This window comes from Molossus molossus, unplaced genomic scaffold (genome assembly GCF_014108415.1).
Source record: "Molossus molossus isolate mMolMol1 unplaced genomic scaffold, mMolMol1.p scaffold_m16_p_18, whole genome shotgun sequence".
Lineage (NCBI taxonomy): Eukaryota > Metazoa > Chordata > Mammalia > Chiroptera > Molossidae > Molossus > Molossus molossus.
In genome coordinates this window covers 43,826,430-43,898,518 of record NW_023425353.1, presented here as the reverse complement: position 1 = coordinate 43,898,518, position 72,089 = coordinate 43,826,430, and the positions used below count along the sequence as shown (strand labels likewise).

At 38.4% G+C, this 72,089-nt stretch overlaps 1 non-coding gene across 1 annotated transcript; it reads left to right on the top strand.

Moving 5' to 3' along the window:
- Positions 1 to 22,119: 22,119 nt before the first annotated feature.
- Positions 22,120 to 22,226, top strand: LOC118633708. The gene has a single exon (XR_004960249.1). It is a non-coding gene; the product is annotated as a U6 spliceosomal RNA (small nuclear RNA).
- The last annotated feature ends 49,863 nt before the right edge of the window (positions 22,227 to 72,089 follow it).

Here is a 72,089-nt window from a genome sequence, read left to right as displayed (position 1 = left end):
TGGATCCTGTTCAGAGTGAACTTTTAAAGTGCTACGGAGTCTCAGGGAGGAGCTTGAAGGCGGGATGCAAAATCCACACGTCTGCTACATCTGCTGCTTTTGCAATGACAAACTGTGGGAACATGAAGAGGGAGAGAAATGACCTTAAAGTAGGGGACGGCCAGAGGATAGGACACCTCTGTTGCACGGACTTCCAATAAAAACATCCTAGGTAGATAGCTGGAACTATTCCTGGATGGAAGGAATGACATGACTAGGAGAAAGGGAAACACAGAACCAGTCAAGCAAATGAAGAGGCTGTTTGAATGTTACCAAGAAAAGGTGATTTGATTCCCCAGCGAGGGTTTCATATACAGGCTGGAAATGTACAACTTTTTTAACACCAGCCTAGGAAACACCTGCATCTTACAGAACGATTTCCAGCTACTGTCTCTGAGGGGCTTTGCCTTCAAATCAAGAAGCTCTAAATCAGCTCAAATTCTTACCCAAAGCCACAGAAATGAAGTAGAACCTTGGGTATATGCCACACATACCACCACAGAGAAATCTTAGGCAGATTTCTGCCAGAGAACCAGAATGGAAGATTTCCAGAGGTTGAGCCATGGACACTGTGCTTAACTCTTCATGTGGTTGAAAGATATTCTTAAAATATTCATCCTTTCTAATGATACTATGGCCTGGAAAGTTGTGTCCCACTTAATCTCTGGACCAGCCTAGCAGTTGTGGCTCAGTGGCTGAGCATCATCTCATGCACCAAAAGGTCGCCAGTTTGATTCCCAGCCAGGGCAAATGCCCAGGTTGTGGGCCTGATCCCCAGAGGGGGACGTGCAGGAGACAGCCAATCATCGATGTTTCTAGCCCTCTCTCCCTCTTCCTTCCTTTCTCTCTCTAATATCAATAAAATTTAAAAAAAAATTAAAAAAAAAAGAAAATCCAGGACCAAAAATCACCTTTGATGACCTCACGTTAAAGACATTGATTGCTACTATGATAATCTTAGCATGTATGAAACTTAACATTGTGCACTTCGGAGATGAACTCTCCTCCACCTGCTATTTTTTGTTTGTTTGTTTGTTTTTGAGGAAATGTCAGTCAACTTTCAGGGCCAGTAAAGTGTGCATGAACAGTAATAGAGGAAAATAGACACATGATCTTGAAACTATGTATGCAATAAGTAGCCGCTTTAAATGAATCATCCCAGGAAATAGAGTGTTATTTCAGGCCTTTGCTGATCTACATTTGCTGTAAGCTATGCGTTTATTTCAACATTGCTGACACCTAGAAATGCAGTGCCTAAGCTATGGCTCTTACTCTGTCTTTTCTCACATTCCCTTGGATTCGAAGGCATATTATACATTTCACTCCAAATGTTTCCCAGGTTCCTATGATTATCTTATGGTCAGATGGTGACCATTTTGGGTGTCACAGAAGGCATTTCAGAAGCCTCAATGAATAGGCTTTCACAAAGAATGCCAATGTTAGAAAATAACAAAGTAAAGACATGACTTCCCGCCAAGCACCAGAGAGTTGAAATCGTTTCTGAAAAGATGATGAAGAGCAGGCCCTTCTGTCTCTCTCGGGGTTGCAGGAGTGCCAACCTGATTCTCCGTGGAGCCAGGCTGTCAGGGTGTGCCTTGCCAGGGAGGTTTCGAGAGAAACACGAAACAGCCTATCAAGACCTTGTTCCAAAACGAAGTTCTTTGGGAGAAAAAAAATTGAGCAAAATCCTCTTGATGTTCAAAGAGCATGCATTGTATGCATAGCCTAAATTAATAAAATGATAGCAACAAAAACAGATTTCTCTATTTCTCCCCCAAGTGTTCCAGAATGTTTTTTAAAGCAACTGGCGAAACAGACCTAAGGTACGAGTCTTCCATTTATCTGCTGACATGAGAACAGAGACTGCGTTGATAATTAAATCCACTTACAGCGTTGGATGCAGAAAAGGCTAAAAATGAGGGATGTTTGTTCTCAACACTTTGTCTGTCCCTGGGAAGATTCAGATTTTCGTCCCAGCTGTCACTACCTAGACAAATGGCCCTGGTCAAGGGCTTAGGCTCACGTCGTAGTTTTTCTCTCGAACCCCTCGACTCTAATATTCAGACTTCTTTCTCTCTCCCTCGCTTTATTATGTATTTATTTATTTGTTTGTTTGTTTATTTATTTATTTGTTTATTTTCGTCCTTTCCTTCACTTCTTTATTTGAAGTGCAGTTCCTGCCAGAACGATTTGGAGCAGAATCTCACCCTGACTCAGGCTTTCTGTTCTCTGGGCCCCTGGTTTGCAAAGTATGGCCCAGCAGCATCAGCACCACCTGGGTACTTGAAGAAATGCAGATCCTCAGGCCCTGCCCCAGGCATGTTTAACCAGAAACTTTGGGGATGGGGCCCAGCACTGGGCATCTTCTCAAACCCTCTCAAGTTAAACACACGAACGTTTGAGGACCACTGGTTTAAGCCACACACTTTCATTGCCTCATGACTTTCACTTAGTAAAACTCTTTGCGTCCAGATGAAAATATCTGAGAATAAGTTACTTATCAAAGTAACAGAGAGTCAAGTTGAAGCTGGAGGCAGGGGGATCTGGGAGGAAACACTGGCGTTGCCCCTGTGCTCGGTCAAAGCTGTAGGACTTGACCCACCATCACCCTCCCTCTCCTCGTCGGTCAATGGTAACACAAATAACGCCCAGTTCATGGGGCTGTTGTGAGAATCACGTGATATTATTTGTATCTAAATAATAAAAAGCACTATGTAAATGGAAGCTATTACTCTTGGGCTACTTAGGTACTGTGGAGTTTTATTTATTGTTATACTTAGAAAACGTAGAGCAGTATGAAAATTTAGAATTCACTGAGTATGGTAAGGAGAATGAAGATTCCTCAAAGATACCCATTGCCCAATTCCTGGGAATTTGTGGATATCTTGCTCTGCATGGCAAAAGGGACTTTGAAGATTCAATTTAAGGTACAGACCTTGAGATGAGTTATTCTAAATTCTTTGAGTGGGCCAATGTAACACACGAGTCTTCAAAAGTAGAGATCTTCTCCCAACTGTGGTCCAAGGGAGATACAATGATGGAAGAAGGTCAGAGAGATGCTATGTTGCTGGCTTTGAAAACGGAGGAAGGACGCCCAGAGTCTAGGGATGCAGTAGTATCTCACTGAAAAAGCCAAGAAAATGGATTCTCCCCTAAACTCCAGAAAGGAAAGCACACATGCTGACACCTTGATTTCAGCTCAGGGAGACCCATGTCTGACTTCTGACCTGTGGAATTATACGATAAAAATTTTTGTTGTTTTAGCCACTATGTTTGTGGTTATTTGTCAAGAGAGCAATAGAAAATACTTGGTCAGGTGTTCTTTAGTTTACCCCATATAAATACCCACCTAAAATGCCTCAACTGTGTGACTGTCCTTGTTCTTGGATCACTTCAAAGTTCCTCTTGGCTAAGAGTTTTATTTATTTATTTATTTATTTATTTAATCCTCACCCGAGGATATTTTTTCATTGATTTTTAGATAAAGTGGAAGGGAGGGAGGGAGGGAGAGAGAGAAACATCGATGTGAGAGACACATCGATTGGTTGCCTCCCACACAAGCCCAACTGAGGCCAGAGATTGAACCTGCAACCCAGGTATGTGCCTTTGATCAGGAATCAAACCCAGACCCTTCGGTCCATAGGCCGATGCTCTGACAGTTGAGCTAAACTGGCCAGGACTTGGCTAAGAGTTTTAATTTACTCCCACACCAAAATGCATCCAAGGCTACTTTGTGCTCTACTCCTCATTCTTCCCCATCTATTGAAAAAAAGAGGAACTAATGAGCCTTGAATTAATGACAGGAGAAGCAAAGGACTTGTATAATCCATAAAATAGATAAGCAGCCCCTGAATAATTAATTGCAATTTAACTATGATTAAACTTCTTATCTAAAACAAAGATATATTCCAGGATTTAAGTATATTTAAACTTAAAGTATATTTAAGTATACTTAAAATTGTAAAGCAATAAGTTCTTCCTTTAAATTCTTCTTGGAATTCTTTGTGAAAGACACCCAGGGTACATTATACTATAATTTATAGAATATTTTTAATTTATAGAGATATATTTTTAATTTGTAGAATATAAAATATAACTACTGATAATGAGTACAATCATGAAGATCACATTTATCACAAAATAGCTTTTTAATAGTTCTGATGAATAGAGAACTAAGGAGGAAAATCAATGGCAAATTTAGGTAGAGAAATTGACTTTTTCAACTGCTCTTTAAAAGTAAGTGAGAAACAATACACTGTATTATATATATATATATATAATACAGTGTATTGTTCTTCATATATATATATAGTGCTTATTAATGTTTTCTGTAATGCTGTTACATCAAAAAGGAAAGAAACATGTTTTGGAGGTATCTTTAGTTTATACATTTCTGAGTTTAATTCTCTACAAAACAAAAACCCAATAGGAGTTAATATATACATAAATTTAAACAAATGATTAGTGTATACTCTAATATTAGGATTTTATGTACTAAGTATAGGCTCCTGTTGTGATATTCAGGATGTGTAAAAGTTAAACATTTTAGAAAAATTTATCATATTTTCTTTTAGTGATGAGCTCTGGCAAAAGCAAACAAATGATAAATCACAACTAAGGTGGATTCTGTTTATCTGGTCTATTAATTTGTACACAGGTGATCATTTTCCCTACCTGTAGTGTCTCCATTTTTTGTTGGGTTGTAGTTTAGTTTATACTTTTCAGATCCCTATCTTGTATGGCTTACTTCTGTATATGTTGTTATATATAGTCTCTGAACCATGTGCCACAACTAAGTTATGGGTGAGATGAAACAGCTAATGTTTCTCATCTTTGTATTGTATGCAAACTTAATGAACACATTTAGAATGCATATATTTTGAGTGCACAATGCATACTGTCATGTGACAGCAAATAAATCCATCAATAAATACTGGCACTTCCATCTCTTTATTTCCAGAAAGCCTCTCTCTGGTCACTCTGATTTACCGTCATGAATTTCTCGAGCCACAAAACACTAAGTTCCCCATCTAATACTCAGAGCTACTGTGAATTTGAATCCACACACAATGTAAACTGAGCAAAAAGTAATGATCTAAACATGCAAGTGGAAAACACTATATTTTTCAACCAACCATTTAAAAAAAAATTTAGAACATTTTGAAAATGTTTACTTATATTTATCAGATAATCGGTTTTACTTCATTCTTGGAGCCTAGATCCAGTTTCTGCGTGCAGGATTTCATTGGGGAGAAAATGGAAGCATCTTGGGAAGCATATAGTTGACTTAAGGATAGTTACTTTTGGAGAGTGACATATTTAGTAAAAAATTTAAACATCATGAACGTTGAATTTTGAAAGTATCCTCAAATTTTCAGCAATCTACATCCACTTAATTTTTCTGGCTAATTATCCAATACAAAGCAGCGGTTGCTGACATCTCAAATAAGACAATGCAACATATATAGCCATCTGCTCCCTGCAAATATTACAAATGTGTCATGTATACAAAGGTGTTTTCCAGCTTGAAATAGAAACCGAAAAAGCCAAAACAATCAGCTTGAAGCACAAGTTCCAAAGGAGACTCCACACGTTGGTCTCAGGTTTACTTACTCATATAGATGCTATTTCTCTAAAATGCCTCAAGGAGTTATAAGAAATACACAGCGTCCTACAAGCATGAATATGCTGAAGAAGCCTGTTTCAGGCCACTAACTGGACATACTGAGACCTCACACCTTGCTGAAGAGCTTTGCCTTCAATACACATAAATTACTGCCGGTTAGTTACCTAACTAACTGAATAATTCAGTTAGTGCTGATAAGACACAACACAAGGAGATTTTAAGTAAAGGATTCCTTCTGTTTATAAATGATTACTTTCTCCTTTGCTAATCCTTACCTTATCCTATTTGTATTTCTTCTCTCCGGACTGCAGGCCAACGCTCTAACCGCTGAGCCAAACTGGCCAGGGCCTATTTGTATTTCTTCTAAGACTATCTTAACAATTTAATGAAGTGACTTTGGGTTCATGTTGCCTAGTGAATTGTGCCTGAATGAAAACATCTCCAGCCCTGGCCAGTTTGGCTCAGCGGTTAGAGCGTCGGCCTGCGGTCTCGAGAGACCCGGGTTCGGTTCCCGCTAAGGGCACGTACTTCGGTTGCAGTTTGTCCCCGGCCCTGGTTGGTCGTGCGGGTGGCAGCCACTCGATGTGTCCCTTTCACGTCGATGTTTCTCTCTCTCTCTCTTCCTTCCCCTCTCTCCCTCCCACTCTGTCTGTGCAAAAAATGGAAAAGTGTCCTCAGGTGAGGATTAAAAAAAAAAAAAAAGAAAACATCTCCAGGTCATTAATCAAAGATGCCAAATTGGGCTATTTTTTCTTATTCTTCATTGCCAAGTTTGTGTATGCAGAGTTACAACGAAAGGTCAAATACTACTCAATGGCAAGAATACAATGAATGGAACAGAATAGACTGTGATGAAGTGCAAATCTTCAGGATTTCTCACAGAATTAAAAATTCTCTTGATCCTAATCCACAGCCCAGATGCGCCAGGAATAGCTGGATGACGTGTAAGAGGGCCGCCCCCATTCACTCGTTCTGCAGTGAGTGCACAGGGAACATCAACGTGGCACTGATGCATGGTGTTAGGGACGGGGATGTGACAGTGACCAAAACAGACCAATTCTCCGCTCTCAGGTAACAGATATTCAACGGGAAATGAGGAACATTAAACAAAATGGCTAACAAATGCACATCCTATAAAAGAGGGTTATAAATGATAAATGCCAAGTATAAAGCAGGATAAAGGAAAGGGAAATGTGAAGAATGAAGGATAAAATGTAATATTTCTACCACGTAGAAGCATACATATCAAAAGTCTTGTAGTAACTGGAAGGCAATACTAAAAGCAAACAAAGATCCTTACCCTGGTGACGTTTACATTCTAATGTCTGATAGCAGAAAATGAAACAGACATAACCAATAAGTTTATTATAAATTATGTGGTATGTTAGAGGATGTGTTGAGGGAGGGAGAGAGGAGAAAGGAGGGTTAGGAATGCTGGGGATAGAGCTGGTTTGCAAATTAAAGTGTGGTGCTCTGGGTAGACTTCATTGAAAAAGTGAAAGTAAGTAAAGAGTGGAGGGATGTGAGAAAGAAACCATGTAGATTTGGGGAAAGCATTCTAGGGAGAGTGAATACCAGTGTGAAGGACCCATAAATGGACTTTGCCAGTTTGTTCAAAGAACATCGATGAGTCCAGGGTGCCTGGGATGGAGTGAGAATAAAGAAGAAGAGTAGAAGCTGCAATCTGAGATACGGGGGCTAGGGTCTGTATGACTTGGGGGGACACTGTTGTTTAAGGGAAATAGAAAGCATTGCAAAGTGTTTGTTTTGTTTATCTGTTGTTGTTGTTTTCTATAGAAATTGTATAATTTGACACATTTCCTCTGCTTGCTATGTTCAGAACGGACTGTGGAGGAGCACCGGCAGAAGGAGGAAGGGGGTTCTGGGGGCTATTCCAGTAATCCAGACAAGAATGGACGGTGGCTAAGAAGAGGGCAGTAGCCACGGAGGTGGGTGGCAGTGGTGAGACTCTGTGCCTCTCAGTGCAGTATGTCAAGAGATGACAAAAATGTGAAGATGACTAAAGGTAAAGGTGAGAAACAAAACAACAACAAAAAATATGCCCAAAGAAAGAGAAGCAAGTTCAGTATGCTGTTCTATTTGTCATTTAGATAGGCAAAGTGATTGCATTTTTTTGGATCTTTGGGGACCTGAACAGTAGTTCAACAGTTTTATTTATCAATTAAATGATAATTTGATTTTTTATTTCAGTTACAGACCTTGCCTACTCTTTTGTCTTTAAAACTCAAAAAAATAAAAAATAAATTCAAGAGCATATCATTTCCTTTTTTTTTTCTTATCCTCATGTGATTTTTAGAGAAAGGGGAGGGGGAGAGAGAGAGAGAGAGAGAGAGAGAGAGAGAGACATGATGTGAGAAGCATTCACCAGTTGCCTCCCACACACGCCCCCACAGGAAATTGAACCTGAAACCTAGGTATGTTCCCTGACTGGGAATCAAACCCATGACTCTCAGTGCCCTGCACAACGCTCCAACCAATGGAGCCACACAGGCAGGGCCATTTCCTTTGCATGAATGTGAGCTATTGTTCTATTACTACAGCAGTAGCCCCTCATCAGTGCTTTTCCTTTCCATGGTTTTGGTTACCTGAGGTCAACCACAATCCAGAAATATTTAATGGAAAATGCCAGAAACAATAAGTTTTAAATTGTTTGAAATAGTGTGATGAAATCTTGCCCTACCCCAGTACCTTCCAAATGGGACATGAGTCATCCCTTGGTCCGGTGTCTCCAGGCTGCACACGCTCCCGCCTGTTAGTGACGTGGCCATCTCAGTTATCAGACGACTGCGGCCCTATCACAGTGCTTGTATTCAAGTCACCCTCCTTCTCCTCCATAGTGATCCCAAACACATGAGTAACGATGCTGACAGTTCAGATTTGCCGAGAAGCCTTAAAGTGTTTTCTTTAAGTGAAAAGTTCCCAATAAGGACAGAAAACAAATTATATGCCGAGGTTGCTAAGATCTATAGTAAGCACAAACCTTCTATCTGTGAACTCACTTAATTTATATATTAAACTTTGTCATAGGTAGGTTTGTATAGGAAAAAACAGTACACATAAGGCTTGGTACTCTCTGTTGGATCAGATATCCACTCGGGGTCTTGGCACCTCTCTCCCACGGATAAGGGGGATTACTGTCCTATAGAAGTATTGCAAACAGTTACAGTTTGTTTGTAATTTTCCACACAATTACAGGCAATTTTTAGTTCACAAAAAGAAACAAAGATCTGATGAAGAAATAAACCAACCTTGAATATATAATTATATGTTAACTATTAAATGTCCATTCTAATCTATAGATTAATATAGCAGCATAAATATATGAAGATTGTAGGCATGCCAGAAATATACTGTGGCTACATGTAGTACATAAAATCCTTCTGAATAAAGAAAACATTTGCTCTTTATCCTCTAAGTTACACTGCCAAATATGAGAACCACAAAGTAATGGCTATTGGGCATTTGAAATGTGGTTAGTTTGAAATAAATGAATTACAAGTATAAAATACCAAGATTTCAAAGACTTGGTACAAGAAAAGATTGTAAAAGATATCACTAATTTTTATGTTAATGATATGTTGAAGTAATAATACTTTTAATATATTAGGTTAAATAAAATATATAATTAATGTAAATTTAATCTATTTCTTTTAATTTTTCAGTATAGCTACTAGAAAATTTAAAATTGCCTATGTGGTTTATGTTCGTGGCTCACATTATATTTCTACTGGACATCTCTTCTCTACGCTCTAAAGTAAGAAGGATAAGTTTTCAAATATTTTCTCTTTTCTCCAATGTTCCCTTTTTAAAAGTCTGCGTGATTCTAAAGTGAAGAAAAAGAACCTGTTTCTGGTGAGGGGAAGGAAAGCGGATAGAATGCCCTGGCAAAATGCAGAAGGTGTTTCTAAGGATGTATCTCCATCACTCCCTTTTGTTAAAGCACATGATTGCTAACAACAATGAAACAAATTTCCACACCTCAGAGATAACACCTTCATGTGATCACAAGTCCTAACTAGGGCCTCCTGCCTCAGACTTAGAAAAATGCAGTTTTGTTTTATTTGTAGTTTACTTATCACTGACATTTAATAAAAATAATAAAAAAGCACTATTCACTCAGTTTCTCTGCCTGAGCAGAGACCACACTGTCAGTTAAATGACTGTGTGGTGAATCCAAGTGAGAATTCTGAATTGTCCAATTACTAATTTCTAAATTCTAAAAAGATGATGCATTTTAAATCAATTTTGTAAACCATGGTATCACTTAACCTGATTATTCTGTCTTATATCTGTTGTACATTTGTTATCAGAATTAAATTTTCCTAGTATAGTTATTACTTTTGGATAAGCAAATCCCTATATACCTAAGAACTAAAAATACAATAAAAATACTTATTACGCCCTCCATTATTCTATAGGTAGTTTTCTGTTTCACACTTGTGTACATGATTCATTTTGGTTAAATTTTTGTATGAGGTGTGAGAGATCAGCTTTACTTTTTACTTTCTTTTGGCCTCTGGGTGTTCACTTTTTTGACAAGACCTCCATTCTTTTATCATCCCCTCACTGCATTGCTGTCACAATCTTGTCGATGACACACACATGCGCACACGCATACACACAGATCGACATATTCCAAGAGTTTTAGTGGAAGGACTAGAGAAAGAATATCTATTCCATCTTCTCACACTCAGAAATTGTTACCTACAATGGTGCTACCCTCCCCCACCCAGCCCGGCAAGGAGAGCAGAGGCATCTCGAGGTGTATAGGACTGACCTCCAGCTCTGTGTATGGAAACAATGTAGATGCCTCCACACACAGAGTCAAGGGCAAATGTGGAATTTCCCAGTTTCCTCCATCTGAGCCACTTTGCCATTTTGAAACGACACACCATCTTCCAAAATGAGCTGCTCCAGGTACTCGGCTAGAGGGGCACAGGGACACGCAAGTCTCTAAGGCCTGTTCCCGGGAAGCATCCGTCACTGGAGGGAGTTATGCGGCGTTTTCCTCCTGCAGGACTCCTGGTTCTCATGAGGGACCCCCGGTTCCCACGAATATCTGAGATGCAGGGTCAGCCAGCCACCTCCGTCCTGTGGGAGGCCCGATTTTCTTGTAACCAGGCGCTGTCAGGCAGCCCGCATTTCTTAGCAGAAGAAACTCTGCACGCGACTCAGCAGGTTACTCCTCAACCCTGGCGGAGTTACCACTGGACTAGATTTTTACTGATGCTGGCTAATAGGGAGACCAGCAAAGAGGGAAAGAAATAAGAAGGGGACATGGAGTCTGTCATTGAGAGAGGAGATGGTGCCCCCCTTTCAAATCAGAGGAACGTGCCAGGAGGGGTATGTAAGGCGGGGAAGGGATGAAGGATCACACGAGGTCACCAGGCACGCCACACCTCAGTATCCTCACTCTCTAGCATTCTGTAAATTGGGGTGATCATTTTTACCTTCCTTATCTCTTAGGGATTTTGTGAGGCTGAATCGAGGGACACTGTCCGCTCCTCCAATAAGAGAGTACGAAGCCCTCGGAACTGTCACACCCGCTGTTGTCACTGCTTCCTCTGTGTCTGTTTTCTCTCCCACCTTCTCGCCCTTACACGTCCGCTCAGGGCATTAAGAAGAAAGGCAGAGAGAAAGGAGCTTCAGTTTCAGTGGAGTACAGCGGACTAGGCCTTGTGATGCCAGTTTTATGTTTTTTCACTATAAGCCGGTGGGAGCGGGGGGCCTGGGACAGTGAGGAGGGGACAATCAGATGGGAAGAGGAACGAGGGTTAAGATTGGAACTTGCATCTACTCATGAAATACGTGTTGATTGTTTACTATATGCCAGGCTCTCCTTCAAAGTCAGAATAAAAAAGTACATGTGGCCCTGGCCAGGTGGCTCAGTTCGTTGGAGCATCATCCCATACACCAAAATGTTGTGTGTGGGTTTGATTTGAGGTCAAGGTGTGTGCAGGAGGCGACCGAGCAATGTTTCTCTCTCCCCCACCCCCAATTCCTCTCTCTCTAAAACCAATAAACATATTCTCTGGTGAAGATTTTTAAAAAATGTATATGTGGCCCTGGCCGGTTTGGCTCAGCGGTTAGAGTGTCGACCTGCGGTCCTGAGAGAGCCGGGTTCGGTTCCCGCTAAGGGCATGTACCTCGGTTGCAGTTTGTCCCCGGCCCTGGTCGGTCGTGCGGGTGGCAGCCACTCGATGTGTCCCTTTCACGTCAATGTTTCTCTCTCTCTCTCTGTTCCTCTCTCTCCCTCCCACTCTACCTGAACAAAAAAATGGAAAAATTGCCTCGGGTGAGGATAAAAAAAAAAAAGTATATGTGGCCTGGTCCTGAACAGGATTCTTGTGTAAAAAGATAGACCATGAAACAAATAATTATTATAAATATACGTATTATCAAAGAGAGTTATGCAAGTGTCTTTGAGCACCTAGCACTTTAAAAAAAAATATATTTCTCTATTTAGAGAGGGAGACTAAAGGAGAGGGAGAGAGAGATAGAAACATCGATGAGAGAGAACATCTAGCAGGTGCCTCCTGCACACCCCCTACTGGGAATCTCTGGCAACCTGGGCACGTACCCTGACCAGGAATCGAACTGGTGACCTCTTGGTACATGGGTCGATGCTCAACCATTGACTATACTGACCAGGTGCACCTAGCACTCTTAATTCTATCTACATGTTCAGGGAAGGAAAATCTTACTGAGATGATCATATTCAAGCTAAGTGTTATCAAGTACAAGCAATAGTTAAGACAAGGGATAGGGAATATTTGATTCAGGAAAGGGGAGGAGGAACATTTGTGGCATCAAAGATTTGAAGTATCAATAGAAGGGCTCTGATTGGCCAATGGCAAGGCAACCATCAGGAAAGAGAGAGAGCAGAACAGATACACGCAAACACAATTTGAAAGGTAAAGTTTGAGGCATTTTAAGTTATAAACAAATGGAGTATGAGTTTCTTTTTAAGTGAGCAACATTTGATTTAAGAACCAGAAATCCCTCTACTTGCCTTTGTTCTTAAAACGTCAGAACCTGATGTCTTGAAAGAGGAGAATTAAACTATTTTTGTCTCTTTATTCCTTCACATAAATAGACCACGCAAGGCACATGATGCCATGTGGACTGGCCTATTTTCTTACTGGATCTGATAGGTCGTGAGCCCTGGAATTTCTTTCAGATTATAAAAGAGAAGAACAGGAGGAGATTGAGAAATTATTGTTGAAAGTGAATGTCATCAAAGAGTGGCATTTATTCTTGCAGTTGTACATGTTTAACTCCACTGAGATCCTTGTTCTGAATCTCTAACCACTAATCACATGGACCAGCACCCCACTAATAATATCTACATTAAACGTGTCACAGTGTAGTAGAATTAAAGACACTAAACAGTCTTTCATTGTCAACCTTACTGAGGTTCCACTTCACAAGAATAATTCCTATGGCTTCCTCCAAAATAGAAAATACCACTCCTTTATTTTTACCATCAAAGGAGGTTTCCCTTCCTTTACTTGTTATATATTTTTATATCAGTGTTTTATTTTCTCCCTAGTCTGAAATGCTCACGAAAAAAAACAACAACATTACATTGGGAAGCCAAATTGTGTTTTGCTATTATAAAATTATGCAAGGCATGAAAAAAATGACACCCTGCCGGGTTAACATGCCATCTCTAGATGCTGTAATAGAGTTCAAGTTTAACTAGCAGTGAATGAAATAGGGCCCATTCAACCTCGCAAAGGGGCGAGGGTCAGCTTAGATGCCTGAATTCTAATATGTGTGCAATTCACCTTCGAATTTCAGAGCACTGGAATGATTTCCTTTCTGTAGTCTAATTCAACAAATGAACAGGTAGCAGTGCCCCGCACTTACTACAAGGAGAGAGAGAGAGATAGTCGAATAACACCATTAAAGCAATTTCAGTTTTTGAGAAGAAAGGTGCTTTATAAATACCAGGCATTATTATTCATATGCAGGCATTTTGCCCACGCCCACAGCTTTCCTTTGGTTAGCTGCAGTTTCCAGTAAGTAATATTTTAACGCTGGGTGTTACCATTGCAGTCGTAATAGAGGAATATTAAACTAGGAGAGAGAAAAGAAAACCAAACACATGGGAATGTCTGTACATTGTATTCTATCACATCATGTAATTTAAAATTCAGAAAGTCTACAAGATTGGTATAATTTGAGCCTATTTAAGGATACTTTGTCATTTGGAAGTAAACATTGTTCCTCATAAAAACGAGATGTTTTATTTATGAGGGTGTGACGTTTTAAACAAATAACCGGCTAGAAAGAGCAAAGGAAGCTAATGTTTAGATTGGGTGGTACCCACCTGTCAGAGATGCCCTAAACTGGGTGCACTGACTCTGTGGGTGAGAACTCTGGGATTTGAATGGTGAGTGTGTGTGTGTGTGGTGGGGGGGGGGGGTGTAAGAGCAAAGAGGATAGAGGAACCTCATTTGTCTACTAGCAAAAGTGGGTGTTGGGGACAGAGTGTGATTTTGCTTTTACTTGTATCCCTGCACTACGCCAAGGGCTTAACTTAAAATATAAATAAGGCCCTGGTCAGTTTGGCACAGCGGTTAGAGCATCGGCCTGTGGACCAACGAGTCCTGGGTTTGGTTCCCACTAAGGGCACGTATCTCGGTTGCAGTTTGTCCTGGGCCCTGGTTGGGGTCGTGTGGGTGGCAACCACTTGATGTATCTTTCTTGCATTGACATTTCTCTTTCTCTCTCTTCCTCCCTCTCTCCCTCCTGCTCTATCTGAAGATAAATGCAAAAATGTCCTCAGGTGAGAATTTAAAAAAAAATCTAAATAAGAATTACATATATGCAAAAGCCTGTGTTTATAATCCTAACCAGTAGGTCTGTCTAGAAGATAAAAAGATCTCTCAATCTTCAACATGACATCCTATCATTTCCTCATTAGAGTTTCATTATGTTGGCTCTTTAAGATTCTTTTTATCTTCATGCATTCCCTTTTAAATTAAACATTTTTTAGTGAGGGCCATTCTTTAAAAAGTTATCAGTAAATATTTTATTGATAATGAACACCTTAATTCCCAGTTACAAATAGAAAATCAGAGCATTTTTGGTAGCTGCTTGGGTCCCAGAGGATACATACATCTTGGGGTGAAGGTAAAAGAACCAAGGGAGTGGAGAGGTTTGAATGAAAACTGAATGGAAGCGGAGAGGAGGACCTACGCTTTAGTTCTGTCCTTCTCAAGTTACGCCATGCAAGCAGAATTGGAGATTTCTGGATTGGACCGGGCTTCTTGGCACACAATGGAGACTCCATCTTCATAACTATCTGTCGTCTGTCTGTTCATTTTCATACACACAGAGAAATCGTTTTCCTCTGTGACAAGAAATATACAGAATATAGCATATATGGTATCTTATTTAATTTGGATAATGATTCTATGTGGTGTATATAATTAATTTCATTTTACAAATGAGATCATTATGGCTTGAAGATGCTAAAGTCCTTACCCTATGTGAGATATTGGAACACGGACGAGTCAGACAACAAAACCCTTTCTTAACCATCATGCTACATTATCTTTCTCTGAGAAAACTGTGCAGTAGATGATTCATGAAGAAAAGCTGTTCTGTGACTTAGTATGTTCGGAAAGTGATACATACTACAATCCCGTGTAGTTCATTAAAAATAACATGAACATGTTTAAGCCCATGAGAAATCTATTTATTAAAAATAAAACACCTTCACATAACCCACTATTTTTTAAACCTTTAGGACCTTGAAATATTTTTTGAAGCAGGTTATCAACTTCTCATGGAGCAAGTACCAAATAGAACATAACTGGAGATGATGAGATGAAGAAAAATGACCTAGTCCCACATGACCCTTCCCTCTCTTGTTATGTTTATGATTTTATTGAACTCCTCTCTTGTTTGTTCATGAGGGTTTTTAAGTTCAGTATGTAAACCTGAACAGAATTTAGAGATATGATGCTTTAATGTAACGTCTTTTGTGTGGAACATAATCAGCTGCTGGTCCAGAGAACTGTGTTCTTCTCCTAGAAAATACATTTGGATTCAGTCTCACCGAGTGCATATTATTAGATTAGATATTTCATTTCTTCATTTTTCTAACCCTTACTAGATCATAAGCGCCAGGAAGGAGACACTAAGTTTTATTTCATTCACTACCAGATAGCCAGTATAATTCCTGGGCCCATTAAGAGCTACTGAATAAATATTGGTTGATTAAACAACTAAACGGTGACTTAAAAATTGAACCTATTCTCAGAACCAATCTCTGTCATTAAAACCCAGGACAGTGGTTGTCCTTAGGGTGAAGGTAAGTGGTAGTGAGTGAAAGAAGCAAACGGGGCCTTCCCGGGGGGGGGGGGCACACAATATTTGTTCCCTGGACTTTATGCTGATTATATGAGTGTGTTCAATATGTGAAAATTCATCAGCCTGTAAATTTTCTGTATGTTAATTATACTTCAGTAAACATCAGGAAAATACATGAAATCTAAAAGAGACCTATCTTTTCTTCCATTTAACTATTTATTCTGAATATGTCAGGACTCAGATACATGGGGATCAAGAATTCACCACCAACTACTGATGGTGTGTCGGGCTTGGTTAAAATCTCGTACAGACAGGCCATCCCTAGATGGACCTTGAAATGCAAAGGTATTTTAGTGGCCTAGCCTTGTGCCTTTCCGCTGTGTTTTGTAGGGTTTTCAGACAGTGGTTCCCCAAATGCTGCAGGTTTGGGTAGAGAAGAGAACTTGCCTATTTTGTGATTAGAAATTTAGGTTTTCTTCACAACAGTCTGAGTTGGCTATTAGCCTCTGTTTTATGGGTAGAGATACTAATGCCCCCAAGGGCTAAATTAACTGGTTCAAAGTTGCAGGGCAAGCATGAGATTTCAACTCAGTCTTTCTAGTCGAAACCCCAGACTTTTCTAAATGCTGTGCTGTCATGGAATCAATTCTCCTCCAGTGACAGGCATCTCTGTCTTGGATTAAAACATGAAACAAAACAAAAAAACATAGAAAATAAATCACAGTTCATTGCAAATGGAACTTCAAAAATACCATGGTCCCAATATTTCAATTTACTTTCAATACCAAAGTTTGACACGTAAATTCCATGGATTTACTTTTTTTATTTTTTTTACTGCTTTAATGATCCTCAATTAAAAACTACATATACCTTTTCTGTGCTTCTATATTTATATAAATACATATAATATAAATGTGTGTAAGATATAAATGAAATATTCATAATGATCAGTCAATAAGCATGTGTTCTGTGAATGTTTAAAACGATGTTTTAACCTTCCAAGTTAGACATATTCACAATACTGAGTAATACTTTCAATGTCTCCTTCTCTCTTTGTGCACAGCTAACATGTATCAGATGTAAAGTTTTATATTTGTCAGCAAATGTCTTTTGTTGTTCAAACAGTACAGTAAGGTTAGAAGAGAAATACAATGGGTAAAATATAGCTTATTCACATTTGGCCTAATCAGAAAGTGGAACAACAATTATTAAGAGAAAAATTTTAATTTGCTCTTTAAATGAATTTTGATAGGATCTTACAAATGCAAACAATTTTATCAGGTAAATTCTGGAAACAACTTATTTTAATTATGTTTTTTTCAGCCTTAGGAATATAGATCAGAATCAAAACCTCGATGCTAGTTTTCTTCTTTTATTTCATTTAAAAAAATATTATCATTTAGATGCTGGGTAAAATCACAAAAATTGGGAGAAATCAGGCAACACCATAAGGTTTGTTTAGTTGCTGACAATATTTCTCACGTTTGCAATGAACTATGAAAAAAGAGAGACTTGATTAGTATGTGCCATTAATCATTTAGGAAAAAGAAAGAAGGCCTTTCATTTCCAAAGAACAGAAACACAGTGGCAAATGAAGGCAAAATCAGTGGATGACGAGTTTACTTATTACTTATCTCCTAGAATAAAGTCTGATTTGGAGAAAAAAAATACTGCGACTCTAGCAACATTCATTTATGATGATTGTAAACATTTATTCTCTGTGGCACATATACCATCTGTTGAAATATTTTGGCTTTTAAAATTTAACTTTTACTATTTGTTTTCACTGTTCAAAGAAAACATGAAGCTTTCTGATCCACAAGCACACCCAGAGGGAATGCGAGCATTCTGACTCCGAAGGACACTTCCAAAGTAATCTGCCCGCCACCAAGACAGAGAAAACTGCCGGAGTCATTCTGTGGAAGGTACAAAACCTGACAAAGGTAAAGGAAAGCAGATATTATTCAAACACAATTCTAGGTTAGCCTTTGATTAGAAGGTATTAGAATACCAATGAACCCAGAAGTGGAGACAGGTCAGGTAGTTCTTGAAAATTATAGGGCACTTCTCACAAAAAGAGATTGACCTCTGCGTCTGTCAGCGTCTAGGGAAGAGATAGAAATCACACGGCAAATTAAATAAAGCAAGTTCAAATGCAAAGCATTATTAAATAAAAACGGATTAGCGATGAAGAAATGTAGAGAACGCGAAAGAATTCAAGAGTAGGAGACTAAGACCCAGTACCCAAAGAAGGAACACATTTGGAAGATGTTCCCCACCCTCAAGCAAGGTCGGAATTCAGACTTTATTGGAGAAAAGGTGACTTCGGTGCCCTGAATGGTGGAGAAATGTGCCAAGTTGCTGCAGGACAGGGCTGGAAAGCAGGAACCTGCCAGGTAGGGTACTGGTGAAAGCCACAGAAAAGCTACTTTTAAGGCACCGCTACAACTCGCCGCGCAACCACTCTCTGGGGAACCACTGTAATTCACCTGCAGGTGAGGGCCCATGATCCTTCTGCACATCAGCCAAATGCTACAGGAGCAAGAAGAGCAAAGCCCACTAGAACCAGGAAAAGAAGTCACTTCCTTAGCACTGTTTCTACCAGGGCCAAAGCTTAATTAACATCATTCCAGATGCAAAGAAAAAATGTTACTAAGGTCCAGCTTCGCTATTACAAAGCATAGCAAAAAAAGAGGTGGATTTGGAGTCAAGAGGAAATAAATTGATAAGTGACACGAACTTCGAGTATAAAATGATATTTGCATATGTTCATTTGAACATATGTGCAAACAAGTATGCACTATGGACTCCATTTGAAAGTTCAAGCTATTAAAATGATTAGGACTGGCAATTCTAACTAGAGATGAGTAACAGCATATGTGCTCAAAGACTATACTATCATTTCTTTAGCAAATAGTCATGGAGCTAAATATATAGTTAGTCCAAGTTATCAAAAGTACATGAGTTAAAAATTTTTTTTTCTTTATTGATTTTTAGAGAGAGAGGAAGTGAGAGGGAGAGAGAGAAACATCAATGAGAGAAAACATCAATTGGCCACCTCCTGCATGCCCCCCACTGGGGATTTGGCCCACAACCTGGGCATGTGCCCTGACCGGGAATCAAATTGGTGACCTCTGGGTGCATGGGTCAACGCTCAACCACTGAGCCACACTGGCCAGACTAAAGTACGTGAATTTAAAAACTACTTTCCTAAATCTACTTTGGTATTTCTTCTTCTTTTTAAAAAAATAAATGGCTCCAACATCCATTGAGTTGAACAAGGTCAAAAATTGGGAATCATTCTAGAAATTAGTGTTATTCGATCACAATATTAAAGCAACAAATACTTGTTTAAAAAAAATACACTTTACCTATCTATTTAGTCATGCATTATTTTCTGTCTCCGCTAGGATAAGACATCATGACTTCTTTCCTAGAAAATTTTAATACTTCACAAGTGATTTTTTAAAACCCAAGTATCATCCTACTATTGTAATTTTTTAAAATGGAATTTTAAAATTGTGAAATATGTCTTACAAAAGAATGCATGGAATATATGTATATATTATAAAGAATAATAAAAAATAAACATCAATATATCCTTTATATATTAGACCATTATCACCATTATCACCACCATTGAAAATGACCCTCCCAACCCTGTCTTCTCCAGCCATCCCCACCAAAAGTGACTATTTTCTGACTATTGTGTTAATAACTGTTTTAATAGTTTTCTACATATATATGTCAAAAAATATATATCTTTGAACAATTAATTGCTTAGTTGCATTTTTTAAAATTTATATAAATAGAATCATGAAATCGTGCTCTGTAATGTTTGCTTTTTTTAAACTTGAACTTCTGTTGATCAAGTAGCTATGATTGATTTTCATGGCCATACACTATTCTCTTTTGTGACTACTTCTTGCTTTATATATTCAGTTTACTGTTGAAGGAGCTTCAGGAGATTTCTAGTGTTTTTTTTCCCCTCCTGTCAACAGTGATGTTACAAATATTTTATACGTATCTCCTGGTGCCTGTGTGGAATAGTTTCTGTTTGACAAATGCTGAACTAGAGATTGAGCCTATTTTTAATCCATAGTGCATACATGATTGCACACAGTAGTTCAGAATTTTTAGTTTTTGCTAATCTTTTGTCTGTGATATGGTAATTTACTGTGTATTCTTCTGCATTGTTCTGTTTATTAATGAGATTTCACACCTTTTCATATATTTAATGGTAATTTATATTTCTTCTTTTGTGGAGATCTTCTTTAAATCTTACGCTTATTTTAAAAAGTGAATTACTATATCTTTTACTGATTTGTTTAATCATTCCCAAATTATGGAAACAAATTTTTTGTCAGTTAAGTATGCTGCAAATATCTTTCCCCATAAGTGGTTTTCTTAATTGTCTTTAAATACTACAATTTAATGAACATTCAGAATTTTATTGTAGTTAAGTTTCTCAATTTTTCCCTTTGTGTCCTTTATTTTTGTGGGTGTTTAGGAAATTCTATAATTTTGAGAGCTGAACAAAAATTATTCTATGTTGTTTCTAAAAGTCTAAAAAATTATGTTTAAATTTGTTTTTGATTAAGCTTAAATTAACTTTTGCATATATTAGGAACACATTTTAATTGTTTTCTTCCATATACATAACAAATTGTTCCATTCCTATTTTTTGAATATTTTAACATTTTTATATTGATTTGCATTACCAGCCACAGCATAAAATAAGTTTCCATGTTTGATCTGTTTCCAGGTTTTTTCTGTAACCTTGATTTATTCTATACCAACATCATACTACTGTAATTAGTATTAGAAATCTTACCTGTCATTCTTCAGCATATCTTAGCTTCTTTGAGCTCTTTGCTATTCCATAAATCTTCTAGAATCAGCTTGTCAGGTTCTTTGAAATACACCAATGAGAGTTTGCTTTATAACTTCATCAAATCTATAGAGCTATTGGAGGAAAATTGATAATTTTATGACATCAGGTTTGCCTACTTCAGATCAGTACTTTTTAAATGTCTCACAATAACACATAAATTTTACCTAAAGGTTTTGAATATCTTTTATTATGTTCAATCCTGCAATCTTTGATTTTTGTTATGTTACTGTAAATGACATTTTTGAGTTTCATTTTCTTTTTTTTTTTTGTAATAGGCAGATACGCAATTGATTTTTTTATTGATCTTGTATTTAGCAAACTTGATAAATTCTAGCATTGATTTAAATATATCATCTATATATTCATTTGCACTTTCTATAGTGACAAGCACATCGTTTGAAAATAATGACAGTTTTGCTTCCTTTCTGTATTTATTTTTCTTTTCTTATTGACCAGGCTAATACCTCCAGTGAAATGTTGATTATAAATAGTTAAAATGGGCTTTGGCATCTTTGTCTTTTTTTTAAGGGGAAGATTTTAGGTTTTCAACATTGCATATATTAGCTTTCCCAATCCTTTCTGCAGGTTTGATATTTTTTCTTCTTTCTATTTATTTTCTTGCACAGAAGCCCTTGCTTCTTCATTACTTTCACTTTTGCAGGTTAATAGTTTAACATTTGAAAATAAGTATTTTATATTTTATATCTGGTAATATTTCTGCAGTACTTATTTTTGTGATTCTTTAGTTCATTGTTTTTGTTGACACTCCCATAGGTAGCTTATTTTCCCACGTGTTTAGTATTTTCTCTTTCAACTACCCTGGCCTTCTCTTGGTTCCTTGCCTATGACTTGCTTTCTCCTCAATTAGAGCCTTTGCACATGATGTTTCTCAATGTGATTCTTCTTTCCATTTTAAATTAAATGTCTTCTATTTATCCTTCAGAATTCAATTGAGTATGACCTCAATAACTCCTTTATTCTCTCCTAACCCTAAACCAAGACTAGGTCATCATTCCATGAGATAATTTCTCTCTTTCTTCCTTATGGCAGTTATTGCAAATATTATAAGGGACTGAGTGTTTAAATAATTACTGACTATGTATCTTTTTAGGATATAAGCTCCAGAAAAGCAGAGTCTCTCTGCTTTTTAATATGGTATTTCTACTGTTTCATGCAATATTTTTAGATGAAAAACAGTGAATAAATATTTTTAGTGCTCACTTCAGCAGCACATACACTAAAATTGGAATGATACAGAGAAGACAAGCGTGGCTTTTGTGCAAGGATGACACGCAGACTCATGAAGCATTTCATACAAAAATAAATAAGTAAATATTTTTAAGTGGATGCATGTATTAAATCATTCCATAGTAAATGCCGAGTTACAACTTAGACTATTTTTGTCACTGAAGTTCTTCTGTGCAACTTAATGTTGTTGTCAAATATTACTAGTAACATTAAAGACATAAGATTTTTGGATAAAATTTACAAAATACTGAGACTTTTAAAAAATATTACTAATGTTTTCAATATTTTGCATTCCAAACAGAACACATTTGTGGTTTGAGTGTGACTCAAGGATCACTAGTTTTCAACTTTAAGATGAACCAATGCTATATGTCATATACAGTGACAGGGATCATGTCATGAGTAAAACAAAAGAATAATGAAAAAAACAAGGAATTGAGTCATGAATAGAAATTGGAATTTCAAAGTGTGCAGTTGAACAATATGATAAATAGAACTTGGCCTAGTGGTTTTCTTTGGTGGTGTGACTATGCAGGATACATATAATTTTATATCATAGTTGACCTTCCAAATCATTTAAATAGGGTTGCTATTATTTAAAAAGAAATCAGTCACTTTATTTTCCCCCAGAAAATATTACACTGTGCCTAAATCATCTTTATATATCTGGATGTGTATGAGTATATGTATATGGGTGCATTTTAAACTTATTAAACTCCTTCTTAGTGTAATAGTAAACCATTTTATCCAGATACGGTGAAATTGGAGATTAATCTTCTAATATTAATAATTAAAATATTTTCACATCATATAAAATTGTGATAGAAAGAAATCATATTTTAATATCACATTTTTCTTCTTTGGGTCAGAGAATCTCAATTTCTACAACCTGTATTCTTGCTTCTAGTTCAGTTAAAAATAAAAAAAACTTTTTGAGGACTTTTTCTGTACCGGGTCGGGTGCTACTTGTTGCAGATAAATATATAAATAAGTTACATTCTCTGCCTTAATTGAAACAAATTATTTCAACAATAGATGTGTGAAGAAAGCCCCAGATGACAAGATAATTTGGTTTTCGGCAAAGGCAGGTGGTCATGGAAATTTCATGGCCATGCTAGGAAATAATTACTTTGCATGGTTCTGTATACATTGATTCGGATTCAAGTTTTGAATGGCATTCATGTCCTAAGGATGTGAGTTCAGCTGTCCTGCTAGCTTTACTACCTCTGACACCTTTGTATCAGCAAGCTGACTACAGAGAAAGGAATCCGTATCTGACTGTCTAGTCGGGAGATACATTTCTGAAACTAGGAACACTGCCTGGATTCGTGTTGTGTGATATTATTATAGTCTAGTCACAGTGGAGCTGTGTTCTCAGAATTACTTTGTCAAGTTATCTTTCATTCTGTTTAAAACTCTAAGGTCATGACCTGCCTCCAGGGCTAGTTTCTTCCAGCTCCATTCATATAACTGCTGATCAGCTTCCCAGGGTGCAACGAAGCTTATGATGCCTTCATAGTGTCAAAGGCTGCACACCTAGCCCTCTGTGCGGGATGAGCTCCACCATCTGCTCCCCAACAGCCTCCTTATAAGCTGCTTGATGTGAAACTAGCATTTTAATAACCAGCATTATATGCTCCCTTTGTTTATTTGGGTCAGATCTATCACTTGCACACATGTTGCCAGCCACTGTAGGTTCAGTGTGAGCGAACAAAATACAAAGAGGGTTGTGGTAGAGCAAGTGGCACGTTGAAGAAAAGACTTGATTTGTGCCAGAATGTTCTCTGATTGAGAAAAAAGTACAGCACTCAGAAAATGTGAATAAAAGGCACTACAATGAAAAGAAATGAACTTATATTTAAAGTATGTCATTAAAAGAACAAAAAGAATAATAACAAGCATGGAGGGCAGGGTATAGGGGGTGTGCATGTGTATTTTTTTTTTTATCCTCATCAGAGGACATTTTTCCATTTTTTGTTCAGATAGAGTGGGAGGAAGAGAGAGGAAGAGAGAGAGAAACATTGACGTGAAAGGGACACATCGAGTGGCTGCCTCCCGCATGACCCAATCAGGACCAGGGACAAACCGCAACCGAGGTACATGCCCCTAGTGGGAACCGAACCTGGGTCTCTCTGCACCGCAGGTCGACACTCTAACTGCTGAGCCAAACCGGCCAGGGCTGCATGTGTATTTTATTTATTTTTTAATCCTCACCCGAGGATTTTTATTTAGATAGAGTGGGAAGGACAGAGAGAGAGAGAGAGAGAGAGAGAGAGAGAGAGAAATATGATGTGAAAGGGACACATTGAGTGGCTGCTCCCGCAGGGCCCAACCAGGGCCGGGGACAAACTGCAACCGAGGTACGTGCCCTTAGTGGGAACCGAACCCAGGTCTCTCTGTACCGCAGGCCGACACTCTAACCGCTGAGCAAAACCGGCCAGGGCTACATGTGTATTTTACATGGATCCCCAAATGAGAAACCTGACCATTTACCATGCGCTAAGTCACTTCATGGGTGTTTCTTTTTCTTTTTCTTTTACTTCTCACCAAATTCTGCAGTGGAGATATTATTTCCAAAGGAGCAATCCTAATAATTAGAGCGATTACAAAGTATATTCAAGGTTATGTTCTTAGCAAGTAAACAACAACAAAAAAACTCAAGATTCAAACCCAGGCCTGTCCAGTCCCCAAGGGTATGTTCTCTCTCATTGCTGACAATACTTCCCAGTTACTGTGAAATGAAATTATCATGGGAACCATTTAGTGTGGACTTGTGAGTGCTTAACTAATGTAAATGTCACTTGTTGTTGTTTTTATGTTGTGTTACCATACAATTAGAGTTTTCTAGGAGAAGAGAAATAATCAACGAAGAGTCAGCAGAACACCAACAATAGTTGGTTTGTGTACTAGTGTTTTTCCCAGCATTTAGAGTACTTAGAGCTGTACTTTTTCAAATATACAGGGCATAAGAATCACTTAGGGATTTTCTCAAAATGCAGATTCTGGTTTGGGAGGTCTAGGGAGGCTGCAAGATATTTCATTTCTAACCAGGCTCACAGATCATGCTGAAAATGCTAGTCCAGGGACCAGTTGGAGTAGCAAAAGTTTAAACATCTGCCAAAGAGTCACCTGGTACATATATTTAAAAAGCAATTACTCCAGCCCTTGTCAGTTTTGCTCAGTGGTTAGAGTGTTGGCCTTCGGACCAAAGAGTCACAGGTTCGAATCTGGTCAAGGGCATGTATCTCAATTGTGGTTCAGTCCCCAGCCCTGGTCAGGGTCATGCGGGAGGCAACCCGTCGAAGTGTCTCTCTCACATCGATGTTTTCTCTCTCTCTCTCTCTCTCTCTCTCTCTCTCTCTCTCTCTCTCTCTCTCTCTCTCTCCCCCTTCCATTCTCTCTGAAGATAAATAGAAAAATATCCTCTGGTGAGGATTACAAACATTTTTAATGCAATTACTGTGCCATAGTTACTGAATGAGAACACTTGAACGTGAGGTTTGAGAATCTAAATTCTCCAGCAATCCCAGGTTCCTTTTTGCACACTAAAATTTAAGCACTATACACGTGGTCTAAAGTGAAATCATTTCTGTCATGCTGTACCTCTGCGAGAAACCAGAAATTTTAACTTTTGTCCTCATGTGCTGGTAAGATTTATAATTTAACTCATTGGAAGATTTTTCCAGGCTTATCCTGCGATTCTTTGGTGGTGTGATTTTGAGAATCAAAGAAGTACATGTTAGTGGAAAGTTCGGGGCACTGTAGTGTCTTCTGACATACACTGTTTCTGCGCCTTCATATTTTACCCTCTTTCTTCAGGGAGAGAATTTTATAAAGTGATGCATTTGAACAGAGTTATTCCAGCCTTCTCCCCTGACATGAGCTTTCTCCCTAGATTTCATGGTGTGTATGTATGCGTTCTATCTTGGGATTAGGTGGATGAAGCAGCCATCCGCATTTAGGAAGCAGGGTCCACCGAAGGTCCCTGTGGAATCTCATAAAGAAAATACAAACCGGGGTGTCTAAGGAGGGAAGGAGACATATAAACCCAGAGACCTGCAAAGAAAAGTCACAGAAAGGACAGAATACAGTACAATGTTCATGAGTGCTAACAGGTTAGTTTTGTGAATCAAAACAGGGTTCTCAGAGTTGATGTCCTAAGCAGCGATTTGACAGTTTAATTCAGCTAATGTTTACAGGCTGAGAGCTTGCATGTGTCACATACTAGACAGCACAGAAGACAGGTAGAAAGATATAATCCTTTTCCTTATGAAAATTACAACCTAGCAGAAGAGGATAGCCTAAAAGAGAGGAATTAAATATGTATTCCTGGTGAAAATAAAATAAAAAAGTAAAGTAACTTTTCCAGGTCATTTAAAAAAATTCAATGAGGAAAACTAATATCCACAAAAAATTCTAATACTATACAATAATTGGAAAGAATCCAAATATCCATCAATAGGTGAATGAATGAGAAATTGTGGTATATTTGCATAATGGGACATTCCTCCACAATGAAAAGAATGAACAAATGATATATGTAAAACATGAGTGAATCTCGATATCATTATGTTAAGAGAAAAAGCCAAATATAAAATGGTACACATTGTATGATTCCAGTTCTATAAAATTCAAGAGAAGGTAACACTACTCTATGGTGTTAGAATTCTAATCAATTATGTTGATGGGGACTGGCTAAAAGAAGCTTGTGAGAACTTTCTGGAGATTGGAAATACTTTATACCTTAAACAGGTTGATAGTTAACTGAATATATATAGTTCTAAAATTCAAAAAAATGAAATTAGACCATCAACTTATACCATACACAAGAATAAACTCAAAATGGATAAAAGACTTAACTGTAACTCATAAATCCATAAAAATCCTAGAAGAAAATGTAGGCAACAAAATTTCGGACATCATACACAGCAGAATTTTCACTGATACATCACCTAAGGCAATAGAAACAAAGGACAAAATGAACACATGGAACTACATCAAACTCAAAAGCTTCTGCACAGCAAAAGATACAGTCATCAAAATGAAAAGGCATCCCATGTATGGGAGAGCATAATTGCCAATGATATATCAGATAAGGGGTTAATTTCCAATATATATAGAGTACTCATACAACTCAACAAAAGGAAGACAAAGAACCCAATTACAAAATGGGCAGAGGAACTAGACACCTCTCTAAACAGGACATACAAATGGCCAAGAGACGTATGAAGAAATGTTCAACATCACTAATCATCAGAGAGATGCACATTAAAACAACAATGTGGTATCACCTCACACCTGTCAGAATGGCCGCCATCAACAAATCATCAAACAACAAGTGATGGCGAGGGTGTGGAGAAAAGGGGAATCCAGTACACTGCTGGTGGGAATACAGACTGGTGCAGCCACTATGGAAAACACTATAGTGTTACCTCAAAAAGTTAAAAATTGAATTGCCATTTGACCCAGTGATCCCACTTCTAGGAATACACCCTAAGAAGCCTGAAACACCAATCAGAAAGAATATGTGTACCCCCATGCTCATAGCAGCACTATTTACAATTGCTATGATCTGGAAACAACCCAAATGTCTATCAGTAGATGAATTGGATAAAAGAGCTGTGGTACATATACACAATGGAATACTATGCAGCTGTAAGAAAGAAAGATCTCTTATCCTTTGAGATGACATGGAAGGACCTGGAAAGTATTATCCTAAGCAAAACAAGCCAAGCAGAGAAAGACAAATATCATATGATCTCACTTATTTGTGGAATATAATGAACATAACAGTCTGAGGAATGGGGTAGTCCCAGATATGTGGAAGTCGGGTACAGACTGACAATCCCCAGAAGAGGGGGTGGTGGTGGAGAGATAAACCACAGAACTTATATGCATGTGTGCATGAACAATGGACATGGACAACAAAGCTGGGGACAGGGCGGGGAATCAGTGGGGGGAAAAGGAGAAACATCTGTAACTAAAATACATAAATTAATTTTAAAAAATAAAATAAAATTCAGTTAAGATTTATACATTTCACTACATGCAAATTTTATCTCAAAAATGAAAAAAGAGCATGGCTAAGGCCTTTCACAGAGCAATGAGTTTGCTTTTGAATTTGAGTTTTTTGGCAGATTTCTGGAACCTATTTTTTTAAGTAATGAAAACAACAGCTCAGGGACCTGCTCCCTCCTTACCAGTATTTATAATTCACATATTCATTTCTTTCATTGTCATTTCTTTCCCACAGAGTTATTTTAATAATTACATGACAATGTCTATAAAGCACCTAATGTGATATGCACTTAATAATGGTTAGCAAATACTATCATCGAAATTGATAGTAATAAGGATTTCAACACCATGAATACCTGCATTAGAAATAAAATTATACTATATTGTTATAATATAAAATATACCTATGTATATATGTAAATACCTGTATACATGTATACCTTCACACACACACGCGTGTGTGTGTGTGTGTGTGTAGTTTTGACCCTTGAACAACAGGATTTGAACTGCACAGGTCCACTTATATGTAGATTTCTTTCAGTAAATATTTACAGTACTATATTTGTATTTTTCTCCCTTATGATTTTCTTAACATTTTCTTTTCTCTAGCTTACTTTAAGAATATAGTATATAATATATATAACATAAAATGCATGTTAATCAACAGTACGCTATTAGTAAGTTTTTGCTGAGTCAAATATTATATACAGATTTTTGGCTGCACTGGGGTTGGCACCCCAACTCCCATATTATTCAAGGGTCAACTGTACATTTCTGTATATATACATATGCGTATATAGGGGTGTGTAAAAGTGGGTTTACAATTGTTGGTATGGAAAATAATACAGTGATTAATAAATAATAATATAAGAATAAACTGTTTTCCTTGCTCATACTGTTAACCTACTTTTGCCCAGCTGTGTGTGTGTGCGCGCGCGCATTTATTTGCATATATAATGTTAATAAAGAAGAGGCAGGTAGAGTTTATTTTGCAGAAGATCAAACAATTCTTTTATGGAGATATTAAGCCAGCCATGGGGTGGTGGGGTGTTTAATTTGTCAATTTGTGAAGAAATTGACTGGCCATGACATGGAATTTCTATTTGATTTGAGAAGTACTTGAAACTGTTAATTCAGAGAAGCAGGTTAAGACACTAGCTCACAAGAAGTATGGTTCTAGCTATGTAGATACTTTTATTATTGTTCTCTCAGGGAGAGATGTTGTGTGTTGCAGATGAAAGGAGGCTTGACATCCAGTGAAGACCCACGAGGAACAGAAGGCAGTTAGAAAACTAGTTGAAGTTAAAAGTTTTTCCTTTTTAGTTTAAGTCTAAAAAAAGAAGTGATCCTTCTGTGAGACGCAGTGGGTCAGAAATGGCAGGAGTTGATAGTTACAAAGACACAGAAAAACCAAAGGGAAGGAGAATGCCAAGTGTATTATCATAAAGAGGTTCTGTCAAAAATGGAAATGATGGAAAGGATTAACACTTGAGTAGAGAGAAAATAAAGCCAACATGGCACATGCTTTGTTTTACATGTTAAGAAGACATGGAAGCACAATGACCTGGTGAGGGCATGGAGTTCAGACAGAAGGATTTGCTAGAGGCAGAGATCTGCTGGAATGGATTTGGGTGGTAAGGTAATCGGATTTGCAATTGACAAATTCTTCAAATTTCAACTCAGGGAATGACAATAATTACCGAATCAATCTCATTAAGAATGTAAATGTCCTTTTGCCCTGGCCAGTTTTGCTCAGCGGTTAGAGCGTCGGCCTGCGGTCCTGAGAGACCCAGGTTCGGTTCCCGCTAAGGGCGCGTACCTCGGTTGCAGTTTGTCCCCGGCCCTGGTCGGTTGTGCGGGTGGCAGCCACTCGATGTGTTCCTTTCACGTCGATGTTTCTCTCTCTCTCTCTGTCCCGCTCTCTCCCTCCCACTCTACCTGAACAAAAAATGGAAAAATGTCCTCGGGTGAGGGTTAAAAAAAAAAAAAAAAAAAAAGAATGTAAATGTCCTTTTCATTTCAACATGTTTATTATTCCCAGTATGTAAAATAGGACATTTAACTCTTCCCTCCTTCAATGGAACGATGGCTTTCCCTCCTTTTAATTCTATATCCTGTTACTCTGGAACTTATTTAAAAAGTGTGTCAAGTTAAATTGTGGGAATGCATTGTAAATCATCATTCACTGCAATTTGTTTAAAGGTGCATAAAATTTATCAGAGATCATTTAGTAGTTTTTTTTTGTTTTTATTGACAGCTGGATATATAAAAGTATTTTTCTTTCTCAGACTCTGTGTGAAAATTTGCTCTTTAACATACCTTGTTGTGACATCACAATTTTTGTTTTAAAAATCCCTTTTCTCTTAGGATGAAAATCAGCCAAGCAAAGTAAAGGTATAATTTCCATGACCAGAAAGAAAGAAAGAAAGAAAATCTCTGGGATTTATTTGCTTTTAGCTTCAAAACAAAATCCCACTTCCTATTAAAATATCTTGATGGACTGTGAGGTAGTAGTCCTCAAATGTATAGCTGAATCAAATGTCTGAGCTTGCTAATTTCCTCACTGTTTTCTAAAGGTTGTCTTCCTTTCTGCTGAAATAATAAACGGGTAAGTAGTCATGGGTGCAATGCCTGCATCTCTAATATGTCAGCACCTTCTGTGTGAGAGGAAGGAATGTTTCATCAGCATGGTAACAGACACATTCCATTGGTTATCCTGGCCGGCACAGGGACACGCAGCACCTTTCTGTAACTCAATTTGGTCCGCCTGCATTTCCAACCATAGCACCTCACTTCAGCAGTAGGCTAGTACACACTATCATCTCCGAATGGAATGATACATCTGTCCTCTGTGTTTATAAAGCATCAGCCTCTATTAATTGCCTCTATTAATTTCTTCATAGCAATATTTATGATAATGGCCAAAACTTAGAATGGCCCAGAAAAATTATTTTTCCCACAAAAGTATTCTTTTTTTTTTTTTTTTCCCTCACCCGAGGACACTTTTCCATTTTTTTGTACAGATAGAGTGGGAGGGAGAGAGAGAGAAACATCGACGTGAAGGGACACATCGAGTGGCTGCCACCCGCACGACCAACCAGGGCCGGGGACAAACTGCAACCGAAGTACGTGCCCTTAGCGGGAACCGAACCCTGGTCTCTCCGGACCGCAGGCCGACGCTTTAACCACTGAGCCAAACTGGCCAGGGCCACAAAAGTATTCTTAAACGTCAGCGTCTCTCTGTAGGAATATTTCAAGGATTATGAATGAGAGGAAACATTGGAAATAAATTTGAACCTTTGTTTTGGTATATGCAGTTGAACAAATGGGTTAATGTAGACATTAAAAAATATTTTTAAAAAGAAAATATTAGTAACTTAAAGTTTAAAGAAGAGATAAATAATCCCTATCACAAACTATAAGGACTCTTTAGTACTTAAAGAAGGAATATGTTTATTTTCAATATACATATAAATGGGGAGAGTAACAGCACACTCAGGGGGAAATAGCAACTGGATAGATAGATAGATAGATAGATAGATAGATAGATAGATAGATAGATAGAAAGAAAAATAGATGATAGATAATGGATAGATAGATAGACAGACAGATGAAAGGATGGGTAGATAGATAGATGGAGTTCAGCAAAATCTTGGAAAGTTAAAACCAGTATTTATTTTTCCAGCTTGAATAATAAAATACCTTCTTGCATACTGTAAATGCTTAATTGAAACAGCATTTCTAGTTTAAAGGCTTTATTGTAGATGTTGTTTAGAGAGGAATTAACATCAGCATTGCCAGCATTTAATGATGGAATGAAATACTTTTAAAGAAAACGATTTACTACAAAGTTTTGCCAGCCCCCTTTCCTCACAGAGACCTTCCTATCCCCTGCCTCTTTCCCCATCAACCTCCAGGGCACTGCTCCGCAGGCCTGACCGAGGGTCAAGGGCTCCCAGCAGGCCGCCCCAGGTCCCATTAGGGGCGCTTCCGGAGGAATCTGTTTCCATTCCCAAGACAAGGCGATAATTGTTTTTCCTCATGTTGTGGCTTGCCTTCACAATCTAGTTTATTATACAGTTCAGTAGAAACCAAGCGAAGCTTAGGAAATGCCTCATGAATTCACAGATTAAAATCATTGTTTTAATTGGACACTCCTTAATCTCATGAAGGAGACAATGAAATGTATAGCTGCATGACTAAGTGCAGAAAATGACAACTTTTCTTTTCAATTAGTGCACTAAAAATACAAAATCAATGTGTTGGTGATGGTGAATTCATTAACACGTAAAGCAATGGTAAACTACGTAAATCAGAAATTGCATAAATCATAATAAAATTTCCTAAAGTTTTCTCCCTTTTAAAAAAGTAACTTTTAAGTAAACATACAGTTGGAAATGTACGATCAAAGAAAATCTGTCATGCCAATGAATCCAGCCAGTGATGTAGCAAAGTATCTTAAAAAAAATTCTCTTGATAAATCATGACTGTTCTTTTTGCCTAATTAATTAACTATCTGGGAAAGAAAAGTATATATACATATAATGAATTGAAACTTTAGTTATTGTAATTTAATATACACCATTCAGAATAACAAAGCTGATGTGATTTGATTGATAGTGGATCTGTTTTTAAAATGTTTTCTATTATAAAATTAACAACACATTTTTAGCAATTACTGGGACATAAAAGAAAAGCACCCATAATTTTAACAACCTAACATACATTTTGCTGTATTTTTTAGTCCTGTCTCCTACGCAGCTCTTTTTAAACACCATTCAGTGAGCCAGTTTCTGCACAGATGTTTTCCTGATTTTTTGTTACGGTCAGTATTTTGAGTTTATTTATCTTTGTAACACTCAATTTTAATGGTTGAAGAACATGCCATCACGTAGTTTTAAACCATTCCTTTATTAATTTTCTTGTCTGTAGGTTTCATTGTAGTTGGAATAGAATTATCACTTTAAAAATGGTCATAAGAAGTGGAATTACTAGCTGAAGCACAAAACCCTGCAATCTGTTAGGTTATGCTTATTTCTTGTTAGACCTTATAAAATATATACATAGTACACATTTTAAAATCTGTAAGTAAATGAGTAACGTTATTATTAAGGTGTTTATTCTCTTCTAAAACTATTCCTCAAAAAGCTTATGAAAAGTGTGCAGTCCCAGGGAACTGAATTGGACTCCTCCTCTTATGTGTGACCCATGGAAAACTGCTTACATTTTCGTGGCCTTGGTTTTTCCAAGTATACACAAGTACAGTATTAGTATCTACCTTTTGAGGGGTTTTTGTTAGAATACTAAACAAGAAATTGCATGTAAAGTACTTAATACAGTACCTGGCAAATTATGTTGTGATAGTATTATCAATTCCTTTAAAATCAATGTTAATATTGACCATAATATCTACTCAATCCTTCAATAATAAATTCAATAGTTGCATACTTAAAAATATTTATCTAAAAACACTTGATTATTTAATTAATGTAATTCAGCTAAAGTAGGCTGACTAAAAAGGTCTCAGATGCCCTTCTTTTCCCCTCTCTCGAATTGGCCAGGATTTTGGGTGTCATATAAACTCACTCTCTAGATCAGTATCAGTATGATTGATTGAATTGGCCAGGCAGTCAGTCTGAATTGGCTCTGGAGACAGTATTTATCAAATAGATGTGTCTCTGGGCGACGTGGATAGCTGTAGGCATTCACATCTCATGTGGCCGGGAAGACGTGAGGAGGTAATGTCCTCCTCTCAAGCTTTAGTTTGGCAAGGGGACTCTGCTTCTGAAAGCAAGGAGGTGACAGCTGTCTGGGGAGGCACACAGTGGAAAAGAGGACTTGTACAGCTGCAAAGACAGGGCTCTGCGCTGTCGTTACCGTCACCACCCACTATTTAGCAGGGTGTCCACGAGGTGCCTGTGCTCCAGCCTGCAGGCATCCAGTGCCTCAGACGGGAAGCAGATGCAAGTCAGCCACGCCAGGGATGGAACACACACCCAGGCTGCATCCGACGGCCATGCAAGATTTACAAAGACAATACTTCTCTCTGAGTCTTGACACTGCCCATGCTGGTGGGAAACTTCCCCATCTTCCTAACAGGTCTTTGAAAGGAGAAGAAGAAAAGGTGAGATTCGAAAAAATAAGCGGTGATATCGATGTAAGTGTGAATGTTATCTTGAGGGTACGCCCTCTTTCTTTTCAAAGATGAGGGAAAGAGTAGTTGAGGATTTGCATTATATTTCTCACTTTCCACCTATGCACAAAAAGAAAACTGATTGATAAAAAAAATTGGATGGGATATCTTGTTTTTAAAATGCCACATTTAGCCCTGGACGGTTTGGCTCAGTGGTTGGAGTGTCGGCCTGCGGTCCAGAGAGACCCGGTTCGGTTCCCGCTAAGGGCATGTACCCCGGTGGCAGTTTGTCCCCGGCCCTGGTTGGTCATGTGGGTGGCAGCCACTCTATATGTCCCTTTCATGTCGATGTTTCTCTCTCTCTTTCTCTGTTCCTCTCTCCCTCTCTCTCTCCCACTCTATCTGAACAAACAGTGGAAAAAGAAGTCCTCGGGTGAGGATAAAAAAATAAATAAAATAAAATAAAATAAAATGCCACATTTAAGATGTTAAAACACTCTGAGAACTGTAGTCATGGCAAACAATCTGTACCGAAGAAAAGCAAGTCAATATTATCAGCAGTTTTTATTTGATTGTATACTTTTGTTCCAACAACCTATTAATTTTTTATTGTAAAACTAATAGGAGCAATTATAGAAAACACAAAAATGTATAAAGAATAGAATAATAGCTAATTCCTTACATCTACCATGTTTGACATTTTGGGTACTATCTTTCCCTTCAATCATTTTTCCATTTAGGAAAGACTTTCCTTCTGAAACTTGAACTTTTCTTTTCATCATTAAAATGTAAGTACTTTCTCATTGAATATTCTAACAAAGGATTTCTATTATTTGTAATAGCTAATTAATAAATTCTTTATGATAGATAACTAGAAACTATATTTCTGGGACAAAACAGCATGGCCATTTAAAATTTTGATGGATACCAACCAATTCTTAAAACACACACACTAAGGATCCACCCCCACGAGTAATATATGAGAGCTTTCATCTTGTCGTGACCTTGAAAAACGTGAATGCCAGTTTAAGTTTGTCAAAATTTTATTATTGTTATGATTTAAAAGTTTCTGATAAAAATCTGTTTGTTTTTTCTTAGAATTATAAACAATCTAAAATGGTCCATAAACATATAAAATAATTTTTGTATGTTTATGGACCATTTTAGATTTTATTATGTAAATACACTGTTTATTTCACCACTTAAATTTGACTTTTTTTTTCTGCTTGTGTTAGCTATTTATATTTTTCTGGTGTCAAAGCAAATTATAAACTTAACTCTCAGTATCATCTTAACTCTGCTGAATTAAAGCACAGAGAAATTTTAAGTACTGGGGTGAGACGGAGAACACGGGCTGTCTGTTCACTAGTTAACTTTCCCCAAAGGGTAAGTAAACTTCCTCTTATAGTCATGACATGGGGCAGTTTCACAACTTGGAAGTTGGTCCTACATCCCATACAACCTGGGAAACAGGGGCACTATCTCCTTTGATGTGTATATGTCAACCAGAGAGTGTCCAGGTTCTTGAGCAAGAGAACTTCCTGGGTTGAAAGACTGGCAAAAAGCTTTTAAAAGTTGTAGGGAGAGTATTCTGGGAAGATGGCAGAGTAGGAAGGACCACGAATCTACCTCCCTACCTAGACAATAGTTGCACTGGATAACCTATCTGTTTAACTATTTTGGAAACCTGGAGTCTACTGAAAGCTTGAAATCTGCAGGGGAAGACTTGGTTGGTAAATTGCGATTAATTTTGCCCAATTTCCTCTCTTACAACAATCGCAGCTACCTATCCCCCACCCCCTGTCACGGCAGAGGAGCTATACAGGCATTCTGTGCACACAGCTTGAGGGAACCAGCATCAGCAAAAAGCACCCTGTCCTCCATCTATCGGGGATCTTTGCTTTGAAGGCTGACTGCTGCTTCTATCACAGAGGTGCAGACAAAAGAGCCCTGGCCACTGTTTTTGTACCTCCCCATACTGTTGCAGGACCCTTGCCTTCCCACTGAACTCCAGGGAGATTTACGGGCCTGCCCCCCCCCCCTTTATTTTTCCTTTTCTCCTTTTGTGAGCTAGACACTAAGGACTAGAATATTTGGAAATAATGGCATGGATGGGGGGAAAAAAATGGAAACCAACCATCCTGTCCAGGGAAAGGCAGTACAGTGATTCCTCAAAAAATGAAATACAGAATTACCATGTAATTAAACAATTTCACTACTGGGCATATACCCTGAAGAATTAAAAGCAGGTTCTCAAGGAGATATTTGTATACCCATGTTCATAGTAACATCATTCACAATAACTAGAACGTGGAAACAATCTAAGCAGTACCCATCAATAAATGAATGGATAAGCAAAACATGTTATATACGTGCAATGGAATGTTATTCAGCCCTAAAAAAGGAGGGATGTTCTGATATACACTCTCTCATGGATGAAATCTGAGGACACTATGCTAAGTGAAAAAAAACTAGTCACAAAAAAGACAAATACTATATGATTTCACTTACACGAGATACCTAGAGTAGTCAAAACCATAGGGACAGGAAGGAGAATGGTGGTTGTGAGGGGAGGGGAGGGGAGGGGGAGCAGGGACTGGGGGTTATTGTTTAAGGGGCACAGAGTTCAATGTTCACAAGATGACAAGGGTCATGGAGATGGGTGGTGGCAGGGGCAGCGCAACTTTAGGGATGAATTTACTTCCATGAAATGATACTTAAAGTGGTTACGATGGCAAAATTTATCTTATATGCTTATTCACTTTTTTTACCCCCCGCACTAAAAATGGTGGGAAAAAAGATTTACATGTATCTCAAATGGGCAGAGAAAAAGTTGTATTACAAGTTTTGTAAAGAAAATGCAGTAAGAAAGGTGGGTCAGGGCCTCAGGTCAGGAGACAACGGGGGAAGTATCAGTGAAGGCCCCCTGATCACACGATCTCGGTCCCCTAAACTGGAGAGATTTTCTCCAGGTCTGCCACTTACCATTTAACTTTCTTATTTGCTTTTCCTAAAGAAGAACTTCCATTTTTAAAGCGTAATTAAGGATTCAGTGATTTGTGTCAGTTTAAGAAGCCCCTTCCTGCTCTAAATGTTATAGCTAAGTATCTAATACCACTTACCTAACAGCCTCCGGAGGAGGAGGCGGAGTTCATGAGGGGCCATCAAAGCATCATACATGATTTCCTAAAGTTTCAATATCCAATGCTATTAAATATCTCTCTGTTACTGTACTTTTCTTCTTTCAAATGGCTTTCAATGTTAACAGAATTTGTGAATATTTAAAGATTCACATGCTTGTATCGTGGAGTGTATGTGAATATCTGGGACACATATACAACTTCAGAGACTTTGGTGCACTGTGGGGCCAGGGACTGGTCATATATACTCACAGGCAAATGCTTAAAAATTTAAAGATAATGGCAATAACACCTTACAGTTTAAAATGTGTACATGTGCCCGGCTGGTGTGCCTCAGTGGTTGAGTGTTGACCCATGTACCAAGAGGTCGCTGGTTTGATTCCCAGTCAGGGCACATGCCCAGGTTTCGGGGCTGGTCCCCAGTAGGGGGCATGTAGGAGGCGGCCAATTGATGTTCCCTCTCCTTGATGTTTCTATCTCTCTCTCAGTCTCTCTTCCTCTCTCTCTAAAATCAATAAAGAAAAAAATTTTTTTAATAAAATAAAATGTATATGTGCACGATCACATATACCATCACATTTGTGTATCACAACATTCTTAGGGGATAAGTTCAATCATTATTATCCCCACCTTACAAGAAAAAATTAAGTCCAGAAAAAAAAATTACTTTCTTAATGAATGACATCGGCACAGAGGATGGATCTCAGAGCCTGCTTTTCTAGCTTTCTCTTGTAGCTCTTTCAAGTACACCGTTCTGCCCTTCTGTTTAACTAGGCAAGACACAGTATGTCACCACGTCCTTCCCATTTTCTTAAGGGTTAACATGAGGACAATGAACAATTAGCTCACTATTATAGAACCAAAAAACATTGTTACTTCTTCGTCACTAAGGCAGAAAGATTGTGCTAACAGAACCTTCCACTAATGAATAACCTTTTATGAAGAATTATAATGTAACACCTGTAACGTTTAGCTATAACAATATTTTTAATTTAGCAGAGATTTCTGTGCTAATGTTAGCAACTTATGTGAATAAGATGAGCAGAAATATTGAAAAAAATCTTAATGGAAATCATTACACAGATGACCTATACTCTCTGAATACTTATAAGTAAAAGAAAATTATTCTATGTCCCCATTTAAGAAATGAAAGAAAGCAAAACAACTTTAGTCTGAGGTCATCTTGCGAAACCACTGATGGTTCAATTGGACATATTTTCAGAATTTCTATGTTCATTCTACCCTTTTTTCTTGTGATTCCTCTTTTCCATTTATCTTACCTCTCCTGGGGCATTTCCATGACAGGGTCCATCCAGACCCTTAAGCTTTCTCAGCGAAATGCTTTAATGCAGTGGTCTTTACTGAATTCTGAGGATGCTATTCACTCCGTGGGGTAAAAAGAGAAAAACACACAAGAAACTCTTTGATCATGAGCTGAATTTCCAGGCAACAAATGCTACCCCTACCGTGTCACTGGGCCACATACATTCCATTATGCAGGCACTAGTTAGTTTATGTAGAATAGGGATTATTCCTTTTGAGTATTAAAGTGATAAGAACTTCTTGCATGAATTGGAGATGGAAACTTATTCCCTTTGTTGTAATAGGCTAGACTGTATATTCTTAATTCATGGTTGCTTTTTTTAAAATCCAAAACTCTTCGGGAATATTGGTCATTTGATTTTCTTATAGTAATGAGGGAGAATAACACCTGGTATATAGCTGACAGCACACAAGGTGAGTATTCTTCTGTGAGAGAAGAATACTCTTTCAGAGTTGAACAGATAATTTTCAACATGCAAAACCGCTCCGACTAACTGAGCTGGTGAATTGGCTATTTCAGGTCAGCTTGGCTGCCCTTCATGTTGTATTGAATGCAGAACAATGTCATAATAACACTGTATTTTATTTCTACAACCCCCATGTCCAGTAAAGGAAGTCCCCTGGGTGCTAAACAAGATTAATAGCAGTGAAAGGTTGGTGTACAATAAACTCACAAATAATTTAGCCATTCCAAGAGCATTCATAACATAACAGTTAGTGTGGAAATAATACACCACAACAAAACAAATCTCAAATAAGTATATATATTATATAATGTGCATATATATATAATTTAAATTATGTATTTATATATAAATTAAGTGTGTGTGTGTGTGTGTGTGTGTATATATATATATATAAGTTGACTAGGATAGTAAATTGTCGCCTCGTGGCCAGGAGGGCCAATTTCTCTTTAACAACAGGGCAGATAGATTCCTCTTGATTCTTCATTATTTCTTTTTTCTGGTTTCGGCTGTGTTTCTGAGGCTCTTTCTTGAGCATTCATAGCCAGATTAGGAATGCAGATAAACTATGGTCCCTGTTTTAATTAAGATTAGGAGGCAGCTATAGGAGTTCTTTAAAAACAAATTACAGTCTATTTTCTACAGAAGAAAATTAGAAAGCTGGAGACAATGAGAAACAGAATGCAAAAGTAAAGGACAGGGGGAAATGCATTGGATGGTAGCATTGATTTTTACCAAAAATTAATTTGTTCTTTGTTGTGGCCCTTTCCATCAGGAGAATCTCCATCAAGTGTAACATGACGTTTCTGATGAATGTCCCAAGGCAACAGCAGGAAAAATTCTCTCTGTGTCACAGCAAATGCTAACCCTGAAATTGAACAGGAGCGATCAATTCAAGTCCGAACAATAACATTTAAACAAACAATAAGAAAGACTCGAGGTCAAGGAATGATATAATTAAAAGGCAGCCTCTTGAGAACTGAGAAGGTTTTGGGTTAAAAAAATAACCCAGTTTCAATAAAAAGAAGTCTGTTGAAAGGTGTAATCGTATTTCAAAATAATTCACTTTTAGAGAAAAATACTAGTAGGGTGGGAATATATATATTCAATTCAGAATAGAACACTGAACCTGAGTATACAGAGGAAAGAGGACTGCAGATGATTTTCATTACAATTGTTTTGATTGTCTTTGTTGCAGTTACTTGCAAGATCTTAGAGGACATGGGATTGTGATCCCCATTTTTTTTTTTTTTTAGAAAATGAAATGGACACAGAGACACCTAATGATACATTGTATACGCAAGTAGTGATAAAATGTATACCCAATGATATAGTGTATACCCAAGTGGTGATATAGTGTATACTCAATGATATAGTATATACCCAATGCTATCATGTATACCCAAGTGTTAAAGATAAAAACACTGGTTTTTTGAGTCCTTGTCAAATATCAAGTCCTATGAAATGTGTATTTAAAGAAGTAATTGACAACATAATATTTTCATAAAACATTTTCTGACAATACCAAAGTTTAAACAGTGTATGATTTCTAAACTATGGTCCTTAGTTTTGAAATTTGGGATTGACATGTTTCTGATTAATATATGGATCACCTTGAGTATGTCCATAATATTTTTCAAGCTTTTTTATTGTTGTTGTAATTTTAAAATAATTTTAGGCTGCAAAAAAATTATAAAAATAATACAAATATTCCTTATCCCTTTGCCAAGATTTTCTCATTGTTCACCTTTTACACAACTAGAGTACAGTGATCAAAATCAGGAAATTAACCTTGACACACTATTGATACTTAAATCTACAGACTAATTTTGCCAAATGATCCACACATGTTCTTGTACTGACCCAGGACCCCATGTAGGATGAGGGTGCCGTATGTTGCCATGGCTTCTTTTTGTCCTCTAATCTGGAGAGGTTCTTTCATTGACCTTTGTCTTTCACAACCTTGATACTTTTCAAGAGTACTGGGTAGTTAGTTCATAAAATGTTTCTGAGTTTGACTCCGTCTGATGTTTTCTCATGACCGTGCATTTTGGGTGAGGCTGCCACAGAGGTGAGGCTGTGCCATCTCAGTGCGCTACATTCCTCTCGGGTCATGAGGCCTCGATGTCTCGTGACTGGTGAAGGTAAGATGGCATCTGCCAGACCCCTCCATTGCGAAGTTACTATTTCTCCCTTTGTAATTAATAAGTATCATTTGGGAAGATACTTTAAAATGATGTAAATATCTTTATTTCCCATTGGACTTTTGCCTAGCATTCCCAGATGCTTCTTGACTGAAACATTTATTATATTTCTTTCCTTCCTTCTAAATGAATTACTTGGAATTCTGCCGCAATGAAGAACTATTCCATCCTCATTCTTTACTCATTCTTTCAATTTTTAAAATTCTGTGAACTCACGACTTTTTATTTTACTCTTTGGGCAATTTTTCAGTATTATCATTATTTGATTTCTTTCTCGAATTTGTTCTCTAGGACACTTTTGAAAAGCAATCTGTTAGAAGTGGCAAACAAAACTAACTCAGGCTATGAAGGTAAACTGGTGTGAGCTGGTATGGCCCCTTTTAGGGATAAAGTTCTCCGCTATGGATGTTACCAAACACGGGAATGTGTCTGAGGTGCCATTTGCTACTACCTCATTTTCAGCCTGAGTTATATTCATGAGCCCAGAGACCACTACTGGATTTGAGAAATGGTTTTTCTGAGCTGAAGTCTGATGATCTGCCTTAGGCTAAATCCTGGGGCTCCTGCTAGCCTCCTCTACATTTAACCCTGCCTCAGGCTGTCACCCACATATCTGTTCCTTATATGCCCTGAGAATCCCCAAGCACAAACATTTCTTTTAGCTTTAGGTTTCTAATTACCAAAATAATAACACCACCGCTCCCCACTCAGTTGTCCTTTCATGATGCACAGGCTGTTTTTTGCATTATCCTAGATACAGATCTGAGAGCAGGATTCACCCGCAAGAGGGATATATGGGGTATGCAGATAACACAGGCAGAGATGTGATAAAAGGAATGGAAAGCAGCCATGGAAGGTGTGCTGTTAAGCCATCAGCCAGGGTGTGCAACTTAAGCTAAATCCTGCTTAGACTCTGGAAATTGATACAAAACACACACATCATAATTCACCAACCTGAAGTATTAGGCAACAGTAATATTTATATACTAATTCTGGAGAACCAACGGTTGAGTGTTGTTCCTGGAGCTGTTAACTCCTTAGTACACTGCCTGTTCCGTGTGTGCACACTCACACGAGTGCACAGGCAGTGGGGTTTTCCATTTTGGGGGAGGGGGGAGCCAATTTCTGCAGAGCTCCAGGTGCTAGAATTTGGGTAAAAGATGCTGGAGTTATGGGTGGGGCATTGATAAGATCTGCTACCTAAGTCTTTTAGCACATTTTATTTAATGGTCAAAAAGAATCATGCCAAATATGTAGAATAGATGCTATTTTCCTTTTATAAATTAAGCAGCTAAAGTTGAAAGAAGCCAAGTGACAGGCTTAAGGTCACACCTTATAAGAATGTACATGAAGGATAGGGCTAGACAGTCACAGAGCACAGGGGAAAAAATATAGTCTTCACTTCCCTTTTGCAGAGCTCAGAGTCGCTGGATGTGGTTGACCCTTACAGAGAGGAGGTTTGCTCCTCAGCTTTCTAAGGTGAATCCTGGGACCCCTAACCCCGTGAAGCCCTCAGACTTACTTCAAAGTGCAAAATGGCATGAACTATCTCCATTTCTCCATAATTTACACTTTGCTGCTCTGCTCAGTTGATACCACTGAGAATGACCTATATTTCATTTCTTGCTGATATTACCTGCACACTAGGCAGTTCCTATTAAAGTCCTAACGTACCAAAGCTGACCAGGAGATGGGCACATACAGCCCAAAGTTTCCTCATAGTAATCTACCATGAGATATAATCAAGCTAATATCTTGAATTAAAAAAAAAAAAAAATCAGGGGACACACTTGAGAAAATTCAGCATTGAAAATAAAGAAAGTGTTTCATATTTTAAATAGGGATAATGCAATTACAGATCTAAGAAATAAGAACAGAATTGTTGAGCATAAGAACACTAGCTCATTTATTTACTCAGCTTATGAGTTAGAGTGTATGTATTGAATCCTTGTTCAGTGTTTGACCCTGTGCTAAACATCAGCACTACAAAACCACACGCCACTGTCCTTGCTTTCTTAGAACTCATACTCCTAGAAAAGTGTGGAATGCAAGGAACTCACTTAGAGGTTGCAAACATGTGTGACACACTGTAATGTAGTCTATAATAGAATACAGGGGGGTAGAAAATGAAGCGGGAATGAATGATTGGGTTGAGATTGCAAAGAGCCTTGAATATGATGGCAAGAATTTTGGATTATTTCAGGTAACGGTAGGACTGGGTTTTATTTTAAATCAATGGGATGACTCAAATAGTAGTATCAAGTAAGTGAAGAACATGATCTCCCCTTTAGACAATCAAGCAACCCGATTCTTGAGAACTAGTCTCTATTTCAAAGAAATGCCATGCTATTGAAGATGACCTCCTATGATGATAGGGGCCATTTGGTCACAATTTTTGTGTAACTTTGCCTTGTTTTCTCAGTGGGCACATCACTTGCTTACTGATATTACACCCATGACTCTGGCCCACCTGTAGGGCACATAAAAAAAATGTGTGAATAAATGTGGGGAATATTATAGGCTATAGATATTGCTATAGTTTGTTTATTATGTAAATTTTTTCAAAGGAAACTTCTGAGGATGTATCTGAAGAATAATTCTCTATTCTCTTGGCTCAGCACAGCAGTAAAAGAGTTAGGAGATGAGAATGGCTAAGAGGAGTATCATCATTGAGAACATACAATTACTGAGGTTTTGTTATGCTTTGGGCACTATGCCAGGCACTGTGACTACATGTCGATAACATGGGCAGATTCATTCCCCTCTCAACCTGAGAACGGCCGATGGTGAGGCAGAGATGCATCATGGAAAGATTAGGATTATCATTGATTAAATAAAATAAAAATACATGAGATTCAAAAAGATATGAATACATAAATGGGAGGAGAAAGAAAAGATCTTTCTTAAAGTAAGACATCAACTAATAACTATAGGATGGATGATGTTGTTGGTAATCCATGGATGCTAAAATTAATGAGTGAAAATTTGATGAGGAACAAGATATGTACAGTATCAAAGTATCTCCCCATAGAATACTAATAACTACAAAGGGAAAACGAATAGCATTCGAATGGGAAAATCTGGCAGAAACCATTTAAACAAGTAACCAAGATGTCACTAGTTTTGGGATGAATCGATATCTTGTACCTCCTAATAAGATGTGCTGAGAGCACAGCATTCCTGCCCAAATGGAATAAAACGGTGAAGAAATATCAAGCAAACTCCAATAGAAGAGCATTCTATATAATAACTGGCCTATACTGTATGAAAAGATCAGATGAAGGGAATTTTTCAGATGCAGCATTCTAATAAGAGATGCCAATTAAACACAATATGGGATCCTAAATGTGATCCTGAACCAAGGGAAATGTAGTAAGTCTTCACCGAATGTCATCGATAGGTTCGTGGAAACTACAACTGTAAGCAAAACAATGTTGAACAAAACCAATTTTACTACAGGTGAATTAATATAAGTGAAGGTTAAGTTCCTATGGCATATTTCTGGACACAAAGACATCACCAAACTTCGAAATAAAGACCCAAACATTCTAATATTAAACATTAAAGTAAACATAAGCTATATATATATATATATTTAAGAAAGATTAATAAAAAGAAGATAATTATTTTCCAACCCACTTATTCCAGTTGAGGGTCACAGGTGCCCAGAGCCTCACAGGTGGCAGAAGCAGAAATCCACCCTGGACGGACAGCCTTCCATCCCGGGCACACTCACCCACCCGTGCTCAGACCGGGACCATGGAGACGGGCTTTCACGTCATGCTCACATCTGTGGAATGTGGGAGGTGACCAGAGTCCTGGCAGAAAACTTACACAGGCATGGGGAGAGTGTGACACTTCACACAGACAGTGGCCCCAGTTAGCAATCTTTTATTTTTCTTCTCATAACAAAATAACATTGAATAATTCAGCATTATTCGAGAATCTGCTACAGTTTCAAAGGATATTTTGGGGGCAATGGATGGATTTAAAGAGTGACTGAGAATTATGTAAAAGTATTGAATCCATATTAAATTTCCTGATTTACATAATTATATTGTGATTAGTAATAGAATATCCATGTTCTTAGAAAATACACATGGAAATGTTCAGAGATTAAGAGACAATTTCAGTTTAGTTTCAAATGGGGCAAAATATATAGAACAAGTGAATGGAATAAGCTGTGTATTATTTCCTATTCTTGCATCTTTTCTGTATGCTTGAAATTGGAACAAAATTTAAAGTTATAAGCAACACCAATAAGTTCAGACTTCTATAACTTCCAGAGAGGCTACCAATGCTAGGCTTTGATGAAGACACGAAAACACATAAGGCAGTATTTAAACTGCTCCGACTGCATAGGAGAGGAAATGGATAGTGTCTGATAACTTCGATCATGTTCATACTTGTGGTAGGCTGAATAATGAATGTCTCTGAAAAGACAGTCACATCCTAATATCTGGAGCATGCTACAGGATAAAGGGACTTTGCGATGTGATTAAGTTAAGGATCTCAAGTTGAGGAGATAATTCTGGATTATCTAGGTGAGTTCAAATAATCACAAGGGTCCTTTGGGGAGAAGCAGGGGAATCAGTCAGAGACGGGATGTGAGGGCAGAAGTAGGGGGCACAGGCTGAGAGACTTGAAGATGCTACTCTGCTGGTATTGAAGATGGAGAAAAACCACGAGCCAAGGAACGCAGGCAAGCCTCTTGAGCTGAAAAAGGCAGGCAAGCGGACTGTGCCCGAGAGCCTCTGGATGGAGCACAGCCCCGTAAAAGCGTTGATTTCGGTTCCGCGCATCTCATTTCAAACCCTGATCTCCAAAACGCTAAGACAAGAAATGTTGTGTTGTTTAAACCTACTAAGTTTGGGGCAATTTGCTGCCACAGCAATTAGAAACTAATATAACATTCTATGGCCAGTATTTCTATTTCTAGGCATAGGCTTTAAAGAAACTCTTATTCATGTGGCCAAGATATTCTGTCACCATTTGTAACAGGACTATTTGGAACAATTTGATGTCCATCCTTGGAGAAATAAATAATCTAGTCCACACCAAATAAATGAATCAGAAAATATATCAAAATGGATAAATCACAAAAATGCAACATTGATGAAAAGAAATTTTTTTTTCTGTAAAATGTAGGTCCAATATGCTACCACATATGTAAATTCTTAGAACATTAAAAATAGCCCTCTCTATTAAGATACATATATATATGCAAAAATGTATGCTCATACTATGAAATCATGCATGAAGAGGACACACATTCAATTAAGTGGTACATCTGGAGGACAGAGGGGATTGAGATGGGGGAGAGAATATCCAGATAATTCAATGGAATAAACACAAAATTAATAAGATACGATTAATAGTTAGGAACAGCGAGGAGGGAGGAGTCGGTAGGACATATTTTAAAACTCAAACAGGTGAATATTTGTTGATAACTGTAAGCAAGGGGGGTAATGCAGAAGAAAGAAGAGCCTGTTTGGGGGGGAAGTATAATTTCTGATTTCATCTGCAGAGTTTGAGTACTTTCTATAAGCTGTGCACAGGGGATGATGCAAATAGGTCTACTGTACTCCCATTGTTTCAAGATGCTTATATCCTAGATCCAGGAGCAGGCACATTATTCTGCAAACAGTCAGACAATAAATAACTCCGATGTTGCAGGCCATATGGTCCCCTCTGCAACCACTCAGTTCTGCTGTCACTACATGAAAGCAGTCATGAACAATTCGCCAAGGGGTGGGTGTGGCTGGTTCTCATAAAATTATTTTGACAAATACAGGCAGGATACTGGATTTGGCCCAAAAGCAAGCCATAACATGCTGTCTTCTATTAGACTAAATATTTTATACGTCTTTACCCAAGAATGGCTATAATGACACTACCCGATTGATTGAAAAGAATACACGTGCACATATACATGAATGGGTCCCGTTCAATAATTTCATTCCTCTGCAGGGGCTGAAGGTTGAGGTTTGGGGAACAACTGCTGTGGTGGAAGGAAATTATTATAACACACAATTGAACATACTAGGAAGGAGATTCGAACACAGGTCTTCGGGAGCTTCCTGAGGGGAGTCACTGACAGGTTTGGAGAAGGCCTTGGGAGGCCAGTGGTGGTGTGGCCGGATGTGCGAAAGCAGGTTGAAAATTACACAGGCAAAGCCATGGAGCGCCCAAATCATGGGGTAGATCAGCAAAGAAGGTGAGAAAAGGGACATTGTCGTTACTTGGCGATAACATAGGTTCTGTGAAGTGTTGGGGGGCTAAATGTTCTCAATGTAACTTGAAAGTGTTCTCAGAATTAAGACATTTAAGGGCCTTAGGCGCTACATCTCAGACCTCCGTTGCTGGAACCAGGAATGTCTGCTGTCACATAAATAGTAGGAGATGCTCTTAATTTGCACCATACGATATTTCTGAATGTTCAGCTTGCTGAGAAATGGTTGAAATTGCTTTCGAGTACAGTGTTCTTTTAAAGATATCTTTTTATTTTATTATTTTTTGGCTTAGAACGCTGCAGAAAAATGAGCTTACAAACTCTAAGACCTTTTAAGATACCAAATTTAAAAAAAACTGATGAATAATAATGAAAATGACCTAGGAGGTTTCTCACTCTCCTTTTTCTGCCAGCTAATTGCTGTTTTTATTGTTTTTATTCATTTACTTGGTTGTATGCTATCTACACGGGTTTAAAAATACACTAGGGGTGAAACTATTGAAGTAGGTTTGCAGTTTCTTCCATTGACAAGTCATCACTGTTGCTCAGATCAATTTCTGTTATTTTCAGAGTAAATACTTCTTTCTCTTAGCATTCTCTTAAACCTATAATTCCTTGCTTTGTTCCTAAAACAAAAATTTTTGATTCCTTTCTCTCCTTAAGGTTTATTTCATATTGTTGTATGCTTTCCACATGTATCTCCATTGTTCATCATTAAATAATTTGATACTATGTAAATCAAGCAGTACATCTGTCTTCTGTGACCCCCTCCCATAATGCATTATGTTGCAAAGAAAGGGCCCAAGGATATCACTAAAAAATATTACCTTTTGTGTTTCTTGTCATTTGTTGAAGTTTGGTACAGGAATAGTGTTTTGTGTCTGTCTATGTAACAGCAAAGTAAACGTTTTAACAGGGATTTTACATTAATAATACTGCTGGCCAAAAAAATGATAACTTTTTCAATTTTCAGGCAAAAATCATGTTTGGAATCATGTATGTTTGTGCATTGTGTGCGTGTGCGTGTGCGTGTGTGTGTGTGAATGAATCATCCAGGACTTGAGAGTAAAACAATATTAGCAGAAGCAACAATTAATTGCACTTTGTTTAAATAGCCAGCACTTTTGTTTACAAAGAACCACCCAATTTGGGGTGTACTTAGGGTTTAATAGTCCTTTGCAGAAATCAATTAAAAAACAAATTGGTAATCCTCTAGGAAAAAAAGACAGTTGTGGAGGAGAAGGCCAAACTAGGTAGCAGAAAGGGGAGGGGGTGGTATTTGTGATCATCTGCAGGGCCTGCTCCTCTGGGACTTGAACTCTAGGTTCTGACTAACATCCCACTGACAACAATGTACTTTCTCTGAGTTGATTCTCAATTTGCCTGCCCTTGCTCATGCCTTGGGTATGTTTCTATTTTTATCTCGAATGTATAGCATCTTTCAATGTGTTAACATTCTGTGGGTCCCTCTTTTATTTTCCTTTGCAGGTCACTGCTAATAGAATATACTCCGTGTTAAATACAACCCCATTTGTCTCATGGAACGATCTTGGCGTTGAGTGGCTTGCCCAAGTGAAAGCATGAAAAAAAAACTTAGCCAATTTTCCATCAATTCCTGTAAGTTGAAATGTCTCGAACCCTGTATTAATAAACTTCATAGATCTAATTTAAAAATATATAATATAGTTCTTCCCCGTTATGTGCTAATTCCAACAGAAGCAATTAAATCAGTTTGGTTTACTTGTTCTTTATCAACCCAAGTACCTCTTCATTCATGACTCTTAATGAGGTGAATATTTGGAAGATTCATTCAGTATTTTCAGTATTAGAATTTTTTCTAATATTTAATTCATAATTAAAAATAAATTAGCAAACATGGAAATTTATATTCTAAGCAATTTCTTAGAATTTATCTTCTAAGTCAACATTAATTACTAACTTTAAGACATATATATTAATGAAAATGTAATGGCCAACATCATTTATTTCATTTTGAGGTATTCGAATAGTTGACCAGAACCACACTATAGTGTCACAGCTTGTCTCTGTCCCTTTATGTTGGCATCACTCTCTTGCCTAGATGGGCATGTGAAACTCTGCTCTGTCTTCCAAATTTGGGGAAACTGGTAGAGTTTTTCACTTACACCCACTATATATATATATATATATATATATATATATATATATGTATATATGTGTATATATATATGTATATATATGTATATATATATGTATATATATGTATATATAATTATTTTTTCTTTATTGATTTGAGAGAGAGAGGGAGAGAGAGATAGAAACATTAGTGAGAGAGAACATTGATTGGTGGCCTCCTGTATGCCCCCCACCAAGGATGGGGCCCTCAACCTGGGCATGAGGCCTGCCCAGGAATCAAACTGGCAACCTCTGGGTGCATGGATTGATGCTCTACCACATAGGCAGGGAAAACATTTCTACAGTTATACAAAACAGATGGACAGTAAACTTTACTGCTTTTTCCTATCCTTCTTTGCATGGATTTTAATAAAATGCAAGCTTTGTAAATCTGATTTTGTGTTTATTGTGTATCTTTATTGTGAGATACCATTAGGAAAAAATAATTCCCATGAAATATCAGAAACCCCTTGATACTACTAAGTATTAATATATTTTTCTCATAGGAAGTGTGAGTAATAAAAGTTTATGACTTTTGTTTCATGTTTGTAGGTAAAGACAGGACAAGCTGTGCTGGTTTGTATGTTGCATGTTTTCAGTAGGGAGCTGAACGGGAAGAGTCAGCACATACTCTGGAATTCACATAGACTTGCTTCTTTCATGTGTGTTTCTGCAATAAATAAGTATTTAAAAAATAAGAAAACACTTGTCCATCAATTTTCATAAAGTAAGAAATGTTTGTAACTAGAGATCATTATGGGTCCTTATTTTCTCCCCCTAAAGAAATACTTAAAAAAAGTAATATCTTTTATGTATTTATTTTTCTAAATACATTTTTATTGACTTTTTTAGAGAGAGAGGAAGGGAGAGGGAGCAAGAGACAGAAACATTGATTGGCTGTCTCTCACACACACGCCACTTGGGATCGAGTATGCAAACCGGGCATGTGCCCTACTGGGGAATCGAACTTGCAACTTCTTGGTGTGTGGGACAATGCTCAATCCACTGAGCCCCACTGGCTGGGCGAAAGTAATATATTTTAGAATATTTTCTTCTCAGAAGTGTCATGAGGCTGTTCCTACAACAGACTAGCAATAGATTCTGAAAAAAATCACAATCCCAAGCAACTTGTTCTGCATCACCTCCAAGACTCAAAACTGTTCAGACCATTGAAAACTTCCACATTTGACAGAAGCTGGAGACAATGCTGAAAACAACCCAAATGATACTTGCTTTCAATTTACAAATATTCAAGGGAGTGAGACCCTCAGCTGAAGGACCAAATAAGCTTTTGCCTAGGGAGAAGAGACGACATCATTAAACTTTTTAGCATTATTTATATAATTTTCTTATAAAGGCAATATATATCCCCAATCAACGGACAAATATATACTGAGAATCTACCGTGTGAGAGCCTGTGGGACAGGCACTGTGGGATAGTCCACGTGGTAGGCAGAATCCTGAGACAGCCATCAAGGTTCCTGCTTCCTAGTGCACAGATCTCACGAGTCCTTTTCCCTGGGTGCGGGAAGAATATGTACCTATGATAGGGCATTACACCAGGAATTTGGCAGATGTAATGATATTACTAATCAGGGGATGTTGCATTAACCAAATTTACCTCCCTCGGCCAATAGGAAAGGAGGAGATGAAGAAAGGAAGATGGGATGGAGATGCTAGGAAGGATGTTTCTATTGTCATCGAAATGGTTCAAGGCATGCCACACCTGGGACAGGGAAATAAAAAGAGAGCTCATGGAGAAGAAATAGGTTCATCGTCACGGGGTTCCCAAGGGGCTTTGGAAACATCAGCAGCAGGTTTAGTTAAAAACAAAAAAAATTGAGATTCTGGAGATAAATGTCTGTGCACTTTAGATTCTGGAGATAAATGTCTGTGCACTTTAATACTGATTGAGACTCATTGAGTCCTGCTTTGCCCATCTTGCTATCTTCACCTGACTCCTCTAAAGCCAACAGCAACCAAGATAACAACAGTAGTGCCCCCTTATCTGTGGGGCATAGGGTCCAAGACCTCCAGTGGCTGCTTGACACCACAGATAGTACCAAACCCTGTGTTGTTGTTTTTATCTTCTATACATACATATCTATGATAAAGTTTAATTTCTAAAGTAGGCTCAGTAAGAGATTAATAACAATAATTAACAATGAAATGGAAGGATTTGGCACATCTGAATCGCCAGCACCGCTGCCTTGTGCCTTGGGGCCATTATAAAGCAAGATAAGGGTCACGTGGACACAAGCACGGGCGATAGCACGCGCATCGGATATGTGGACGAAGGGAGGATTCACATCCGGGCCGGGAGGGAGCAGGAGAGCTTGAGATTTCATTATGCTACTCAGAACGGTATGCAACTTCAAACTTATGAGATGTTTATTTCTGGAACTTTCCCTGTAATATTATCAGAACACACTTCACTGCAGGAACCGATACTACTGAACTTGGCCCTGTCTCTGGGGCACCGTGCTTGGTTTTACCTGGGTGCCCTCGTAAGCACTGTCTGGCTCACTGTTAGCTTCCCCAGCTGGGCTGATCTGCCTCTGAGCTGTGTTCACAAGGAGCGTCCACAGCACGCAGTGAATACTCTGTCATCGCGTTGAGCATGTAGTTCGTGATCATCTCTTACCTCCCCCGCTCTACAAGGGCTGCTTCGAGTTTACAAAACCGGTCTTTTATCTCTCTACCTTTAGCCTATCAAATACCTGACACACATTAAATGAACCAGATCTGCTTTTATGAATAATTAGTGTGACCCAACATCCATTTTTTAAAAACATGGCTTCCCATTCTGTCAGTGTCTCCTGCCCTAGAGTTGGAAACACAGATACTTCACGAAGACCTCTAAGGACGCAGGTGGTGCAATCGAACAGACGTCTCGAGAAGAACGGACGCGGAACCACAGAGTGGTGTCATAACAGAAAGTACGGTCAAGCTGCTGTGACTGAATAAAAACAAAACAGAACAATGTTGCAGAGGCTACCGTAAAAGATTTGCCAACCATGCTGCGGAGAGATTTTCCCCCCCCCTGATTTTTTGCAGTTTCTCTCGGACGTGAAGTGTCAAGTCTAAAGTACTCTGAATGGTACGTGGAAATTTCAGCAGAACTTTCTCTTTAATCCTGTTGCTAGAACAGGCTCTATTTTGAAATACAACAATACCCTCTGATCTCTTTTCCCCTGTGCTTCATTATGAAGTACATTTTCAGGATAATAGGATGTCTCTCTTTTAGTAGCACATCTGTTCCTGCTTCATTGTCTTCACTTGAAATCATAATTTCCTTTTGGGGATGTACAATTGGTGGCAAGTAGAGATGATTATGATGTAATAAACAGAAACCATGACTTCAGGTGGGTAATAATAGTTAAGAAATCAAGGTTTTTGCCTCCAAGTAAATTCCTCTGCTGATTAAAATGAGGGAAGAAGAAACCAAAGTATGTGCGCTGCCTAGCAGAACGGCCTCAGAATTGAATGGCTTCTCTTAGTCAGATCATCTCTGATTTGAGAGTGTCTGCTCATGATTTATGTTACAGCTGTTGTAGCGAAATCCATTTATATTGTCACATGTACATATATGTTTGTCTGTGTATATTTTAAATCACTTTCAGTTTATTATGTGATCATAGAAGAAGCATAAACTTTCTTTGGAACAGAATCAGATTGACTTCTGGATGACATACTTTGTTTTGTGACTTGCATCTGACTTAGCCACACTTGGAGCCTCAAGGCCTGCTTCTGTAAAACTTTAGATACAAACATCCCCTTCTTTGTGCTGAAAATTTTAGATAATGTTTGCCAAATGCATGGGCCAGATGTGTGTGATCCGTGAAAATGCTCAATATAATTGTTGTTATACGTGAAAAATCGTCCTGAACCTCAGATGAGAGCTCTATGTTTTTAGCTTCTAGTATTTAGATTTGCTTTTGCAAGTGTTTGTCTCAGGCTCGGGCTTGCTTCTGATTCCACACTTTGCCCTGTATCCCAGGTAATCTGCCTTCTACTTCCTACATGCTTATAACTCTCAGCCCAAACATTGGCTCCTACCAACTGAATTTGTACAAAACAGACTTTAAGAGCTTGAAAACTGATGGATTCTCTTTCAATAAAAATTATTATGGAGCTCTAATTTCGACTAACTTTTAACAATACATATTATAAATACATAAATATTATATATAGCATATATATATATTGTTTAACTACATATACATATATAAAATTAGGTATAGATTCATTGTGCTTAGAGCTCTTTAAAATTATAAATAACAAAAATTAACAAAGTAAGGATAAAAATTCTACCAATTGAAAAAATGTAAATATCATCCTGACTTCTAACACTCATTCACTGATTTTGCCAGTTGATCCTTTAATCTTGGGAAAATGGAATTATAAGATGTTTACTATTTTGAGTCTGGCTTCTTTTGCTGAATATTAGGTTTATGAGAGTTAGCCATTTTATCACCAGCATGAATGAATCTGGACCATCCTGTCTTCTCTTGTGTTATTAGCCCAAAACTTAATTTCTCAGAAACGGACCTGTTACTGGGCATTGTGGAGTGTGTGATAATGCACCAGCAGACTTTCCTCTTCTGAAACGAAGGGCGTATTCTCCCAGCCGTGGAGAGTGTGGTTAATGGAAAGCCCTGGCTGGCAGCCCTACGGGGATTGTTATTAATAGGAGCTGTCTGTCCGCAGTGACTGAAATGGGGTTTTCTCCGCATCCTGACACAGCACCAGGCTGAAGGCCCGCATAGCTCCAGAGCTCCCTGGAGCATCGGCCGAGGCTTCCACTGAGACCATCGCAGCCCAGCTTCTCTCTGTCCGATCCTGCTTCCTCCCTCTTCCTTCCAAAGAAGCCCCCCGCTCGGCCTCCCGCAGGCCAATCTCATTCCCAGAGTTAGCTTCCTTCAGCTCCAAGCTGCCGTAGCTGTGATCCTGGGATGGTAAGAAGTAGGTTTTGCTCTTTCAGTTTCTGAGCAACTGATGCTTCCACAACACCTAGTTACCTAGATGAATTTATAAAACACGCCACGCCTGACTATGTAGTCAGGGGCACTGACCCCTTTTTCCTCAGACTGTCAAATAAAAAAAGGACAACAGCCGACACCACAATAGCTGTCCAGTGTGAACGACTCAAAATTGTATCGGTATATTTTTGTCAGATAGGCAAAAAATACAATATTTTTTGTGATGTGCTGCAGAAACTCGTGCAGGTGTGCCATGCGAGGAAAAGGTTGGGAATCTCTGGACTCAGAGTTTGTAAGCATTGTTGCAAGGCTATCCTGAGCTTGCTTCCATTTTCCTCACTAACAAATCCTCCAATTTCTTCAAAAACACAAAACACAAACAACCATACAAAACAACAACCAAAAACCTGCATCCAATTCCATGGAGTTAAATATGCTTCAGTGGAGCGAGTTAGGACCGTCTCATTCTTCCTCTCTCCCTTCCCTTTCCCACGGCCCTTCTCCCGGAGATGGCCGCGACATCGGTTCTGCTGAACTGTGCCCAAGGACAGGCTAGCTGGGACATCTGAAAGTGGTTTCACTTCTTGGCGCAGGAAAGGCTCCATTTCCACCTGCTTCCTCCCTTCTTGTTGTGCTGTGATCGACTAAGCCCTGAGGCAAGGACTAGAGATGATCAAATACACTCACACCCCTGTTATAGCTGAGGTGCTCTTACAAAAAAGAAAGAGAGCCCAGCTGGTGTGGCTCACTGCTTGAGCATCGACCCCATGCACCAAGAGGTTGTCGGTTTGATTCCCAGTCAGGGCACATGCCCAGGTTGTGGCCAAATCCCCAGTGGGGGGCATGTGGGAGGTGGCTAATCGATGTTCTCTCTCACCGATGTTTCTGTCTGTCTCTCTCTCCAAAAATCAATAAAGGGAAAAAAAATCAATAAAGGGGGAAAAAAAAAGAGAGAGAGAGAGGTATATTTCTATAATTTGTACATAATTTTACATTTTCCTTTTTTGAAGCCAATTTTTGTATGCTTTGTTATCTGCAGCTTAAAGCTTTCATAAGTTTCAAAGTCCCTTTCCATTGTGGGAAGACACATGAAGCTGGGAGGCGGGGCAGTAGCTTGCCTCTATGGCACAGCCTTTCCATGAGCCTCCATTAAAGAGAGAGACTCCATGTAGACCATCAGACCATAGCTGAAAAGACCCGCTACGCAGCATCCTTAAAACCCAGAAACCAGAAGGGACCTAAAGGATTCACATTTGCCTATTTTTAAATTCTGTTTCTGTAAATGTGAATATATTAAAGTTGCTGGAGTTGTTTTTGGAGATGATATTTGGGCTGGCATTTCTGTAAGTGGAAGGGATTATCTTTTGCTTACACTTTGTCACTTCTAACTAACTGTAGATCATGGCAGTGTAGATGCTTAACCCCTTCAAAAGTTAGCCTTTCTCCCAGCATTTACAAAAATCCCTTTAGCAGGCTGATAAAAATAGCAGCAGCAAAGCTATTAGGTATAATCCCAAACATCTGCAGTCCAATAAATGCTCTTTCCTATTTTAGTTGCACATGACCTCCAGATTCTCATTTAAGGTCCTGATGAAGTGAAAAGAAAGTGGAAGATCATTCAAATAATATATATTGAAATTTGCCGCTAAATACTCCCATCCAGTCCTTGTGGCAAATATTGGCCATCACTGTCAGTAAAACTCAGTGCAATAATGTTATTGTGTGTGTGGCTGACAAAATAACTGAAAATTAGATTTTAGTTCATCTTGGGAAACATTTCACCAATTCCTACCAGTCTTGAGCTCTCTCAAAAGTTGAACACAGAAAAAATATATGGTGCAGTCCCTGCCGTGAGATATCTTATAGTCTAAAGGCAGACTGCTATCTCTTCTTCACTCCACATAGACCTTACCATTCTCTTTGGCAACTAATGAGTCTCTAAGCAGTCAGTTATCTTGGGGGGGGGGGGGTACTATTAAACAAGTAAACAACCCATAAGAAGTTGCCAAACTTCCAAAACAGAAAGTGGAGAAGTTTCTGACCTGAGCCAGTGGGATACAATCTAAATTATTAACAATAATAATAATGAGGCAGTGTAAGTTTTGTTATATCACACAATGCAGAGTATTAGAATTTTGCAAATATCTATAATGCTTTCTTTGGCTAAATATACACAGAATCTTATCCCTTTGCCCAATCGAATGAAATAGTTTTGGATTGCCAGCTAACTTTCTGCAAGTAGCTTTTTGTAATCAGAGGAATCTATTTCTGTTGCACTTACTGTGTTTGTACTGGTTTCAAGGTTATGGGCACTTATGGGATCTTCCTTGCACTAGTTATGAAGATACTCAAGCATGCGCATGTGCTCCCTCTGTCCTCTCCATCAAAAAATGAAGGAGCTACATATCTTCTGTTTCATAAAGCTCAATAATGACTCCCAAGTGACAGTTCTGGGTCTCTGGGAAACAGCTACCAAAAAATAAAAATAAGTGCAAGAGAGTTATTAGAGGTAATTCCTATGAGAGAAAAAGCAAAACTAGGCAGGGAAAGTCTTCTCACCATGATGCTGGTCTCATAGTTGAGGACACAAAGGCATGAGCACCAGGAGGGGAGATCACTGGGGATCATCGTAAGGGCTATCTGCCAATGAAAGTTTCCTTTTTGATTGGACTTTAAATGAAAGTAACGCACGTAGGCAATATAAAACTGTATTTAGTCAATGGATAGAGTTGTAGCCCATTATAGCTTGTTAGCTATTTAAACTTTATAGGTAGTTGTTCACCCCTTAATTTAAAAAAATTGATATTTTCAAAACCTTATGTAGTTAATATGTAAATTATAAATTATAGTGATTAACTAAACAATCTGAACACACCACCCACCTTGACAAAAAATATTACCAAATATCAGTAAATGTGTGTTGTGCTGCTATCACCTAATGCTATTCTCCTATGTTTCCCCAGAGGTGATCTCTACTTTAAAGTTTATGTTTGTAACAACTATGAGGTATCACCTCACACCTGTCAGAATGGAAACAACCCAAGTGTCTATCAGTAGATGAATGGATTAAAAAGCTGTGGTACATGTACACAATGGAATACTATGCAGCTGTAAGAAAGAAAGATCTCTTATCTTTTGAGATGGCATGGAGGGACCTGGAGAGTATTATGCTAAGCAAAACCAGCCAAGCAGAAAAATACAAATACCACATGATCTCACTTATTTGTAGAATATAATGAACTAAACAAACTAATGAACAAAATTAACCCAGAGACATAGAGGTGGGGTACAGACTGACAAGCCTCAGAGGAGGAGGGTTTGGGGGAGGGAGATAAACCACAGATCTTACATGCATGTATGCATGACCAATGAACATAGACAACAAAGCTGGGGATGGGGTGAAGGGGAAGGGGAGGAGGGTGTCAGTGGGGGGAAAATGAGAAACATCTGTAACAAAAACAAATTAATAAAAAAAAATTATGTTTGTAATTCCACCATTTATTTATTTTTCCCACATATGTATTTCTAAATCATATATTATTTATGTATATTTATCTTTGAGCTTTGCAAGAATCCTGTCATACTATAACACATACTATATATATTCTTTATGTCTATATAGAGTATATATAGTATGAAACAATTTGTGTTTCATGTATAGTATGATACAATATTGCATGTGTGTATACACAAATGAACAAATATACATAGATCTATTTATCCATCCATCTACCTATAGCTTTGTTTGAATTAATTTTTTTTACTTAAACTTCTGCAGCATTTCCAACCCTAGCTCTATAACTTAGGCTGGGGGGGAAATCTCATTTATGAGCATCAAGCGTTAAGCAAGAACATCCATGGTAGAATTGCTTTTAATAGCAAAAAATCAAAGCAAAGCATGCGTGCATACACACAAACTCAAAACAAAAAAACAACTGGAAGCCATTCAAACGTCTGTTTATCCCTTCCCTTCCCTTTTAGCTTTGGTAATATCTATTTGGATTTTCAATTTTTTCTTCCTTAAAGCTCATGGCATTATCACCATGTTGTCTTACCATGATTTTAGGCACAATAATAGAGATTTCAAAACATGCAGATTTCACATGCATGACCGATGGATGTACAAGATCTAGGATCAGGAACAATGAGAGAACTGGTAAAAGGCAGTAAAGGCCTAGTGGATACATGAGACATGGGATAAAAATATACTGGTGCACAGTCACAGTCAGAGGATTTGGGAAGTTTCCTGAATCTCATTTCCCTCATCTGGAATATGGGAATAAGGTATAAATAATATCATTCATGCCTGATTTCACAGAGTTATTTTGAGAATCAAATACATTACCATATGTGAATTAGCCCTTTAACTCTGAAGGTCTGTCTTAAAAATGGAACTGAGCCTTCTCTTTGAGGAAATACACAAGAAAGAGGGAAGGTGCCCCGACAGTAAATTAGCAGAAGCCAAGATGAACAGTGGGAACCAACAGCCCCGGAAATGTAAGTCAGAGATGTTGTAGCTCCACCAAGTTAGAGAGAACATTTCCAGTTATGAGACTGCAGCTGACAACCCAGTGGACTGGACTGCGAAACAGGAAAGAAAAAATGACTTCTGGCTGGATGGTAGGATAATAAATTCACTCATGTTTGGAAAATAGGCCATAGCCAGAGACATGTTACTTCACTTCGGAAAGGCCCACAAAGGGTAAGGCCAAATTAGCAAAGCAGAGATCAAATAAAGGATTGAAAGGTATAAAAGATGTAAATCTCTCTCCCAAGGGTGTGTGTAATGTGGGGGAGATGAGGAATGCTACTTTTGTAGCCTTGCTATGCCGACGATTTGCTAAGTACTTCTTCCCAGGAATCCATTTGTTAAGGTGATTTACACTAGTTATTGCAATAAACAAACTTTCAGAGATCGGTAATTTAACACAGGCTAGCATAGCTTCCTCCACCTTTTGGTTCTACTACATAAACCACATGCACTTCAAACTGCCATCTCAGTGGATGAGAGGATTAGCTCTGTCACCCTAGATCTTCACTGTGCTATTGTAGAAACGACACACATTAGCTCTGCTCCCAGTTTATTGGTGTATCTAATCACATGGCCCCAGTCTAACTGCAAAATGTCTGGGAAATGAGTAGAGAGCATACAGATATTAGGTGTGCACCGTTCCTATGTCCAGAACCAACATATTCCTTTGCTCCTTGCTTCAAATACAGTGAATACACTTGACCTCTTCCACAGGAGACAACACAAAGTCCCCCCACACTTCATCCTAGAGGCAATGGGTGAGGAGAAGCAGCATCTTCATCAGCTGGGGATAGCTCATCACCTTCTTGAGATAACAAGACCAGTTATTGTCCACACCAAATGCTCAAATAGGATGACTACAATACACACGCTTGTTTTTTGGAAGGGGAAGAATAGGAGACAGACAGTAGTGGCTGGACTGTAAGTCTAAATCCCACTAGGTAAACAGTATCATGAGCCTCTACTCTGAGGACTGAGGAGGTTGTTCCTTGATTAGGCCCTGATTCTTTCCTCTGAGAAGTGGTTTGTCCATTTTCCCTGTGCTCTGCTCTCTTCCCCATTCATTTTCTTTTCTTTTTTTTTTTTATCCTCACCCGAGGATATTTTTCCATTCTTTGTTCAGGTAGAGTGGGAGGGAGAGAGAGGAAGGGAGAGAGAGAGAAACATCGACGTGAAAGGGACACATTGAGTGGCTGCCACCCGCACGACCAACCAGGGCCGGGGACAAACTGCAGCCGAGGTACGTGCCCTTAGCGGGAACCGAACCCGGTTCTCTCCAGACCGCAGGCCGACGCTCTAACCGCTGAGCCAAACTGGCCAGGGCCCCATTCATTTTCTTACTCAGCCATACGCTGCACTGGGCTTTGTGGAATATGCACATCTTGGAGCTGTATAACCTTCTCAGCTCACTTTCTGTTCTTTGAAGGTGAGAGTCCCAAGGTCTTTTTTTTTTTTTAAGTGAAGGCAACCAAAGGGAATCTGGGAAATATAGATGAGCTCATGGATATTTGTTGAATGAATGCCTTAGGTACAAGCAATTTATGATCTAGGATAGAGGTGAAATATGGTGCACGGAAAGCATAACTATATAAATTATCATGGGCATTCAAAGAAAAAAGGGAAATCAATTCAAACAGAACTACTGAGATTGTAGATTGGTCCATAGGACTAGAACCTGTCTCTTGCCTCTTTCCACGAGAATTCTGCACCAGCGTAACCGCAGTTTTCCAAAGTTAATGCTCTTTACTATTTTGTATCTTTCTGCGACTTGTCTTTCGGTTACTTCCTCTGCTTCAGATGTTTTCTCACACTGACCACTGATGAACTCCTACTCATCCTGTAAAACTCACCTTAAGTGCAACTCCTCAGTGAAACCATCTCTGATTGACCAAAGGGGATCCAACTATTCCCTCTTTGGTTCTGCTGTAGATTTTGCTTGCTGTTGTTTTCACCCCAAGCGTTAAGCATGCAGGTGGTACATCCAGGGAAGCCAATGCTGCCTCTAATGCACTGTTCTCAGACTTTTCTTTTTACACGTATTTTTGTCTTCTTTATTTTATGTGCTCATAATTATACTCCATATACAGTGGTAAATTCCAATTATCTTTTTCAGTGAGCCTTGATATTGTAAGGTTTTCATTACATAATTATTTGTTGTTGTTGTTGTTAATCCACACTTGAGGATGTTTTTTCTATTGATTTTTTAGAGAGAGTAGAAGGGAAGGAGGGAGCAGGTGAGAGAGACAGAGAGAGAGAGAGAGAGAGAGAGAGAGAGAGATTGATGTGAGAGAGACACATCGATTGGTTGTCTCCCATGCCCTGACTGGGACTGGGTATAAAACCTGCAACCCAAGCTAACCGCTGTGCCACACTGGCCTGGGCTCATTACATAATTCTAAATGGTGATATCATATTCTAATGAGTGGCTAAACACAGTTGTTTCCTGCTTCTCCTTTACAAATATCACAGCAGTATGTGCTTGGGATCCCCTAATGCAGCTAATCGTGAACCCCATCAGCTTCCAGCATTTCATCAGTATGTTGGACCACTCCTCATTTTCTCACTAATGCCACACAACAGGTTATTAAATGGTTTCTAAGAGTTAAGAATGTACTTTCCCCAGGAAGTTTTGACTATCAACTTCTGTGTAGCAATCCACATCAAAATTCAGTGACTAAAAATAACAAATTTATTATTTCTGATGATCCTATATGTTGGCCAAGGTCAGCTGGGTAGTACTTCTCTGTGGTATATAAGCCAGGACCTCATCATCTAGAGACTTCTTTGGGCTGGAACATCGAAAATGGCTTCTTCACATGGCCGGTAGAGGGTGCTATCTTTTGGCTGTGCTCTCAACTGAGACTATTGACTGGAACTGACATCCATGTCCTATCTATGTGACTTTGGCTTCCGAACAGCAGATAGATTTTGAGAGAGAGCATCCCAACTGTGGTTGTACCAAAAGTGAGCAAACAGAAGCTGCTATATATTTTAAGGGCTAAACTTGCTTCTGACATATTGTGATCTCTGCCACGTTCTATCGTTGAAGTAGTGACATAGCCGAAATAAAGTCAACAGGAGGGCAAATTAGCATCCTTTCTTAACGAAGCTGTGTCAAAGAATTGAGTGTTATCTTTAATGTACCACCTGCCTAGTTGCCAGTTATTTAGGGTGTCATGAGAAAGTGTTAAATTCTCTTAATTTCCCTTAACCTCAAAATTCTGAGATGTACTGTTAGAATCTCTTCTTACTGAGTTGTTGTTGTCCTTTTTAAATTTTCTTGCCAAGTGTAACATGTCAGACATTCAGTATAACTGCTCCAACTCAATTAAACTTTAATAAATCTGGGGATGAAAAATAGTACGTGTTCCCTCTTGAAACGTGTGCTCAATATAATCTTCTATATATGCTTTACTGTTTTCCCTTTTCCATTTCATGACTATGTGCCTGTGTTTGCCTCTATGTCCAAGGTTTCAGCATCTCGGGTCATTCCCTAAAAACATAGCAAGAGCAATAGTGATGCCAGTACCTACTGCTGAGCTCACAGGTCAGACTGAGATGATGGCAGACCTGGCCATTTTGTCTGCTGTTTCCCCATATCATGTCATGTCTGGAGCCTGGAAACTGGTTAGGAAAGAAGAGAGTTTAGATATGCATTTTGACGTGGAACACTAGAGGAGTGAACACCCAACATCTCTTCAGGAGGGAGAGAGTGATAGATGAGTTGTTGGTTTTTGTTTTTTTACTCACTCTGTTCCAGAGTCCACAAAATAGTGCTCCTGCTGCTCCATCTAAAAATACAAACAGTTTAAGTTTTTGGGCCTCTTTAAAAATATAAACTTAATTGGGTTTAGAGGAATTTGTAGCTCAGAGAGCTCATAATGACCACTCAAGTTTTCCATCTCCAGGTTTCTGCTCCAAGCTCAGCGAAGTTAATAACAGACGCCTTTGCACTCCAGACTGAGAGAGGCCTGAGAGATTCCGTGACATTGCCCAATAGTTCAAACATCACAGGTACTGCTAGAGGCTAACACTCATTATCCATCTCTAAACTATAGGCAAGTGAATCTGTGTTTTTCAAAGATGCTTTTTTCAGTGGAGAAAGAGGATATAAGATGAACAGCTATGTTAAAAATGTACAGCCTGGCCAGCCGGTGTGGTTCAGTGGTTGAGCATGGTCCCACCGCCGGTTCAATTCCTGGGTGGGTCAAATCCCCAGTGGGGGGCATGCAAGAGGCAACCAATCGATGTTCTCTCTCATCAATGTGTCTGTCTCTCTCTCTCCCTCTCCATTCCTCTGTCTCTAAAATCAATAAAGAAAAAAATTTTTTTCAATGCGCAGCCTACACCAACCCTACATCTCGTTATCTTAGACATTTCACTGGTGACCACTGTCTGATTCTGTTTGCAGAGGACATTCTCCAAACCTCAAGTCCCCTCAGCCAGACAGGAAGCTCAATCAAAACCTATCCTGAAAAATTTAATACAGGACAATGTCTTCTACTCATAAAACTAATCACTACCTACGTTATCTAGGAAAAATATTGTTGGACTTCAGATGCATATTCAACTATCAGAAATTTTACTACTTGGATGCCCTCCAGGCAACTCAACCTTCAGCATGTCCAAGAATGAACTGATTATCTCCCCACTAAAGTTTCTGTCAAAATTAATGGGGACCTGTTTCCAACCCACCACTGAAACTGAAGCATTTTATCTCATAATGAATTCCCAGATTTGGAGGATTCTATCAAATAAATATAATCTGAGTCGAGCACCTCCTACAATGTGTTCTGTGAAATAGTAACTCCACAAAATGCTTCGGTGAAAAGGAAATTCATTTACAGTGAAAAGTAAATTCTGTTACTCAATCTCTCAGTTAAGTGTTTACACTGCACTTTAGCAAATCAGAGCTTATTTAACTTGACTTAACCTAGTGTTTTTCCAAGTTATTTGAGCCACAAACTTTTCTGTTTGCCACCTACAAAAACCCTTCAAAGCTACCATTCCATGAGGCATACTCAACGGAATGGCACTCTGCCACATCTCTTGCTGTTTATTTTCCCACCATCTTTTTTTTTTTTGTCTCATTGTTTCATGTTTTTAACATTTAAAAAATGTTTTTTCAGGTACAGTTTATATTCAATATTATTTTGTATTAGTTTCAGGTATACAATATAGTCATTGGACAATCACATACTTTACAAAATGTTTTCCTGATATTTCCAATAACCACCTGGCACCATACATAGTTATTACGATATTATTGACTATATTTCTTATGTTGTATTTTATATCCCCATGACTATTTTGCAACTACCAATCCGTACTTTTCAATACCTTTACCTTTTTCACTCGGTCCCCCAATTCCCCTCAACTCTGGCAACCTTCAGTCTCTTCTCTGTATCTATGAGTCTGTTTCTGTTTTGTTTGTTCATTTATATTTTTCTTTAGATTACACAAACAAGTGAAATCATAGCCAAGTTATGCAAGCAACCCAAATTGCCAATCAATAGATAAAAGGATTTTTAAAAAAAGCAACCTGTGGTACATATATATAATGAAATACTACTTGGTCATAACAAAGAATGAAATCTTGACATTTGCAACAGCATGCATGGACCTAGAGGGCATTATGCTAAGTGAAATAAATCAGCCAGAGAAACACAAGTACCATCTTAATATAAAGCCTTCTAACTAATCTTACATCCATTCTTCTTCCCTCTGTGTGTTTTGCACTGCACTATGACTGATATTTGTAAATACAAATCAGATTCTGTTACTTTTCTGCTTTGCCCCATACTAAGGTCTCTATTTACAGGATTGTATCAATTAGGAGAATTTAGCTGTAAGTAACAGAATCACAATTACCTGTAGCTCAAGTAACACAAGTTTTTATCACATAACAAATTCAGGGGTAGAGGGTTTCACGGCTGTTTAAATTAGTCAAATAAGAATACTATCACGGGTCCACATGTTTCCAATTTTTGGCTTTGCTCTGCTTTGCTAGGATACAGGAGGGAAAAGTCTTAGGTACAGGATGCAATACTTCAGGCATCACAATCTTACACAACTATAATAAAAATCAGAAAAAAAAGAGTCCTGATTTTTTCCCTTTGTGTTAGTGAGAAAGGTAAATTCACATAACCCCTATTAAAAAAAAAAATCTCTTCTCAGAAACTATTGTCCAATATAAAATCACATGCTTTGTTGTGGCTGCAAGAAAGTTTGAGAAAAAGGTAGGTTTGCAAGCATGAAAAAAAAAAAGATCATGAGATATCACTGTTGGCTGGGCAACAATCAGAGTTATCCTTGGCATTTGAGATGACTCAAAAGCTATCTTTCTAATATTTTTACTGGTCATTTCTAACATTATATCACATATTCCAGTATCTACATCATTTTTTATAATATTCCTGTTACTAAAATTTCCTCTTCACAAATTATGCATGTTCAGGTTGTAAGATTTAGATGAAATAGAATAACTTTGAACACCTTAACCACCAACAGAGTTCATTACTTCCCCATGGATTACATTTTTGTTGGAGTGAATTTTACTTAGGTGTGTGATTTGTTTTTTATGGCTTTATTGAGGTATAATTGGTACATAAAATAGATGTACAATTTGATGTGTTTAGACATATAGTATTTTTGCTCCTATGTTGAAGACTTTACTCCATTTTGGGTTTTTTTTTTTTTGCATGGCAAGAGAGCTGTCTAATTTTATTTGTTTGCATGAGGATATACAGTTTTCCTAACACCATTTGTTGAAGAGACTATCCTTTCCCCATTGTGTATTCTTTTTTTTTTTTTATCCTCACCCGAGGACATTTTTCCATTTTTTGTTCAGGTAGAGTGGGAGGGAGAGAGAGGAACAGAGAGAGAAACATCGACGTGAAAGGAACACATTGAGTGGCTGCCACCCGCACAACCGACCAGGGCCGGGGACAAACTGCAACCGAGGTACGTGCCCTTAGCGGGAACCGAACCCGGGTCTCTCCGGACCGCAGGCCGACGCTCTAACCGCTGAGCCAAACCGGCCAGGGCCCCATTGTGTATTCTTAATGGCCTTGTTGAAGGTCAACTGACTGTATGTGTGTAAGTTTATTCCTGATCTCTCTATTCTGTTCCAGTGGTCTATATGTCTGGCTTTCTGCCAGCACCATGCAGTTTTCATTAATATAGCTTTATAATACATTTAAAAATCATAAAGATTTATGATTCTAGTTTTATTCTTCTTTCTCAAGGTTGCTTGGCCTATTGGGGGTCTTTTGTTATACTATATAAATTCTAGGATTCCCCCCCTATTTATGTAAAACATATCTTTAGTATTTGGATGGGAATAGAATTGAATCTGTCGATTGCTTGGAGTAGTATGGACATTTTAACAACAGTAAGCCTACCGATTAAGGAAATGGATAGAATAGCTTCCATTTATTTGTGTCTTTAACATCTTTTACCAGTGTATTGTAGATTTACCGTACAAGTTTTTTACCTCATTGTGTAAATTGATTTGTAATATTAAAAAATGCAAATTAAAACAACAATGAGGTATCACCTCACACCTGTCAGAATGGCCGCCATCAACCAATCATCAAACAACAAGTGTTGGCGAGGGTGTGGAGAAAAGGGGACTCTAATACACTGCTGGTGGGAATGCAGACTGGTGCAGCCGCTATGGAAAACAATATGGTGCTACCTCAAAAAATTAAAAATTGAACTTCCATTTGACCCAGTGATCCCACTGCTGGGAATATACCCTAAGAAGCCTGAAACACCAATCAGGAAGAATATATGTACCCGCATGTTCATAGCAACACTATTTACAATAGCTAAGATCTGGAAACAGCCCAAGTGTCCACCAGTAGACGAATGGATAAAAAAGCTGTGGTACATATACACAATGGAGTACTATGCAGCAGTAAGATTTGATGCTATAGTAAATGAGCTTATGTTCTTAATTTTTTCAGCATGTTTGTTGCTAGTATATAAAAACACAACTAAATTTTGTATGGTTTTGCATTCTGCAACTTAACTAAATTTATAGTTCCAACAGTTTTTTGCAGTCTTTAAGATTTTTTTCTTCTTTTTTTTTTTAATCCTCACCCGAGGACATTTTTCCATTTTTTGTTCAGGTAGAGTGGGAGGGAGAGAGAGAAACATCGACGTGAAAGGGACACATCGAGTGGCTGCCACCCACACAACCGACCAGGGCCGGGGACAAACTGCAACTGAGGTACGCGCCCTTAGCGGGAACCGAACCTGGGTCTCTCTGGACCGCAGGCCGACGCTCTAACCGCTGAGCCAAACTGGCCAGGGCAAAATTTTTTTTCTATATACAATCACGTCATCTGCAAACAAAGACAAGTTTACTTTCTCTATTCTGATTAAATACCTTTTATTACTCTTTTCTGCCTAATTGTACTCACTAAGACTTCCACTATTATGTTGAATAAAAGTGGTGAGAGTGGGCATTCTCGTCTTGTTCCTGAGCTTAGAAAAAATATTTTCAGCCCGGATGGTATGGCTCAGTGGATTAAGTCATCCCATGGACTGAGAGGTCCCAGTTCAATTCCTGGTCAGGGCACATGCCTGGGTTGTGGGTTTCATCCCCAGTAGGGGGAGTGCAGGAGGCAGCCGGTTGATGTTTCTCTGTCACATAGATGTTTCTATCTCTCTCCCTTCCTTTCTCTCTAGAAAATCAGTAAAAAACATTAAAAAAAGAAAAAGAAAAAAATTCTTTCAGTTTTAATATTTGAATATAATGTTAACTCTGAGTTTGTCATATATAGCCTTTGACATGTTGAGGCACATTTATTCCATGCATATTTTTGTAGAGCATTTTTTATCATGACAGGGTATTAAATTTTGTAAAGTGATTTTACTTCACCTATTGAGATGAGTGTAACATTTTTGTCTTTGACACTTAAAATTTGGTTGTAATGTGTCTCAAAGTAAACTTTTTGGGGACCATTCTATTTGGAGTCCTGTGGACTTCCTGAATCTGAATGTCTTTTTTCTTCTACAAATTTTTGACCATTATTTCTCTATATAAGTTTTCTGTCCTTTTCTCTTTCTTCTCCTTCCCTCCGTTTTCTTCTCCCACTATGTTTATATTGATTACTTGCTGGTATCTTAAAGCTTTCTTCACTCTTTTTATTTATTTGCTTGCTTATTTATTTATTTATTTATTTATTTATTTATTTATTTTTGTCATTATTCCTCTGGCTGGATAATTTCAAATAATGTCTTTGAGTTCTTCATTTCTCCTGTTTGATTGACTGGGCTGTTAAGGCTCTCTATTAATTTTTTTAGTTTAGTTTTTGTACGCTTCAACTCCAAAATATCTTTATTTGCTTCTCTTTGTTGATATTCTCATTTTGTACATGTATTACTTTTCTGATTTTATTTAGTTGTCTATCTGTATTCTATTGTAGCACACTGAACTTCTTTAAGACAATTATTTTTAATTCTTTGTCGGGAGATTCACAGATTTTTTTTCAGAGTCGCTTACTTTTTGTTTCTTTCATAGAGTCATATATCCCTAATCCATTGTATCCCTTATCTGCATCGATGTCTGTACATTTGAAGAAGCAGCCACCTCTCAGTCTTTATGGACTGCACTTGACAGGAAAGGACCTTCACCAATAGCCAAGCTAAGGAGTCTGAGAGTATCTCAGACCTGTTTAATGGACATGCATGTTCTACTTAGAATGTGCACCTTTCCCAATCCCAGCAGAGGGATGGCAGGTGCTGAGAGTCATCGCCCTTTCCCTAGTGCAGTTACCAAAGTGCTGGGTCGATGGGAGCAAGCTCCACCTTTCTCTCCCTCCCTTCCTCCCAAAGAAGGAAACTCAGGACTGTGCACCTCCTCCCAGTCCCACTGAGCTCCCCAGGCAGTGAGAGCTCCCCTCCTGTTATTTCTAGGGCAGTCCACTGACATGTTGGGATGCTGGGTAAGCTCCGATTCTCTCCCATCCTCCTGGAGAAGTCTCGGGACTGTGTGCCATCTCTCAATCCTGTAGACCCAAACTGGCTGATAAGCATGCCATCTACTAATAGTCACCCACTTCGCCTGTTGTTTTAGTTGCTCCAGTGCATTCCAACTATACTGGATCCCTCAAATCTCTGGGCCAAATGAGAGAGGAGTGTTCCCTCAGGCAGCCCCCTGAGAGGCTGGGGCATTGGAAGAAACCCTCACTCTCTTTTCCTCGGAGAAAATACCACCAAGGTGATCTTTTTCTCTGTTGAGCTGTGTTGATGTGGTCTAGGAGAAAATGTAAATAACTAAAACTGCTTCCCCCACCTACCCATTTCAGTATAATTGTTCTTGGTCCTTTGTTCTTCTGAGCTGCTGCAACCTGTTAACTGGATTATGGTGTCTTCATAAAGGTGTTATGATCTGTATATGGTTATATTAATTGGTATTTCTATGGTAGACAAGGTCTGGGACTTCCTATTCTATCATCTTGCAGATGTTACTCCCCTAATTACATATTTATATCTGTGTCTCATTCATATTTGCATCCTAAAGTCTTTTTTTTTTTTTTTTAATCCTCAACCGAGGACACTTTTCCTTTTTTTGTTCAGATAGAGCGGGAGGGAGAGAGAGAGAGAAACATCGACGTGAAGGGACACATCGAGTGGCTGCCACCCGCACGACCAACCAGGGCCGGGGACAAACTGCAACCGAGGTACGTGCCCTTAGCAGGAACCGAACCCGGGTCTCTCCAGACCGCAGGCTGACACTCCAACCGCTGAGCCAAACCGGCCAGGGCTCCTAAAGTCTTAACTCCACACCAAGCATACAATAAGTGACTAATAACTGCTTGTTAAATAAATGATCTAAATCAATTTCAACAAATATTACCTCTCTTGTATTCAGCATCTCAATAATTGTGAAGGCAGTACAAAGAAAAATATAGTTTCCACTGTGAATTGTAATGGCTTATACTTTAATAGTGTGGTTATATATCAATACCTCTGATAGTCAGATGGCACACAGATATATAAATAAGACAATAAAAATTAATAAAGTGCTCTGAATGTGGATGTGGAAAAAAAATCTAGCTTGGGTGAATAAAGTTCGTTGCTCAGAAGAATTGGCAGATCTATGAAAATATATCAATGTTTTGACAAGTGAATGATATGGGAGAGCATATTTTCAAAAGATTATAAATATATGTATACTTTATATTTTACATATATTATATATTATGTTATATACCTATATATAATATATATGCTATATATAATAAAATATGCTATTTGAGAGAACAGTGTCCAAATAAGTGCTATTGAGGTGCTAGAGATGATAGAAAAAAGAAAGAAAATGGAATATGGCAAGGAACAAGGCCAGAAACCAGTTAGTAGTAGTTCCCTAGCAGAGAATTCACAACAGCTAAGTGAATGATTTAGACTTGGTTTTCTATATGAGCCTTACAAAGAGTATTCTTAGCCCCAAACCCACGCAAGCCCCATGAGGAAACAGCATAAGGTGATAATCAACTTCTTAAAGATGTTCTCTTGAAGCTCTCTCTAGATTTCACAAGGAAGAGTGAATGGTTGCAGGCTGGGACCACTGCCCAGGTGGCAGAACGACCAGCTAGGTGTTGAAAATGTCCAAGGAATTAGATTTTGAAGTAGAAGGGGACAATGGGGAAGAAATGCAGCAGACTCTGGCACAATCGAAAATCAGAACCATGTATTTAGAAAACAGTTTCTTTTTAATGCCCCCCCCCCCCGTGTTCTTTGCATGTATATTTAGATATTTCTGTTTTTATGTTCATCAGTGGGTGTCAGTGGATGGGTGCTTTTGATACAGCATCGGACAATGCAATCAAAGGCCTTTAAAGTCACTTGTTTTGTAGAACAAGACTTATTCCTTGTTTCAGTGGGAGTTACATTCACCACCACAAAAAGGGTACAGACCAGCAAGCCTTTGTACAATTCTACATAAATTTCTGTATAAATAAAAATGCAGTTCCAAAGAACTTATTTCTTTATATTTGCTAAAGCAGGTACCTGTAGTCCTGAACATACTGCTCACAGCTATTTTATAGTGGGAGGTAAAACCAAAAGGGAAAAACAGTGTTATTTACACTCGTTTGATTCATGGGGAAAACTGCTTCTCTTTGGAGTTTTAGAACAAAAGTCTCTCTAGTGTTTTGAAAACCCTGTGCAATGAGTGCATACATACACACTCATGCACAGAAATGAGAAAATGCATTTTAATTCACGCACAGATTCCACTGCAAAATATCTCATAAAACCTTCTGGGTCAAATTTGCCCGTGTGGATGCCTGAGTTATTCCTGCTAGATAGAACCAAGTCATCCTGTAATTTTGCATTATAAACAGATGATCGAGGATGCAGAATTTAACATCTGCCTGCACAGTAAGCAGTTGGGCCAGTACAAACACTTGCTGTGATGTGGACAAATGAGTCTGAATCTATACACATTCTTCATGCATTATTCAGATGACTTCCTTTGTAAACTGGGGTCTTTAAATGTGAACCAAAAAAGAAAACAGCTTGATCAAGTCCAGGTATTTTAAGCAAGAACGTTCCTCAAAATGAAGCAGATTTGTTAATATAACATAGTGAACATTTGGACATAGGGAACACCTGGCACACAATTTTGGCAGATAATTAGATAACTGAATACCTATGACAGCTAGTTAATTGTCATAATCAGTGGATAATTTATTTGGGACATAATCTTGCTCACACCTTTCTCATGTACAGATGAACA